Here is a 72,089-nt window from a genome sequence, read left to right as displayed (position 1 = left end):
GGGGCACATTTTTTTTAATTTTGGAGATTTATTTAAAAAAAAAATTAACAATATCAAAAAAATATTGTCGTAAACCCCTATTCATTTTTAAATACCTATCCAACAATATATCACACGTTAGTGTTGAAATGGAAAAAAAAAACACTCCCCACTTCACGTCATGTAGGGCAATAATACAATTGCGAAAAAAAAAACCACGATAAAAAAAACCTCCAGTCGTACTTATAATGCGACTGACTGAGTTACTTTCTGCAGTAGTAACGAAATGTACCTACTATTTCATTCTTGATTTTTTTTTTCACGAAAAAAATTACAATACAAAAATATAAGAATTCCCATCATGATCGTCATAAAATTAAAAACTTAGAGCTAACAGGAAAAATATTAAAAATAAATCATCATATTGTGTCCCCCAAATAAGGATCGTCATTTTCCAAAATTTAACAATAAAAACAAATTAATAAAAAATAAAAATTAAGAATGAACATAATTATGTAAATACTTACAAATCAAACCAAAAATGATTCTTGATTAAATACTATTCCTCCACATGAAAAAGTCCCGCATCTAATATTTCGCCATTCTACCTCACGCGTCAACATTATTGTTGCCGATGCAAGTTCTTGCCTTTTGTTCTGATGTCACAGTTTTCCGAACACAACTTTATAACTTAATGTTGAAAGCGTACATATACTGTAGCAGGATATGTCCTACATCATGTTAAGGTTGGGGTAGACATTATATTTTTTTTTTGGAAAGAGTAAAATATTTATTTTGACATTAAAAACACAAGAAAGAGTATTTAAGAACCAAAGTGTATCCTGACTTTCTCGATACGTGGCAAATCAAGAACAAACGGGCCTCTCGCTCGTTTTTGCCCAAAAGGTGCAAGTTGTGGAATGAGCTACCTTCTGCTGAGGTGTTTCCCTTAATTCATTTTCGATTCCTAATATTGCTAAAACATCAGGGGGTGGTCACCGAGTGATTATGACGCTCGACTTTCAAACCATTGGAACCCTAGGCCACTGTAGAACTATGTCACAGTGACGTTATAAATCAGATTGTAAGAAATCTCTTACTGCTTGTCATTTTGACATGGTTATAGTTAGTGTATTGGTTGAATGTACCAATGAGTTTTTCGGAACTTATGTACGAAATGTAATTTGACATTTACCACTAATTTATTGGTAAAGAAAAAGTCACTAGTCCAAAGTTTAGCGATAAATGCTGAAGATCATAGTTTGTCCTAGACACGGAAGCAGTAATAGGTAAGGTACAAAATAATTTGTAATTTTTCTGACCAAGTGTAACCCTAGCCTTAAAAATACCGCGCCGGCGTGTTGGTTGATGGCTGTTTAACAGTTGCTTTAGCGAACCTTTTCGGTCAATTTGTCCAAGTTTTCTGCGCGTCATGTTTGTTACAGTACCTCTTCCATAGTAGACGCTCACAAACGATTTGGAAAATTGACAGTTAAAACGAGTTATGAACAAATTTCTGAAACATGTCTCGACCAGTCTGGCCTAACGCGTAGTGACTCTGCCTGCTACGCCGCTGTTCCGGGTTCGAATCCCGGTAAGGGCAGTTATTTGTGTGATGAACACAGACTGATATTTGTTCCTGTCATAGATGTTTTTTGTGTATATACGTACATATTCCTATATTATATCGTTATCGTTGGCTGAGCACCTGCAACACAACCTTTTTTGAGCTTACCTGGGACTGAGTCAAATGAAATATAACAATGGAAACGAATTATATCGCGTATAATGACACCCGTCACCCGTTGACCACGAACGCTGTAAAGTGTTCGAAACGTCGGGATGAATTCTAAATTCATTATACGCGATATAATCCGTTTCCATAGTTTTTATTTCATGAGTAACTATCGCGATAACCGAAGACAATATTCTGGGCTGGTCGACACCACAGGGGACCACCACTGGCGCGTACCTCTGCCAACGTATTTCTCTTGCAATACAAAGAGGTAACGCCGCCAGTGACATACTTAGGGTCTATGCCGCAGGCCGAACTTATGGACGGGGTTTTCTCTTTATAACAGTTTTATTTTTGTAGTTAAGTTTAGTATTTTCATGGTTAGCTTGTTATTTTTATTTTTAGGTTAATTTTAGTTTTAATGTTACAATAACATAAAACAATCTATTCAATATTTATGATTCAAAATAATTATTTGTAGGTAAATAGAAGGTGCTAAACGTTAACTAGGTATTATTTTTTGTTATAATACAGTGCAACATGTATCCTTTGTAATTTTACCTTTTTAATGTGACGTGGTTTAATTGTAATAATAATTAAGAATTTATTTTGATTTCATATTCCTCATATGTATTATTTACTGAAAGGCCACGTCGGTCTGTGTGTCCTGTTTGCATGCAGCTCTAAATTACTCAAACTAATCCTTGTGTCCACAGTCACACTGTTGGTCGCCGTCTCAGCTAGTGATGCGAGTTCCAGTCTAGTTTTGGCAATTCTAAATATCTGAAACTAACACTATTTTTAATATCGCTGTCCGATTTTTATGTCCAGATCATGAAACTGGACATAATCATGAGACATGAAAAATCATTGTTTTGGCCCCTGAGTCAACGAAGCCCCGCAAAGCGGGGCTTCTATTCCTGGACAGTGTTGAGCATCTGAAGCAATCTAAAACCTGTTGGCCGCTGTCTCAGCTAGTGATGCGAATTTGAGTCTAATAAGTCTCAATTATATTCGTTTTTAACTACAATATTTAAGGAGGTCATTATACAGAGAGTAATCCTTATACGGGCGATAAATTAAACCAGTGAACCAGTTACTTTTTTTATTTAAAGTTAAAATTCTAGATTGATTTAATAAAACAAAGGTAACGTAAATGTAATAGAAATAATAAATTAATCAAGTTAAGAAATAAATAGTGTTATCAATAGGTGTTTTAGATGTACTGTGAACATGGCTGCCGATGACAGCCAATGACAACTGTCAACGAGTAGGCACACATGAAACTGCTGAAGTTCTGAAGGCACTCCTTAGGCCCACTTGCACCAATTACTTAACTCAGGGTTAGTGGGCTGTCAACTGTCAAATTCCATATAAAATGGTGGGTTAACTCTCGGGTTAACCCTCCATTTTGATTGGTGCAAGTGGCTCTTAGCAATTCAATGCAAGGGTTGCTCAAAGCCCATAACACGCTTTTCTAACACCTTGCCGGCAATGTACAATCAGATGCACATTTGGTTTCAATGGAATTTAACTTTCATGTCAACAAATAAAGTATAATTTCTTTTGTAATTTTTCGAAGAAAAAAAACTCAACTCAATTTCAAGTATGACGAGAATCAAAATTCCTTAGCAAAAAGTATGGTGGACATTACGAGGCTAAATATTTTTTTGCTGCAATCAAGTCTTAAAGTCTTGTCAATTTTTTTATCCAAAAGTAGTCAAACATTGACTTCTCTATCTTTTTAAATACTCAGAACAACACTACCTTCCAACCATCGAATCTGACTCAAACGATCTTAAATAACATCTGAACCTTAACTGTTTGTGTTAAGACTGATATTCGCCTGTAAAGTATCATGGAGTTAGTAATTTTAGTGTGCTATGTTTGAACGTGTGTACCAAACGTTGTATTATTTATGGCACTAAGCTATGACAAATGCAACCACAACTGGTGTTTCTCGATTTAAATTAATAACAATTTGGTTATTTATTCTGTACGGACGTATGTACATTGTATAGTCAAGTGAAAAAATATGTATCGAAAAAATCATCTCATGAATCCATAGGTATTTAGATACCATTAGTACGCTCTTATTGGTGATCGGTTTTTTGGATTCGACATGGGGTGAACGACCTCAATCATTATGTTGGTATGGATATGCCCCGGGAATCCGGGCTTAATGTTGTTAGAAAAGGCAAAAAAATATGTACAATGTCCACAATGCCAATTGGTTTTATTGCTCAACCAAAAATATAAAGCAACAACATTAACATTATAAACTTAAACTATTTAAAGTATTTTTTCCATCATGAATATATCATGATAGATGTAAGGTAATACTTTGTGAAGGTTCTAATATATTTTGCTTAATAGAGTGTAGAGATTAGGAAAAGAATAGAAGTTTTTGTCTCAACTGGTTGCCATGTAAGAGTAAAAAGTTCCTTAGAGATAATTTCGTCGTATCAATATTAACTTTTCTACTTGATATCCCGCGAGGGTGAATCCAAAAAACCGATCACTGCTTATTACATATTACATCGGACTAAGATGCTATGGGACATATTTTTGAGTAAGATGTGTACAACCATATTTTTACACTTGGCTGTACCATAATCTTATTTAAATCACTTGTCGGGGGTTAAAAAGAGGATGAAAGTTTTATTTTAAAAATCAAAAATAAGATGTCATATATTAAAGAAAAAATGACGAGCACCACCAGTGGTGAAGGCCGGATTCGAACCGGCGTCTTTTAGCAAACCGGGCCAAACGCCATGAACCACTAGGCCACCTCAGCCTTTTTAATTTATATATAGTAGTGTGACTACATAAAAAAACACAAATCAGAATATTTGTTAAAATAATTTGATTTGTTCCCATAGTTGCGTGTAGTTTTATTTTAATCAAGGATCCTCTTCGTAAAATTTGGGCAAAAAAAATAAATAAATTGAGTTTAGTTCGGCCAGCTAAGACAAGCCAGGCTTAGAGTCCTGTGTGCATAGCCAAATGCACAAAGGCTCACAAAACGCTCACGATGATATCTCTTTCATAGCTATCTATCTATCGCTCTTGCGTATTGGCGCGACAAAGCCAGACTACATTTCTGCGGCGTTTCCGTGGCGTTTCGCGTCGCAAAAATGCTATTCGGCTATAACGGGGCCAGTTCCACCCAACTCGCAGGTAACAGAACTCCTGGAGTACTCTAAATGGGGTCGCTACTCCCCAACAACTCGCTAGGAGCTCGCGGGAGCGACTATCTTTTGTTCGTTTCTTTCGCTTCGCTTTTGGTGGGACCAGTGCCTAAGTGTGAATTAAAAATAATAAAAACCGGCCAAGAGCGTGTCGGGCCACGCTCAGTGTAGGGTTCCGTAGTTTTCCGTATTTTTCTCAAACACTACTAAACCTATCAAGTTCAAACTAATTTTCCTAGAAAGTCTTTATAAAGTTCTACTTTTGTGATTTTTTTCATATTTTTTAAACATATGGTTTAAAAGTTAGAGGGGGGGACGCACTTTTTTTTCCTTTAGGAGCGATTATTTCCGAAAATATTCATATTATCAAAAAACGATCTTAATAAACCCTTATTGATTTGTTATCACACGTTGGGGTTGGAATGAAAAAAAATATCAGCCCCCATTTTACATGTAGGGGGGGTACCCTAATAAAACATTTTTTTTTTCATTATTTATTTTTGCACTTTGTTGGCGTAATTGATATACATATTGGTACCAAATTTCAGCTTTCTAGTGCTAACGGTTACTGAGATTATCCGCGGACGGACGGACGGACGGACGGACGGACAGACAGACATGGCGAAACTATAAGGATTCCTAGTTGACTACGGAACCGAAATTCGCAAACCGTACTTACACATGTAGAATTCTTGTATTAGTAGAATAGAATAGAATCATTTATTGAAAATCACATTATTGAAAACACATGGATGGATGGAGTGGAACATAGAGGTATACATGTGACCCTGTAAGGGCACAGCAATATTATAGAGGGCATTTATACTAAGGTTCAGCGGGGCAAATCTCGACGGGGGGGGGGGGTTGTAACTAATCATTCATTATAACTATGATGTAGAGTTCTACATGTACCCACTGAACACGCCTAGACATTTTATTGCAAAATTCATGTGGGATAACAGAGTCATTATTGCGTATCAGCATCCATATAAAACCGGTGGACACTTTATTTATTATATGTAATTGTATTTTAATTTAATTATTGTTTTTGTATTTTTTTCCCCTCACTAGCTCAGAAACACGTGTTTTGTTCTTTAATACCAGCGGGTAAAAACGCATTTTATCCACTAGTGGGTAAAGTAATTTGACCTTGAATAAAGTAAAATTAACTGCTTTAAAGTTGATAAAAGTAGGTGAATCTAGTAATAAAGGTGATTTACCACCTGTGGAACTGGAAGCAGTGATAAACGCATTTTTCGCGTTGTAGTTTCCTCGCTATAGTGAGGGGAAAAGTTTTGTGTTACTCTCGGGTGCAAATGTATTTTACTTCTCGTGTGTTAAAAAACTCGCAAGTTCAGGATTCTATTCTCGAACCACTCGCTTCGCTCGTGGTTCAACTATAGAATCCTTTCACTTACTCGTTTTTCAATTCCACACTCGGCGTTAAAATAAAACTTGTATAACAAATAACTATTACACTTTTATACACTCGCTTTTATACTTTTATACTTTTTAGGGTTCCGTACCTCAAAGAGGAAAAACGGAACCCTTATAGGATCACTCGTGTGTCTGTCTGTCCCTCTGTTACAGCCGAGTTCTCCGAAACTACTGGACCGATTTACTTGAAATTTGGTACACATATGTAAACCTGTGGCCCAAAGACGGACATGTAATTTAATTAAATGAAATTTAATCATAGGGTCACTTTTGGGGGGTAAACTTGAAAATTAAAAATCAAAGTTATTAAAACTATATTGTGTTATATATCAAATGAAAGAGCATTTTATGAGCATTTGAAATATATTTTTTTTTTAATTTTTAATTTTTGTACTTTAGGAGTAATTTAAGAAAATAGACAAAAAATGACCATTCCCCCCCCTTATCTCCGAAACTACTTAGCGTAAAATTTTCAAAAAAATACACGAGATAGCCCTCTACCTGTAGATTACAGGAAAACCTATTAGAAATCTACAGTCAAGCGTAAGTCGGACTTACGAGAAAAAAACTCAAATTAAGATTTTCACTCACTGACGCTGCAAGCAGTTACTAAACGTCTTAAAATTTTGTAAGCGTGATGGACAGGTAGAAAGAAATTCATTTCTGTCTTTTTCTTTTTAGAAATTGTTCAATTTTTTTTTTCATTTGCCAAAATGACTTAAGTTCCTACTAAAAAGGAGGCGCTTAAGACCGTTTGTAAGTGGACTGAGCAAAATTTTGTTCAAATCGGTCCAAAAAAGGTCTCTGTTGACGAAAACATAGAATTTGTGGCAACGACAGCCCAAATCTGAAGTCCATTTTGCTCTATCTCTTATCGTTTCCGAGATATATACGTAAAGTCTTGTAAGTGCGAAAAGTTAACTTTGCCATCACAGTCGTTCAGGCGCTCATGAGTTCTTTGTATGGAAAAGTCGAAAACCGACTCGCACTTGACCAATGTTCATAGAACGTGTTGTGGTTTTTTACGCGGGTCCGCGACTGACGACGTTCGAATGTTTTGTTCGGAAATGTTTGAGGGTGGTTTCTTTGAAACGTCGCCGGTGGCGGGTGGTTCGACGGGTGAAGGTCACACGCCGCACGTGACGGTCTGTATTCGTTTTGTACAATAGCAACGGACGGCGGGTGGCGTCTTGATATGGAAAATGACTGACTTCACTAAAGATAATGATGAACTCATTGAGGTAATACTAGAGAGGACACTGCGAGCAAAACGTTTGCGCTACAAACATAAGTCCATTGGACTTATGTTTCTGCCTGCACACAAATAAAATGTAAAAATGCCTTCCTGCGCAACAAGATGCTGTTTAAGCCATACGAGAAAATCGAATAAAACTGACGTGTCGACGTGTCATGACGTCTCGGTTAGTATACACGCTATGTTAATCGATCTTTATTTAAGTAATTATTTCAATGAAGGGACGCGCTCCTCAAACGCGAAGCTATCGCTGCCATTTTGTTGAACGAAATCATAGATTAATCGCATCATAATCGCACAGACTTAACATGTAGGTAATGAAGTATAGTAATTGTGATTATATTCTGTTTGTAATATATAAAAGAGAAATGTTAAATTTATTTCACGTTATACTTTATGAATACTACACAGTTCTAACACGAGTTGTAATCGATATTTTCATACAATAATAACCTATGATTTTCTTCAAGGGCAATTAAAGTAGGTATATAAAAAAAATCAATAATGTATTTTTGTTTCACTTAGTAGAACTTAAACATAGCACAATGTATGATAGTGCTAAAATTAAACTACTTACCCCCTTATTCATAAACGTTCACTAAAGTTATCAAGCCGATAAAGTTCGTTTGTCCCTTTCTATCACACCAATACGCCGAAAAGGGACAAACGAACTTTATCGGCTTGATAACTTTAGTGTGCGTTTATGAATAAGGGGTTAGTATTTTACAAAAAGTATAAAAAAAGGTCTACACTAAGAGTGTCGCGTCTAGGTGGTCATTGGTCAAGTCTTACTCTATGACACGGTACCTCCCCACGCATGCGCCGCGCGCTGCCGGCCGGAGCACAGACTTTGTTTGGGGTGTAATTTCTAGTATGTTAGTACATAGTAATTCAATGGATGAATTGTACTTCTGTGATCTGTTTTCGATATATTTAATCGAATATATGATGTAAAATTTTCTTTACTACAATGAAAGTGTTTGAGTACCAAGTTAAAAATTTCACTTTCTTTTTGCCGGTTTCATACAAAAATATCGTTTGACTGTCTCTTTTTTTGGGTAATATCAATATTTATATGGAAACGGATTAAGTCGCGTATAATCTTCTTCCTCTAAGAATTACAATGTAAGTATTTTTGCATTCATTTTGATCAGAGCACAACACAACAGTTCAAAAATCAGTCTACCAGAGCTTCTGAGTTCCGTCGCCGACGACGGGTGACCAAGGGTCAGAAAACCCACGCACCCGCGACCGACAGCGTGTGGTACAGCGGCACATGCGGCTCACATCCAAACATTCCAAACGCCGCCGGGCGCGTGTGACGGGCCAGAGAAACCAGGGCCTTAGGGCTAGGTGATTATCGCCGCGCCGCAGAGGACGCGCTGAGGGGGGGGCGGTGCCTACAGCAGTTGTAGTTGTATGCATACCTAGCTCACGCACACAGACGCCTCCGCTGGCGCCGCCAGGGGCGGCTCACTCCGCTATCCTATCGCCGCGCTACAAGTATTTCGGATTTCCTGGCGGCCGCGAGCTGTGGCCGCGAGTTCGCACATTCTGACGGAATGCACGTTCGCACTTTCTATTGTTACTTTACGTCGCGAGGTTTTTAAAGCGATGTCCGCGGGTGGAATGGCTAATAATACTAAATTAAATAGACATATTGAATAAAATAAATACCAAAAGATATTCTTATACAGATCTACTACTGATTAAGTCCCACGGAAAAGTTCAATAAGGCTTGTGATGCTGGAACCTTGAACAAAAATATATAAATACAGCGTATATACCTAGAAAGTACTCAAGACTTGAATATAATAATATAACATTTAATGTGAGTATTAATTCGTTTGGATCCATTGGTAACCCTATCACCGGACGCCGCGCACGTGCGGCTCGTTTCTTTGTAAGAATGTTGTAGGTATTTAAAAAGGCGGCATTTCGGAAACATCAAAGCAGTGGGCCTTCTTTACTTGTGCTATTATATATTCTGTGGCGCCGCGCCGGTGTCCACGTGCGCTCTCTGCAGTGTGCGCTGCCGCTGCCACGAAACGTTTACCTACTCCGTGTAATACTGATAAAAGAAAGTATTGACATGAATTCACACGTTTCGGAAATGACTGTAGGTATTTTAAATATTTTAGCACAATATGTTTTTTTCCTCTTATTGCCTATTATACAATATAGGTATACATACCTACTATGGCAACTCTATCAAAGCGCAGAATATGCAGAAGCCACATGGTGGTCTGCGACAGAAACTCAATAGACATTTTCAGAGTTTTTAAAATAAGTACCTAAGTAGGTACGTGAAGTAACATGGTAAATTAAAAAAATATCATTAAATACTTATTGCGAAGGTGTAAACAATTTCCTTCGTTTTGCCACATATCAATAATTACCTATCTATATTAAATTCATTAATCCTTATACAACTATACATTACATTTTTTACAGTACGGTAATACTCACCCCGTTATTCATAAACGTACACTAAGTTATCAAGCCGATAAAGTTCGGTTGTCCCTTTCCGACGTATTGGTGTGATAGAAAGGGATAAACGAACTTTACCGGCTGGATAACTTTAGTGTACGTTTATGAATAAAGGTGTTAAAATTTATAGCTACGAAATTTTACATAAAACACCTACTTTAAAATAAAATAAAAAATGTTGAATTTGGTTAACATTATAAAAGACCTCACGCAAGCTGTGCTAATTAGTTCGCGAATTCGTCGAGAGGTGGCGCTAAACACAATTATGCTCATTAGAGAACCTATACTTCTAGCCTAGCCCAGTCTTTAGACTTATGTGAGTAACGTAAAAGTACCTAATAGTTTTGTAGGTACGGAACCCTCGGTGGGCGAGTCCGACTCGCACTTGGCCGGTTTTTTTATTTATTTTTTGTACTCGTATTGTCTTATTTTACTTTGATGTTTGTTTTTTATCATTCATATATGGTTTTTTTGCCTGAATTAAAATTGATTTAACTTTTATTAAGCAGAAACGTCTGCTAACGATTCTAAACATTTTTATATTAAAGGAAAAAATGGAAAAATTTACGCTTCCGGCGGGACTTGAACCCGCACCATTTTTGCAATCCGTGCAATGCTCTTACCAATTGAGCTACGGAAGCCACGCCGGACTTCGCAAATCTTTCCATGCCTTTCCTTCTGTACACACGTCTTGGGGTGACGTCTAGCGCCATCTACCGACAGACTATTACATCTTGTAACATCTTGGAAGCGTAAATTTTTCCATTTTTTCCTTTAATATAAAAATGTTTAAAATTGATTTATTTATTTATTTTATTTAATAATGCATACATTGTAAAACATGGAAAATGGACCAGTTACATTTGCGATCAGTTGAGATTTGCACTGCTGTACCTTATACATACCTTGTACAGTCATCTTAGTTCAATCACAAATAGAAATTAGAATTTTTAATTAAAACTCATGAAGCATAACGTGAAAGGATAGATTTCATTGTTTATTTCCTCGAAGACGATGTGAGGTGTAGAAGTAAATAATTTTTTACATTTTAAGTGGATAAAATATTTTACCAAAATCGAAAGGAGATCTTTTTATATCGATTCGGTATTAGATCGATTTTCCGTTAATACTAATGACGAGATAAAAAAAAATTGCGATATAACTCAGGTGAAATACATAGGTAGTACTTTTTTTTTAAATTTCCGTTAAATTCAACAGGAGAAAGAGATAGGTACTAGGTACTACTGGTTATGTTATGCTTTCGCTTACCCATTTTACGACTTCTAAATTTCTGTTTTCCACTATCTGTTTTCAGGTAGACAGGTAGTCAATTAAATATAATAAAAGTCAATTAAAAAAAACATACTAGCTTTTGCCCGCGGCTTCGCTCGCGTTAAATTCGAAAATTGCGGAATACTCCATATAAAATGCCACCCCTCCATTTATAGGAAGTGGGGGGTTAGAAAGAAACAAAAGAGTAGCCTGTCACTCTCCGTCCCTTCAACTATCTCCACTTAAAAAATCACGTCAATTAGTCGCTCCGTTTTGCCGTGAAAGACGGACAAACAAACAGACACTCACACTTTCCCATTTATAATATTAGTATGGATGATATTAAATCCAGGTATTTTAAACATTTTTCTGCAATACAATTTTATTTATATTCGCACACTATTTGGTATATTAATTGAAAAGTAATTTCGGCCATCCGACCTCATGCATGACTCCGATGCACGAAAAAAAGAATGTTTTTAATAATTTTAATATAATATTGAGTTTTATAAATAATATCTAACTGTAACAGGGTTTACTAAAGTTTCTGAAAAATCAAGAATCGTTGGTTTTAGAGATTTTTACGCAATATGTTTTTTTTCTGTTTGTCTATCGCAATGTTTTTTCTTAATATCGTCCGCGTCTCGTGCGATGAATAAATTTCAATATTTCCAAAATAAAAAGTCTCCTTTTGGTTTTACAATTTTAGCCCATTTTGTCCCTTAAGCTTGACAGCATCATGTAATCCGTAGATAATTTCATCAATGATCAAAAAAAAATCAAAAATCAATAACATTCAAGAATGAAGTTCCATATTGTGTTGTATTGGGCCCTTCTCTTACTACTTAATATAGAATGTAAGTATTTCTCGTTTATAATTTGTATTTGCTACAAATTTCTGGGAAAAATTCAATAATGAAATATGGTTTTTAGGCTTCCGTAGCCAAAATGTCTAAAATAGAGCCCTTATAGTTTCGTGGTGTCGTCCATTTGTCTGTCTATTCCTTCGTATATTCATAGATTTTACTCAAAAACTCTAAATCATAAGATAAAATTTGTTTGACACTTAGATTTATTTTGTATGCTATTTAGGTTTAAAACATTGTCAAAATTTAGTTTTAGTTGACTACGGAACCCTAAAAAGTTGATTCACCCTGTATAACCACTGAGCTAATAGGTAATATATCGGGTCTCAAATTTAAGGCCGTTACACTAAACGAAGTTACCGCTTCCCGGATCGTAGAGCAAAAAATACTAATCACACCTTGGCCATTCAATAAAATTGCTTCAGAACACATGCTTGTTGACCTCTGCTCCGCCTCGATCGACGATTACAGGTGATCTGGGACATCTCTTTACTATACTGGCATAAATACGTAATGTAACATTATATAAGAATATTTTGACTTTCAGATAATGACGGCCGTGAAACCAGCACCAGCACCAGAAAGCCCGCGTATTACCTTTACATGACACCATTTCCCGGTAAGATTTTTTAGGTTCACTTTACTTAAATTTAATATTTTAATACAATTTTTTAAATAACTTGCTTTAGTATAAGGCCTGAGTAGCAATGCACGGTCGAGAAGTTTCCAAAGTTGCAGAACATTCCTCATGAGAATTTTCGGTAACTTCTGAGAATGTTCTCGAGAACGAGAATTTATCAGAATACTTAGTAACTTCGTAGTTTATACCATAATTTCGTCGAACTCAGCAAGTCAAGACGTAGTCCCGTGGTAGTGCGCTGGCTTCGTATGCCGATGTTCTCAGGTTCGATCCTGACAGAGATCTTTTTGTTTTTATTTTATTTGTTTTTTTTTGTATATACATATATTGGCATGACCAAAAACAGGCATCAAGAAATAATAGTTCGGTACCTAATTTAAAAAAGTCAGAACTAAAACTGTGAAGTCTGAAAGTCGAAATGTTCCCTGAAGTATAGTGAGAATTTAAGCAACTTATAGTGAGAATTTAGGTAACTTATCACTTATCAACAAAATAGCTAACTGTAATAGACAATATTATACCTATAGTAACATATAGAATATTATGTCCATTTAAACATTATTTCAAATATATTCTCTTGTTTAAATAATAAATTGCATGTTGCGGGAATGTTCTGCGAACATTCTCAAGAATGTTTCCGCTTTTTGGGAATGTTCTGCAATTTCTACATTACTAGGCCTGAGTGCTCACATTGGGCGTGCAGCGTACATTTCAAACAACTGAAGTTCATACAAGTGTCCTACATCAACCATGCGTAGTGGACGCTCGCTCGACCTCCCCGCGGCACGCCCAACCGACCGCTCCGCTCCTAGCGTCTATATTTCCGAGCTCATATAACCCGGCAACCTTCAAATCAAGGGTGAACGGGTATCTTTTGAGCTCACTCCATCTACACGTCTTTGCCTTTGACTAGTCTGTGGCCAAGAGTAAGCCCATTTATAATTTAAAAAAAAAGGATTGATAATATACTAACCTCCTTATAAATGTTCACTAAAGTTATCAAACCGATAAAGTTCGTTTGTCCCTTTCTATCACACCAATACGTCGGCAAGGGACAAACGAACTTTATCGGCTTGATAACTTAACTGAACGTTTATGAGGAGGTAAATGTGTGATTTTAGTGTTGACGAGTAGAAAAAATAATATATTAATTTTTATTTTAGTACGAAAACCTTTAAATCGATCATCAACAATAACAATTTCGTCGTCTATAACGTAAGTACTACTACGATAACTTAAGTATACTCTGTCAAACAAGTCTGTCAGTAAATAAGAACAAAGAAAACTATATGCATCCTTTTCTTTAGGGTGCCAGAGAAAAGTATACCTGTAGTTTTCTTAGTTCTTATTTACTGACAGACTTGTTTGACAGAATATATCAAGAACTATATCCTGGAATTGAGACTATTTTTATTCTTAGGGACCGTCCAAACTCAAGAGATGCATGTCCGCCAACGCGGAACGGACGTCAGCGCCACGCCGCCTGAATGTAATTTAAAAAACGCCTCCTCAGTACATTTTGTATAGGAAAGACGTAAGACGCGACCCCAGGCGGCGTGGCGCGCGCCAAGCAACGCGTCGTCTGGGGCGCGCCAAGCGACGTCCCTTGCGCGTCCTTCCTATACAAAATGTACTGAGGAGACGTTTTTTAAATTACATTCAGGGGCGTGGCGCAGCGCTGATGTCCGCTCGTCGTCGGACATGCGTCTCTCGAGTGTGGACGGTGCCTTAACCTATTATAATGTAATAATGACAACAATGTGCCATCTTGGACGTCGCTTTTTGTGAAATCGTGCTATCTGTTTTCAAAGACCAAAGAGAACCTTTATCGGTTGGTGTGGTGAGAAGATCTATGCAGCACTCTGTAAATGACCAAAGAACCTGTTAATGATGTACCTATGGGCACATCTCGGACACTGGTGATCAAATATGTGAAAGAGGCCGCATTCCTTACACACAATCTAATCTCATGTAGGTGAACGCGTACTATGTTTGTACGAGTGTGATATGGATGGTGATAAGCAATAATGTGTCAACCCACAAAAACTAAAAAAATGAGATTTTAATGCCATGTTATAGCTGGATTTTTAAACTTCTATTTGCAAAAATGACCTTTTCATTTTGAAAATTTTTACTATCCCAAAAGTAAAAAAATAGGTTAACACAAATCCTATATCGTGTGTTGCCTGTTTTGCATTAATGTGTCAAGAACCTTAACTTATTATAGTAATTGGTAGAAGACATATTTAAATTACAATAATGTGTTATGAGGGTTGACTCAACGATTTTTTTACACTTGACTCATTCTTGCAAAACGCAAAAAATGACATAGTTACCCACTATGAGACTTGAATGATTATTGCAAAATGATATTTTATTCGTTGTTTTATGCTACGACCCGTGTTATAAAACATAAGTCATTATTGTTAAATTATATTCGGGTCATAAATTGTTCGTTTTTGGTGTAAGTACCATGACACTATATTGTAAAATATAACTGTTCATATTAATTTATGTTTGAATAAGTTATGACTTAGTCCATTAGTATATTTTTGCACATGAATGGTAAATTCAGTACGAAATTGAACATTTTAAGTCATGACATGAATATACATATTCGTTATTATAATTTGCAAACATTTTTTACAAGTACGTGTTTATATAAAAATCTAATATAAGCTACTATTTTTTTATAATTACTAATTACATTAAGACGTGTTAATGTATGCATAAAAATATTGTTTGATTTTTGAATACTTACTGAATGGTAGTTTATTATTTTGTTAAATATATTTTATGTTTTGTTCTTGTACAAGTCATGAGTTATTCATAATTTAAATGACTTAGTCTATTTATTAGCGTAAAAAAATATTTTGTTGTATATTTTAGATAAGTAGTTTATTTTTTTTAAAGATGATTATTTGGTTTTTGTAACGATTTTTTGTTGAAAAAGCACAGATAATTTAAATATGTGTCTAGAAATGATCATTACTCTAATAGTTAATTTATAGTATTTTATTCAACTGGCGTTTAAAGGAGGTCAAGAAATATGAGTGGCGTACTTTCCACGAGTATTTTGGAGTCAGTTAAACACCATTGCATACAATACTTTTACAACGACCATGCACTTAGTTTTTAATAGTTTTTTTTAATAATTCTCGCGAAATTCACACTGTTTCCTGTACCTATTGCAAAGGTTTGCACTGTCAGCTCAGCTGCCCAAAGCCTTCCCGCGCACGCACGCAGTATCGTTAATGCAATGCGTTGCCATGATTACAGAACCAAACAATGCGTTTTCAGTTTTTTCGATACGCACAATCCTGTAAATGACGAATAACAGTTCGGGAGCAGAAAAATCATTAAAAGGTTTGATTAATAAATAATGTATTGATTCCTACATACCTAATAACATAAGTGACCATGACTGATATGTTACTTAACACTTATAAAGTTAAAAATATGCATAGGTAGAGTATTTTACAACAACAATTTATGTGCTTTAACATGTTTATTTAAGACTCATAGATATTTTTAAACAATTAGCAAAAGTGGGTTAAGTATCATAACACAGTCTTGAAAAAGTTTGACGTCGTCGAACAATTCGCAATAAAAGAAAAGGGCATTATTTCGTCAAATTGAAGTTTGTTTTGAAATTAAGCTACAATAATCACTACTACTGAACGTATTATAGCTGAAAAACACAACAATCTATATAAAAACAATTTTTTTTAAGAGAAACACAAAAAAATGTGAAAAAATCTTTAGACGCCATTTTCTCAAAATGGTTGGCGTGTGGGTTGACACATTGTTGCTTATCAGCATCCATATGACAGGTCGACTGTTCGCGTTTTTGACAGGCGGCAACTGTGAGGTAACCGAGAGGGGGAGGGCGGCACTTTCAGCAGGGAGCGGGAGTGGCCATACTGTATGATAGTACTCTTTATTTTACTGTGCTTTGGTAGGAAAAATTTATGAAAGTTCTGTTTCCCAGGCCAACATATTATAAACCGAATCCTGGCTATGATGCGTACTGGACAGGAGGACACTGGATTTTCGGGACCACGACCACCGCCGGCGCTAGAACTACTTCGACGAGAACCAGAATTCTCGTTTGTAATAAGCCTTGCCCCATAGCTTATCGAAAGTATGTACCTAACTATAACTGTACTTTTAGATATTTTTTCTACTCCCGTACTGTTATTCGTGACTTACAAGGTCGTGCATAGAACTTTAAAACCCTACATAAAAGATGTCAGGACAAGTCTATCTAGTCTATACCCTGAAAACATTTAGTAGCAGTAGCACGATATAGCTGTTACAGTTCAGTAAATACATTGCTACCAACTTAACAAACCAATCACTTCATCGTAGAAAATTAAAATATTGTATGAAATAGGTACATTGTTGCCAACCTTAGAATGTCAGATAAAGCCTGGCATTCGCAGAGTCGAGACTCATTCGTTTTCTGCTGCGATCATTGGTGACGCGTCGAATCCAGTCGAATCGCATTCAAATGTATGAGAACTCGGTTCAACTCGGCTCGATTCGTCTTAGTGGCCAGGCTTCAAAGAACCATACCATAGACAGTTTTATTTTCATATTTGCACTCAAACTGCATATTCGAAATGGTAGGTGGTCCACTAGATAACTAAGATGACTGAAAGTAGGTATTTGTTGAATTTATGAGTTTCTTTCAAAGTAAGTGCTTGGTCGTAGAAAAAGTATTGTATGCAACACAGAACTAAATCAAGATAGAAGGAAAAAGTGTATCTACTTCGCGTGCGGAAAAGTTAAATAGCGAGCAACATTGTTCGCCGCGCAAGTCAGTCTGCTCCCGACCGCTGCCCGCGAGTGACATACAGTGAAAAATACAAAATGGGTCGGTATTCGATAATTAACTGTTCAAACACCACCAATAAAAGCAAGGGTGTTAAACAAAGTGTTTCCTATCATCGGTAAGTACCATTTGTCCTAAAATATTTTTTATTAAATAAAAAACACGATTTTCCTATTTTTATCATCAAAACATTAGCTGACGTACGGCCGTCAAACTAGTTTTCCATTGCGGCTTTAATTTGACGAGTCCGACTTGGCGTGCGTTTAAAACAAGCGATATAAAAATAGGCTATTCAAACTGTCGAGACAAAGTGAATGTAGATTTGTTATTTTGTCCGTCGAACTCACGTCGAACTTAAGAATAGTGGTGCACCACGGAACTATATCGTCATGTATGCTGCGATTTCCTTATTCGATTTATATCGATTTTGCTAAGCAGTGGAAATTATAATTATGTTTTTATATTGTTATGAAAGTATACATATAAAGTACGAGTGAAAAGTAAATTTAACTTTAAAATAGGTTACAGTTACGGTATTAACGTTGAATTTGTGGTCGGCAGAAAAACAAATACAAACATAATACTTATTATGAATAAAAATAACTCTAAAAATGTGTTAATGGTTAATTATATTTATATATTACTAAAAATTGTAACAAATAACATGAGGATAATGAAGTGAGTACATGGTAGATTTTCTTAATAATATTACGAAATATTAACTAGTATTAATACCTACCTACTAAAATCTTTGTTCCTGGCCACAGGCAAATTATATACCTACTAGTGAATTGTTTGTCATCACACGAATACAGGTATATACTTACTTCATTTCACAACGAAGATGAACATCCGATATTTTTAACTTCGGCGGGCATCCCGCACGCAACCTCCACAATCGATCGAATGGGTTACGCGGCGACAACGTTCAAATCACTAAAGTACACTCGTGACGTCATAGGCTCGACACAAAACGTTACACGCTCGGTTTCGCTGTTAATCGCCGAGCATTTTCCTTCTATCTTGATTTAGTTCTGTGGTATGCAACGGTGTTTAACTGAGTCAAAAAATGCTCGTGGCGTCTTCATTAACAATTTTCGGCTTCGCCTCAAATTGTTACCCACGCCACTCGCCTTTTTTGACCTCTTTTAACCACCAGTTGCATAAAATACTATTAAAGAACGTAAACGAATAATATTGTCTTCGGTTGCCGAAACGAACTACCCGAAAATTTACAAATTATTTGTTTATGAAATAAAACTATGGAAAGTGATTATATCGCGTATAACGAATTTACAATTCATCCCGACGTTTCGAACACTTTACAGCATTCGTGGTCAACGGGTGACAGGAAAAAATACAATGCGCAAAAGCTACTTACATACAAGAAATATTAATGAACCATGACCATAAATAATTACCAGCTTTATTAACAGTGTGTGAAGCTGTCTTAAAGATCTGAATTATCTTTTGCACATTGTAATTTTTCCTCGGTTGACCACGAATGATGTAAAGTGTTCGAAACATCAGGATGAATTGTAAATTCATTATACGCGATATAATCCGTTTCCATAGTTTTATTTCATAAACAAATAATTTGAAAATTTTCAGGTAGTTACAATAATTGTCGGTTAACCAACCAAATACAAAAACCAAGCGGATTTATCAGTGAGCAACCTGTCTTCAACTTTCTTATTTGGTCGTATAATGTTTTATCCCCCTTAATGAGGCGTTTTGAGGGTAGATTTGGTTCACCGTTTTTTAATGCCCAAAGGTACAAAAGTATTGTTATAACAATCTACGGTGGTGCTCTATTGGGTGTATTTTTTATATATATACATATAAAGCGGTCACCGTAACCTATGGACGCCTGCAACTCAGCGTCATATGCGCGTTGCCACCCCATTAGAAACTTGTACACTCCCTTTTGCTGTGTTAAGTACAAAAAGGATCCGAGTGTACAAGTTCTAAGGAGGGTTCGGGTTGCCAACGACGCAAAGGACAATAGACGGAACAAGTTAGTTCCGTAAGTCCTCCCGTCATCAGCACACCACACCCTCGTTGAGCTCTGGCAGCCTTACTCACCGGCAGGAACACAACAGTATGAGTAGGGTCTAGTGCTATTTGGCTGCGGTCTTCTGGTGTATAAAACATATTTCTATTTTGTGGGGTGGCGTTTATCGACATCTTCCCGTGAGAATGCAACTGGACCGGCAATCCTGTTGGTCGCAGGTTCGAGTCCTGCCAGAGATGTGATTTTTTTAACCCCCGAAGAAAAAATGATGGGATGTCATAAGTTATACCTGTCTGTCTGTCTTTTTGTGTGTCTGTCTGTAACTTCGTAGCTCCCGAACGAATGAACCGATTTATAGATTTAGTTTTTTTTTGTTTGTAAGCTTAAATAGTCGGGAGTGTTTTTAGCCATGTTTCATGAAAATCGGGCCCTATGTCGGGGGGTTTTTCAAAATTTTAATTTTGTGGTTAGGTTATTATGTATGATGGATCAGGAGGGTCGAGGGGTTCATCGGACATAATGAACACTCAAGTGAACACTGATTATTATTTTATTCCAATTATAACAACTCAATTCCAAATCAAATTAGTGCTGATTAGGTAACCTATAATAGTTCTAACGAAACGCGGTACAGTTCCTTAAGAGACTAGCGCGCTTCACATCACAACGGCTGGAAGTAGAATGACCTCTCTTCACTCTCGTGTCCCTCGTGTCCCTTCTCCTAGACTTCGTACAGCGCCACAGATGGCGCTTGCGTTCCGCAGCAACTTCGGGCAAGTCATGAGTACGGACTCATGACTACTTGAGTCATTTGATCATCCGTAATTATGACCGGGTTCCAACATGTATAATAAAAAAACTTTTTTTTAATCGACTTCTTTTTCATAATGCAAATGTTTTTCGCCCGATTCCAGCATTGGGCCAGTATGCGCTCATAGAGCGGATTCTGTAGATACCACAAAAGCGGCAGACATAGTACAGAACAACTACAAAGGACGAAAGCCGACCGACCGTTTCCCAGACGATAAAATCAAACTACATTTTAAAGAGTTTATTACTTATTGTCATTTTTTACAAGCCCAATGCAGAGATAAAATTTGGAATGGCCATAGTAAGTACTAAAATTCAATCTCTACAAATACATTTTCTCAAACATGGTATGATATATTGATGTTATGTGCCTTATAATTGGCAGCGAAGTATGACGCATGCAGGTGCGGCTAGGACGATTGATAGATAATGGAATTTCATACAAACCTTGCAGGCCAAGGCCGGCAAAGTCTTCTTTTTTAATTTCCAAACACAGATAATTGTGACATAACATCCAGGTATTTAGCCAATTAAAAAAAAAAACTATAAGGGGCTTTATAGACGTGCCGACTGCAACTGGTACGGGCCCTAGACAATATTTGATTTTGGGTGCGTTTTCATACAAAAAAAAATTTTTCGTTTTTTTTTTGTATTTTTTTTTAACTTTTTGTTTTTTTATAAGCGTATACGGGGCATCAAAGGGGAACAAAAATTCGATTATTTTTGCGCTACGATGCACCGTTTAGGAGATACAGCCATCCAAAGTTACTATTTTCAGTAGACTTTATTTATTTCATACCATGTTTGAGAAAAGCACTATACATACCTCGGCGGGAAATGGGGTTGCTCGCCTCAGACCTATCCGGCCTCGCTTCGCTCGGCCGTCTATATGTCTTCGGCCGGCAACCCCCTTTGTCCCTTGCCTCTGTAGTAATGTACTATTATTTATAATAGAATACAATTATTCTATTTAGCAAGCGCTGGTGGCTTAGTGATAAGAATATGCTTTCAATCCGCGAAGCGAAATGTTATTTGATAATTGCCAGTCGCTTTTCGGTGATGGAAAAAATCGCGAGGAAACCGGACTAATCCCAATAAGACCTAGTTACCCTTCGGGTTGGAAGGTCAGATGGCAGTCGCTTTCGTAAAACTAGTGCCTACGCCAAATCTTAGTTACCAAAGTGGATCCCAGGCTCCCATGAGCCGTGGCAGATAACGCAAAGAGGATGATGATGAGAGCGGAATTATTATATTCTAAATAAATGTATTGCAATACTTATTTAGTGTTCTGAACAGTTTTTGAGCGAGCATTCGTTTGCTCGTGCGATGCGAAGCGCCGCAGAAATGCAATCTATCTGTATCGTAACCTTAGTCTGTTAAAGTTTAGAATTTAATAGAATAGAATATACATTTATTCGTGAACACAGGAAAGACAAAATACACATAATAACAACAAGACAGAAAGGAATGGAGCGCCACGAAATGGCCTCATCTCAGCGTGTTGCTGGTGACTTCCAGCACTGTTCTTCCAATAAGACCGTCAAGTGAGAAAGATTCACGGAGGGTAACAGACAGAAGAAATACAAATCACATACAAGAACGAGGTCAAACAGTTACGAAAGTGAAAACGTTACAAGAAAAATAACAACAGACTGTGACCGAAACATAAAATAAAAGGAATAATAATAAACAGAACACACTAAATTAATTAAAAAGAAAAAATGTTATACACAGATCCACGTTTCAACGTTTGATCGAACCAGACTTTGCGTACCGGACCCTGTGCTTACGAAACGCTCACGAAACGAAACGCTAGTAGATATCTATCTCTATCGCTCTTGCGTATTGGCGCGACGGAGCAAGACTACTTTTCGTGGCGATTCGTTTTCGTTTCGCGTCGGAGAAATGCCATTCGGCTACGGGGCCAGAATTGGTAAATCGACTCGTACGATTGTATGTGCCAGACGTTCCCAGGATCCCCTCAGACGGCGACGTGATCTGTTGGCACTTGGCAGTGCCTGCGAGATGAGCCGTGTCGCGCTTGAACTCTCTGCTGCCCCGGGCACTCGCGTAATTGAATGATCTCCAGGGTACGTAGCCGAATGGCACAAACGATCACGAAACGCACGAGCGTCTACGAAGATATCTATCTCTATCGCTCTTGAGTATTGTCGCGACAAAGCCAGACTACCTTTCGCGGCATTTCGTTTTCGTATCGCGTCTCAGAAATGCCATTCGGCTACGGCTCCTGGCATTAGCACCTGAATGCGGTGTTTGCGTGGCGACGGACGGCTGTGAGAAATTAATGCTTGAGGTTCTGCTGCTGAGGTGATGGATGCGAAACTTGCCACTGTGAGAGATATTTGTTTAATTTATTCTTATAATTATTTACAGTTTGTAATATTAATATGTTCTATTTAAGTTTTATGGTGCCTTGGATTGTCTGTCAAGCCATGTACCCAAATAAATATGTTTTCCAAATAAAATAAAATAGCTTTTGTGTATCGGCGCGATAGAGTCAGACTACATTTCTGCGGCGTTTTGCCTGTTCAGAAAACTAATTGAAACGTAGCTCATAACCATATATATTTATAATATTAATTTATTTTATTAAATAATAAAATAATAATTTGTTATTTTCAGTCTGGGTCTTTATTCATGTCGGTAAATGTATTGAAGATGAAGAGATAGTTTTGGACATAGACAGTGATAAAGCTGTTTTCGACCGAAAAGCAAAAACTCTGGAAAAATATGTAAAACACATGAATGATATGAATAGTATGTACACTAAATCAAAGATTTCAAAAGTATGTATAGTGCAATACATAGAGTATCCACTGTACTCATCTGAGGCGTCTTGGTGAAAAGCTTCAATGAATATCAAATTCTGTTACTGACACCGGCTGTCCTAGCATCACTTCTGGTGTCTGCATGTCCCATCCTTAAGTTACACACACACATACACATACATACAACCATTATACAATACAGGGGATAAAAAATAGGCTCGAACTGAGTTGTGTAGGATAAATCTTGTCAGTCTTGGTTTTTCAAAAAAAAATTAAATAACTTTTGTTCGAAAAAAAAAATAGCGACCGTGACAGGACTTGCAGTTACTAATCAAATTTTGAAGTCTATTTGCAGTACGTTGACTTTGTTCCTGAGCAATGATTTTCTGCCATGTATGCATGCGTGATGGCGTGTGCATATGTGTGTTGAAGTGGGACTGGGCTGGTCATGTCTGCCGAATGCCGGACGACTTGTGGGCTAAGGTACTCACGAGCCCATCGAGTCAAACTGGGGATCCGGCAGACCACATCGGTGGGGGGGGGGGGGGGGGTTGGCACTAAACAGAGAAGAATGGAAAAGGGAAGCCTTTGACCAGCAGTGGGACACAGTAGGCTCAGAATAATAATAGTATCTTCATCTAGATGCCTGCCTGGAGAAGTTTCAAGGTAATAAAATCTATTTTTTATTTTTATATTTACATACATACATTTCACTCCCTTTTTTGATGGAGTGGGTATGCAGTTACGAAAGATTGTTGACGACCGGTCTGGCGCAGTCGGTAGCGACCCTGCCTGCTACGCCGCTGTCCCGGGTTCAAATCCCGGTAAGGGCATTTATTTGTGTGATGAGCACAGATATTTGTTCCTGAGTCATGGATGTTTTCTATGTATATAAGTATTTATATATTATATATATATATCGTTGTCTGAGTACCCACAACACAATCTTTCTTGAGCTTACCGTGGGCCTCAGTCAACCTGTGTAAGAATGTCCTATAATATTTATTTTTTATTTTATTTAAAGATATGTGAGACGCCATTTCTTTCCCCTCCCCCAGCGAGAGGGGGGGAAGGACTTGGCCCTACCCACTAAACACTCCAGCGTTTCATCTTATTCAATGTATGTTATTTACCACGGATACATTTCACGCCAGTATTCTGATAAGGAGTAGGCAGAGCACTGCAAAAGTTACAGTACCACTCTTAGCAATGTCTTAGAGACCGAAATTGTAATATCGCAGTGACAGATTGCTAGTTGCTACCCCATCGCCCACATCATAATTAATTAAATCCAATAGTCGACTTCTAAAATACCCATGGGAGGAAAGTGGGTGAGGAAATTCTTAGCCCGTCACCACACACGTTTCGGCTTCCGGAACCTAATTAAAACTTTTAAAATGTACTTCTAGATAAATACAGGATGTTATGGTGTTGCTAGGATACTAGTTTTTTTTAATTGTACAGTTAACTAAATTTGGAAATACTCAATAAAATTATTTTGTATTTATGACATGATCTTCTTTCAAAGTAATGTTTTGAACGACAACATGTGTTTTCAAACGATCGTCAATATAAATTATGTTTTGCTATTAAAATCCGTGAAGCTGAACGAGAAATTATAAACCTTTTAATTACCTGACGTGATGTAGTAACAAAATAGAAACACTTTAATTGAATACAATAGTTTGTCAACTTTGAAAAGATCTTCTGGGAATAAATATAGGTACCCAATTAGAAATGACAAGATTAAAATAGAGATTGTGTGATTATAATAACCCAGGTAAAAAAAAACATTCTGAGAACCTCCTCCTTTTTTTGAAGTCGGTTAAAATATAGCGTATAAATCTTTGGACTGTTTCCATGAGCTCATTTAAGGCACTTTTCCTAAGTGTAAAACTCGACGGACTCGACTTTTTGACAGAGTGGAAATGCAGTTACGCGCGATGTTAAGACTGACTGTTTCTTTCCCCACCCCTATCGAGAGGGGAGAAAATTGGCCCTACCCAATCACTTCGGAACTATAGCGTTGTCATGAAGATAATCAAAAATTACCAATTGCATCGTACCTATCGAATTGCAAAATGTTGTATAAATATTTAATGACGCCTAAAAAAAAAACATTCGGCCATCCGACTTCGTGCGTGACCCTGGCGCATGAAACTCAAAAGGAAACCTACACAAAATATTATAATTTTGTATGTTACTACTTGCTACAATTTTAAATTAATGACCATGTTAAAGCGTAAGCTCCATTTTAGATTTTTTCCTCAATATTTTTCACGTGCGTTGTCCTTATCGTATCTTTTATAAATCTCATCTGTGCGTCGCATGGCACAGAGTATATTTTACATGCACATACAATCACGCATAAAGGTGTAGACAGAGCACATGGAACGACTAAAGCTTCATTTCCTCTCATGGCAAACAAGGGGTTGAAAGAAAACGAAACTGTGACATTGCAGTGACAGGTTTCCAGCCTCTCGCCTACGCCACAATTTAACCCATATCCCATAATCGCCTTCTACGACACCCACGGACAGAACGGGGGTGGTGAAATTCTTAACCCGTCACCACGGCACAGGCAGGAGTATATTTTACCTAGTGAAAACTCGAAATAAAAAGATGAACCATTGATTTTGGAATTTTAGCCGTGTTTGCCTTCATTCTGAAAAAAAAAACATTAATATTATTTGACGAATATTTTTCTACAGCATGAAGATCCCTCTTTTGATATATTGGGCTCTCAGCTGGCTACTTGATCTAAAATGTGAGTTATTTTTTATAATATACAAGTAAATAATAGATTTTTTTTAAATTTACTATGGAATTTTCAGTATCTTTTTAGGGTTCTGTAGTCAAACCTAAGACGTTTTGTCGGCTGCGAAGAATGAAATGATACCAGCATAACTTGACACCGAAATCTGTATAAATCTTGCCTAACTAAAGACGCCTCTATATTAGTCCTTACAATGTCAAATGGAGAATAGATGCGTTCTGCAAATGTTGGGAATAACAGGCTGGTTGCCAACTATAATTTGTGCGTTTTAAGTTATCTGAGTCGGTTCACTAGTTATTTCTACCTACATTCATTAGAATCATAACTATTGTTGAACAGTAGTATAAATGTTTGTTATTTTTACTATGCATTGTCTGCACGTTAGTTTTAAGTATTTATAAAAATATTGTGTTCTCATGTAAGTGAATTTCGTAAATTCTATATGAGAATAAAGTTCTTAAACCATAACTAGGAACCCTTATAGTTTCGCCATGTCTGTCTGTCCGTCCGTCCGTCCGTCCGTCCGTCCGTCCGTCCGTCCGTCCGTCCGCGGATAATCTCAGTGACCGTTAGCACTAGAAACCTGAAATTTGGTACCAATATGTATATCAATTATGCCGACAAAGTAGTAAAATAAAAAGTGAAAAAAAAATGTTTTGTTAGGGTACCCCCCCTACATATAAAGTGGGGACTGATTTTATTTTTCATTCCAACCCCAACGTGTGATATTGTTGCATAGGTATTTAAAAATGAATAAGGTTTTCCTAAAATCGTTTTTTGATAATATTAATATTTTCGGAAATAATCGCTCATAAAGGAAAAAAAAAGTTTGTCCTCCCCCCTCTAAATTTTGAACCATATGTTTAAAAGATATGAAAAAAATCACAAAAGTAGAACTGTATAAAGACTTTCTAGGAAAATTGTTTTGAACTTGATAGGTTCAGTAGTTTTTGAGAAAAATAGGGAAAACTACGGAACCCTACACTGAGCGTGGCCCGACACGGCTCTTGGCTGGTTTTTTTTATACTACGTCGGTGGGAAACAAGCATACGGTAAAATATTAATTTTATTTGTTTAAAATATCTTACATTTCAGATAATGTCGTCCTGAGTGCAGATAGGACTCCGGTTTACTTATATATGACACCGTTTCCTAGTAAGTTAGCTAAATTTAATTATTATATTACCCTATAGAATAAAAATGTCTTTGGTTACCGCGATAGTTAGTCATGAAATAAAACTATGGACACGGATTAAATCGCGTAAAAAATTACTTTTCATCCCGAATGTTTCGAACACTTTACAGAATGCTCCGATGAATCCGTTTCCATAGTTTTATTTCTAGAGAAAAACCTTTGAAGGAACCCTACCTGCGACTTTGGAGCCGTCAGGCCTATCTGCCACTGATGGCAAGAGACCTGACGGCTGCACTCTCGTGCCTTGGAGCCTTGGCCGGTCTTTAGCGTGGGACGCTACCTGCGTCGATACGCTAGCACCGTCCCACGTTGAAGCATCGGCCCGGAAGCCCGGGACTGCCGCAGAACAGGCCCAGTTGTTGAAACGGCGCAAATATGCGTTTTTAACAAATCGCTACGAATTTGCGGCGCTTGCCATCGAAACGCTGGGCCCGTGGTCGACCGACACTAAAAATTTTATAAAAGAAGTGTCGGTCAGACTAATAGGTGTCTCGGGGGACTACAGGGCAGGGTCTTTCTTTGCCCAAAAATTAAGTCTAGCGGTGCAAAGGGGCAACGCCGCCAGCATCCTGGGTTCACTTCCAGAGGTCGGTTCTCTAGGTGAGATTTTTTATATTTAGTTATAGCGTCATTTTTTTTTTTGTGTATATTCATATGTATTGTTTAATTTGATTGTAAAACTTATAAGTAAATAAAGTTTTGAAGGAATAAGATCGAGCAGTCACCCTGTATTATATGCATCCTATGGTGTCCAACTGCCCATGGTCTCAAACTGAAACTGAAAAGTCCAGACTCAAGGTTGACCGCAATCTTAGGGAAATCAAAAATCTTAGTTAATGTATGAAAATTTTAAATAATTTTCTAATAAATGATTTTAAATAATGAACTAAAATTAAGCAAAAAAGAGGCATTGCGAAGTAATAATGTAAGTAAGACGTAAGTACAACACGTAATTTAAAAAAAAATGCAGTACAAAAGCGAACTTATCCCTTTAAGGGATCTCTTCCAGTTGATCTTTGAGCATTTGAGGGAGAGTTTGAGACAATGTATTGTAATGTTGAATAATGAGAATGGGATAGTGTAATATTGAATTATTGGATACACATATTATTAAATTAAAACGGGACTTTATCGCGTAGAATTTGCTAGAGTCAGGACCAAACCACTGGACTGAACTGCATAATCCCAAAGTCCTTTCAACTGAACGTCTTTAGGTTACTATAGCAGGAAGGTACGTGAAGCGATTGAAATCAGGAAAAATCGTAATTTCAATCAAAATGAAGGGCAGGGGATTTCATCTTCATGGAATCCAGTGATTAGCAAGTGTAAACGTGAGAAAACTTTCCGTCCCATACCATCGGATGTCGTGAGTGTTGTACTTATGTAGGCAGAGTGGCAACCCTAGCGTAAAAGTGACTGATGACAATCATGTGCGGGTAGTTCGAAAAACTCGTACAGCTAGAAGATGTCGATACAACTCCCAGCCAGTTGTAACGTTAGTGTTTTAACGCTTCTTGAATAATCAGTCCTGTCACGGAAGGCGTAAAGGAAGTTCCTTTTTAACCTAATAAATTTCAATAGAAATAACGCCTGACCGAATACTGAAGTTGACTTGATGACAAACGTAAGTCCACACGCACGGCGATATAGGCGTTTAAAGATCGTACAACCAGTATGTAACGCCACCGCGGGGCGCGGAGGGGACTAACGGATAGACCTCGTCCATTTGGATCGGCGCGGCGACGCGAGTTGCCCGCTCCACTTATTTTAATTTTTTTAAAAAGGGCACTCTCGGACGATGACGTTCGAAGGGTTTTCTATTCATTTAAACATGAGAACCTAATTTAATTCGTGTGTGAGTGTTTTCCCCGCTCGGGTGAGTGTTGCAAAAAATATTTTATATTTTATAGCTTGTAAGTAATTATTTCATCTTCACTGTGTTAATCCTTCCTAAAATAGCAAGTGCTTTATTCCTTTTATATAATTAGTAGCCTTTCATTATGCCTAAGCGCTGTAATTGTAAGCTACTGGTATCTTTGTTCTTTAGCGTAATTAATTTCTACCCACTTTACTAAAAAGTGAAATCATGATTTGCAATTTTCATGCAAATGTTAATTAGTTTAAGTGTATTCATTGCGACACTTAGTTGCTATTGCTTAACAGAATGAGTTTTAAATGTACATTCCATGTCATGTAGATTTAGAGAAAAACAATAAAACTGCATAAGTGCATACCCATATAACAAAGCTGATTTTGTATGCTACCACCACATCTCTGATCACTATTTAATGCTTTGAGCGTGCCTTCCTGCTTTCTGCACTTCCCACTTGGCGCTTTTACTTCATAAGGCAGAATGTCGCAGGCAGTAACGCAAAATCGGATATTTCACTAAACGTCCAATAATAACGAATTCCAGGGGACCTACCACCTACCACCCAACACTGGCTCCGGAGACCACCTACTGCTCTGCCGCACCCTGAACACCGGGAAGAAGTGACGTCACACCTTGCCATGCGCGCCGTCCGCTGCTTCACCGAGCGATAGTCAGGGAAGTGCCACTCGTTCTAAAGCGTCTTCAAGTGAATGCGAGCTCGATCTAAATTGTTCGGACTTACTCCTGAGATCTATTTTTTAATCTTTTCGGCTGCCTACCCTACATTTGTATTTTTTTTTAAAAAAGTAATTTTTTTGTATTATAATTTTTATTTTTGAAAAGATTGTTTTATTTATTTAACTAGTAAAGAACCTAACGTTTCACAGTCTACCCGTGACCACGGACGTAATGTCATGTCCGAAACGTCGGGTTAAATATGAAACGTAAGTTTTACGCGATTAAGTCCCGTTTTAATTTAATAATATTGGATACAAACATGGCATAGTATGGAGGAGGCCTATGTCCATAAATGGACAGCCAATAGAATTTAATAACATAATAATCAATAATGGAATAATCTGAATATAATAATAATGACATTTTATAATTATTTGACAACTTGTATCTATTTTTTAATTATATAGATGATAATTTGTAGATAATAATAGATAAGTATGTTAGTTTAAGATATTTATTCAAAATGTGATTAGTAATTAATATTCAATTTCGTATAAAATCATGCATGTATAAATTTATATTCTATTGGAAATAAATGGCTTTATTATTATTATTATTATTATAATATTGGATACACATCAATTATGTATTCTATTAGACGTTAAACATTCGTGAAATACATTATGTAAAATATATTTATTTATTTTAGGACGAAAACCTTTGAACAGATCTTCAATAACACCTTCGTCCACCCCGTCAACGTAAGTAATAACCTAACCACAAAATTAAAATTTTGAAAAAACCCCCGACCGCGACATAGTGGACCGATTTTCATGAAACATGGCTAAGAACACTCCCGACTAACTCAGCTTTCAAACAAAAAAAACTAATTCGAAATCGGTTCACCCGTTCGGGAGCTACGGTGCCACAGACAGACACACACACAGACAAACAGACAGACAGACAGACAGACAGACAGACAGACAGACAGACACGTCAAACTTATAACACCCCGTCGTTTTTGCGTCGGGGGTTAAAAATAAAATTTGTTGTTCTTTTTTTTGTTTCCAAAATCTAAAAAATAATTCGCCAAACCGCCTAAGGTTTTTATTATAATGGATTCCATCGATTACTGATTTTGTTTTACAAAATCCAATTTAACACAAATGCCCCTTATATTTAATTTATTTGCAGATTTTGACACTATTAACAAAAAAAAATTACAAGTAAAACTTTAGAAAAATTGGCGTGGTGAATAATAATAGTACATTACGATACAAGTGCGTAAAAAAGGAAGTTCGGAACGAGTGGCGATAAATTACGACACGAATTACGAATATCCTTTTCGCACGTGTATCGTACGACGTTTTTCAGTACAGATGGCCCTCCGAAGTTTCGACCTGTGACCTGTTTTCAGTACATAGGGTGTTTTTTTTACGCACTAGTGCGAGAAGTGATTCATTATATGCCAGGTCGAAACTTCGAAGGGCCATCTGTACTGAAAAACGTCGTACGATACACGTGCGAAAAGGAAATTCGTGGCGTCTATTTAAAACACCCCCTTCGGTCGTGTTTTAATTTATCGCCACTCGTTTCGAACTTTTTTACGCACTTGTATCGTAATGTATACTAATAAAAACTTTATTTCCGTAGGGCGACATATTATAACCCAAACCCTGGGTATGACGCGTACTGGACTGACGGCCACTGGATCTTTGGTACCTCTACCACGAGACCGTCTAGTACGACTTCCACTAGAACCAGAATACTCGTGTGCCGCAAGCCTTGCCCCATCGAGTACCGCGAGTATGTACGGAACAATTCTTTTTTTAAATGAAACTAGTGCTACTTCGAACTGACAGCGTTAACCGTTTAACGCTCAGTGTTGCCTGCTCGAATTTTGAAAAAAATGCTATAGTGATGCCAGGAATATGTCAAAAATGTAACAATGTTTGAACCATATGTTTAAAAAATATGAAAAAAAAATCACAAAAGTAGAACATTATAACAACTTTCTAGGAAAATTATTTTGATCTTGATAGGTTGAACAGTTTTTGGAAAAAATACGGGAAATTACGGAGCCCTACACTGAGCGTGGCCCGCCAGCGATACGCTCTTGGCGGTTTTTTGAAGTAAAACTCTTGAAATGATCCGTATTTCATGACTTTATGTTCGCCTCCTTGTGTTCTATCGCCTGTACAATGGGTTGTGTTCTGAAGAACTGACATGATGCCAACGGCCACTTTTCATCATCGCGCCGCACGCCATCGAAGCGCTCACCCACACACCTTGCAACATAAAGTCACGCTCCATTCGGTTTCATAGGAATTTCCTCCCGGGAACGCTCCGGCTGAATGGAAGTAACTAAACGCAAAATCGTGACAGTCACTTGACAGAATGTTTTTAAGGTTATGGTACGGAGTTAATCCACTTCTTCCACGCGGAGGGACAGTTTTGTTACAGGGCCCACCCGGTATAACTGAGAGAACTCCTCAAGTATTGAATGAATGAATAAATGAATGAATGAATATTTTTATTTCGTGCAACCATGGACACATATGTTATTAGTAGGACTTAAAACTAAGGGGTTAGTGCATACAATATTAAATTTAAAACAACACAACACTCATTGGGGAATGCAATCCCTCGCAGTGCGCTAAATAGGGACAGTCAACCCTGCCCGCTATCATTTGTAGGATGCTGTTGGGGCTGACGCGTACCCTGCGCACCAGGGATGCTGCACGCGCACGCATGGTTGTGTAGAAACAGTCTACGCGCGCCGCTGCGAACATCCCCGATGCGCTACAGAAACGAGGCAGCCCCATCAACACCCGAAACGCATTATTGTACTGGACCTTAAGAGCCCTGTATGCCCGTTGCGTATACGACGCCCACAAATTGCAGGTATAGAGGGAAGTGCAAAACGCTCTAAACAATGTGACCCTCACCTCTTTAGAGCACCTAGCAAATCTGCGGGCGATCATATTCACCCGGACAGACAGGGCCCTTCGTTCTCGCTCCATGTCCATGTCGTCTTTGAGGTTGGATGCAATCACATGGCCTAAGTACTTAAAATGGTCCACTCTCTCTATAGGGGTACCATTGAGGCAGATAGTAGGAACATCCACTGTCTTCTTGCTACCGCACTCAAACACCATGAACTGGCTTTTGGCAACATTATATTTAAGGCCGTGATTTGTTACATACCTACGTTTCGCAGATATTTAACAGCTTGCGCAGCCCACATACCGACGCGCTCAGCAGCACCATATCGTCTGCATAACTCAGGTTATTGAGACAAACTCCATCCACATGACAGCCGACATGAGTTCTACTGAGCGCCTCGATTAATTCGTTGATATACAGGTTAAATAGCGTAGGTGAGGTCAATCCTCCCTGTCTCACTCCGCACTCCAACCTGTACTCATCAGACAGCGCATTTGCCCATCTTACGCTGTTGACCTGGTTTCCATACCAATATTTAAACATTTGAATGGTTTCCTGCAGTATTGCACATGCAGGTTTAAACATGTAAAATCGGGTAACTCACGTAAAATTGTCGGAGATCGCTCGACTGGTTTGGAATTTCCATTGAGCACGTGCGATGGCGATGGTATCCCGACGCAGACCGCAGGCCGCAGCTTGCTGCGACCGTTGACTCGGCGCGGGGGTCGGTGGCGGCAGGGGCGGTGCGAAACTACCCTCACTTTCGGCACAATTGTCAGTCTCACGGTAGTTTTATTATTAACATGTGTTTTTGGATGTTTTTCGCTATTTCAGCATGGGTCGAGTATGCGCGCACAAAGCGCCATTTATAGACGACAGAGGAATTGTTGAGAACAATGGCCCAGCATCACCCTTCCCGAGCGATAAAATGAAAATACATTTTAATACGTTCCAGACCTATTGCCATTTTCTACAAGCTCAATGCCTTTTAGAGGAGAGAGCTAAAGGTTGGAACGATATGAGTAAGTAACATTTTGATATACTTTTGGGTAGACACTTTCATTTTTCGTCACGTTATTAAAGTCTGATTCTGCTTTCGTCAGCCATTCTTTATTCGTCACGATCGTCGATAGTCTTTCTTAACTACAGTCAATTTCGTTGTTCATCTTTATCTTAATCCGTCTCGTTCTTTACTCGTCATAATCTTCTTTCGGAATGTTCGCAGTTAAAATCTATGTTTTTCATGTTTTTTCGTAGTCTTTGGTCGGTACCAACAGAGTATGACCAAATACGAAATGACGAATAAGAAAAAGGCCAACAACTCATTATTGACAAAGACGATAATGACTGCAGACTAAGTTGACGAATGAAGAATGGCTGACGGAAGCAGAATCGGAAAAATTTAGGAACGTGACGAAAACCGAACGTGTCGACCCAATAGCCAACATTTTAATTAAAATAGGTAGGGAACAAATCAATAGTTATTTGTTTTACAAGGGGCCAAAGTTGTTGTTTTACCGCGTGCCAATATTTATTGATACAAGAGCAAGCGAATCCAATATTGAACCGCGAGCGTACCGAGTGGTTCAAAAAGTGGAATCTTGAGCGATGCGAGGGTTTTAAGACACGAAAGTTAAACAAATTTTGCCACCGAGTGAAACGCAAAATTTTTCACCACACCAAGACGAACAAAATACTGACTTTGAAACATCAAACAAAATCAAATCCATCAATTTATTCAATATTTATAATTCAAAATCGTCATTTATACATTACCAGTCCCCTTGACGCATCAAGTTAAAATTTGTATCAAATTACTTTGCGCTCTTGTGGATAAAATGCAATTTTTCCATCTGTTTTCGAATAGCAAAGATAGTTTAGTAGATAGTACTTTACCAGTTGGTGTGGTGAAAATTATTTTATTTAATATTTTTAAAAGCTCAGAAATGTCTTATGTGGCGCCCTTTGGATTTGACGAAGTTCGAATTTGGCGCCCCCTTGGACTTGGCGCCCGGATCCCGCCTAAATCCGGGCCTGCCGCGACTAAGTTAGTCATAGCGGTTGCACCGGAAATGCAGTAGGTCCCAGGTTCGAGTCCTGCCGGAGGCGTGAATTTTTCCTTTAATTTGAAAACCCGCAATTTATTATTTTAACTATGATTTCCAGTTTGGGTCTTTATTCATTTCGGCGAATGTTTGGACGACGAAGAAGTTGTGTTGAATTTAGACAATGATAAAGTTGTCGTCGACCGAAAAAAAAAAGTCATGGAACAATACAATCAAACCATTTCCAATCTGACAAGTAGGTACCGTATCAATCTAATAATACTATAAGTATACCATACATACATGCACTCGGGCCTGCATTCCATAATAGGGAATATGCATGATTTTTTTAAACGATTCTACTAGTTAGTAAATTGTTAAAAATATATGTAACACATCCAAAATATAAAATAAGAAACTAGAAAAAAAATAGTTAAAACCATTTTGGCGCCCTCGATCACAGTATAAGGATAAATCAGTAGTTAATCTCCGGCAGCGGCGACGCGGTCGTTACTACTGCGCAAGGTCACGCAGGGTTGTACCTGTGCTACTGTCCTACTCGTATAGTAACTGTGTATGGCGCTATGCTAGTACCAACGCTCTTTCTACCTTTTTATCTAATAAAGATTCAAGTACGTGTTTGTTTCTTAAATACTGACGAAATCGTATTTACATAAAAGGTTTGAATAGATGTTTGCACAATATTTAAGTAGGTACCAAACTTTCGAGCTAGATAGATCGCAGCATCTACCTAAATGTCGTTACAGATAAATCCTTATTGATTTTAATGTGTCATTCTAGCTTTAAATCTCACTTTTACGCCATTTACGTAAGCAATAATGTACCTAACACTGCAAAAATATAACAACCACTTACTTTTCTGGGTGTCTAGGAATTCTAAAGAACATTCTGACATTTCCGCATTTTGAGAACTGTTCTCCATACACCCATAAACACTACAGTAACGAAAATATGTCTTCGGTGCTGACGTCATTTTCTCCCGAACTCAACACGTCAACACAGCGCGCGAACGCGGCCCCGACTGTCCAGCCCAATACTTACCAGTTTCGCATGTATTCGGTGCATATGGAGAGTAGTTTTCGACACACCGCGCGGAGTGAAGTTTGTTAGAAGAGTTATTACTGCTTTATACTGTGCCTCGATCGAGGGAAATCTGACGTCACACGTCTGGCCGTACACACGAGTGGGAGCGAGAAAAGAATAACTCTTTCCTGCTCCCACTTACAGATGTCAAGCGTAACATGACGTCACGTGGCTTTTTGAGAATTTGTGGGGAATTTAAAAAAGCCACTTTTTGAAAATTAAATTTCGCTATTAAATTACGATGAATCTCAAAAGTATTTTGTAAATGTGTGTTTTTAGCAATAAAGATTACAAACAAAAATATTCTGGCCATGTTGGAGTTATACGTGTATATTTTCTATACATGGCAAAGCACATGAAACTACTCAAGTGTCAGTGCCACTCTTGGCAAATAAAGGGTTGAAAGAAAACGAAACTCTGACATTGCAGTGACAGATTGCCAGCCTCTCGCCAACGCCTCAATGAGGAGGCACACTGACATTTTATCCCGCCAGGCGGCGCCTGTGCAAGTGCCTAGGCATGTCACTGTCATTCATATTTGAGAGAGAGACAAAAATATCATCTTCTTCTCTCACGCATGAAATTCTTTATCTGCGCAATGGACTGCCCATCTGTCATAACCTTTGAGTGTGCTTCCTCTTTTAACCCGTATCCCATAGTCGACTTCTACGACACCCACGGGAAGAAAAGCTGGCCAAATCACACCACTCACTAATTATACCATTTTTTTTATTCTTTAGCTACGTAGGGTCGTGCGCGCAGTAAACTTTCGTGCAATATTTTTGAAGAATAATTCATTTTTGGACGTAAAATAATAAAAATATATAAAACCTATTCTTTTGTCTTCTGAATAAACACCCTGTTTTTATTGAATTCCGTTTGACTTTAAGGTTCTTTAGACCAAATACAATTAATTTCTCTAAGAAACTAGCGTCTTAACTCTTACGGATAACCGTAACCGTTATAGTTATTAAAAAAAATTAAAATAATTACTGAACACGTGTGACAGCCTTTACCACTTTCCAATGTTACTTGTTTTGACATGTGCCATTGTCGCGTTCTCTAGCGTTCTAACTCCTATCGTCTCGTTAGGTATGAGGAAATTTAAATGAGGAGTCAGAAGAACGGTAAGACAATATTTATTCCCATGAAGCTCAGCCGGTAAGATGGGTAAAAGTCGTGGTTCGTAAAAAATTACTAGTCAAGATCGGATTCCGCTAGTCGATTGTAGCCACAGTACTCCCCTGACGATGCCGAGGTGGTAGGCGCCGTTTTTCTGATCGGCGCTGAGTTCAGCGCTGCTAGAATCTGCGTGGCGCTGAGTCGGGGAAAGCGGCCAGAAGCAATACGGCAGGCGGGCGGCAAGCAGGAAGCCAAAAGAAGTCACTCTGGACTTGGGACCCTGGAACGCGCCATCATACCAAGCGTTAGAAACGGTTTATAAGCCTTTGTGAACACCAACGGCAAGAGGGAAAGCACTAGAGTAGTTGTGTTGCCGTGGAAATTCACAATTCAGATACGGAGATTACAAAAAGGCAATGTGTAGCGAGACAAAATAACATCACGCGCGAGCGCGCGGATCCGAATACTTTCTCGCTCGGACATCACTACCTGTCACGATCAGCGGACCGATCGACCCGAGCGCGCGTGAAGAACTCCGAGCGGCGCGGAGAGCGCGGGCGGCGCGGAAACCGTAATAAAAGGCGCCGCGCGGCCGCCGATCAGTCATTCACTCGTTAGCGGTGAAGCTTGAGAGACGGCCTATGCTATGCCTCAAGCCTAACCAACAAATGAGCACGGGTCGAGACCGTCTACACGGACCGCCCATAAGTTCATATTCGGTTAGCCGTGAGTGGACAGAGCAAGGGGATGAGAATGCCGATGCGTACCGCCCCCGATCTTAAGTTGCGCCCAAGTGGGGCCCATGAATGACAACTACCCTCAATGTCAAAGAAGAAGTTGCACCTACCCTACAATATTTTCTGGAATAGAAATAAGGATGCAAGCAACGTATCACGTGCAAAGGAAGTTGTTTAGTTATCAATGCTGTTGAACACTACTGGACCAGCTTCACTCCAGGGGAGGGTTCTCACAAACCCTCACAAGCAGAGCAGTACAGTGTTTCGTCAACTCCATGGAACTGGAGTATAAACCGATCTACACACGTTTTGATACTCTCTCGTCTGCATACGTACCAGAGGGAGAGACAACACAGATCCTGTTATTCCTGGTACTCTCACGGGACGTCGAAGAGTACCAGAGGGGGAGAATGTAGCGAGACAAAATAACATCACGCGCGAGCGCGCGGATCCGAATACTTTCTCGCTCGGACATCACTACCTGTCACGATCAGCGGACCGATCGACCCGAGCGCGCGTGAAGAACTCCGAGCGGCGCGGAGAGCGCGGGCGGCGCGGAAACCGTAATAAAAGGCGCCGCGCGGCCGCCGATCAGTCATTCAGTTGTTAGCTAGTGGTCTAGCTTGGGAGACGGCCTCTGCTATGCCCCAAGTCCAACCAACAAATGAAGCACGGGTCGAGACCGTCTACACGGACCGCCCATAAGCTTCATAATCGGTTGGCCTTTGGTCTTGCAGTGGTCGTCCCTGAGGACCTTCAACTCATGTTTAGCTAGGTACTCCACTTGTATGATGATTATTTGTAATATTGGAAGTTAAACCAATAAACAACTGGTTCCTACTTGGCGTCTTATTCCAACCACCCTACAAATGTAAATTAAGAAAATGAGAAATTAAAATGCAATTATTATTTTTATCACAAAATGGAGGGTTGGTTGACAAAAGGTCACAATGACTATGAGCAAATATATAATTAGGAAGATTACTTCTTTAGTTAAATGAGTACCTATGCATATTTAAATAGTGGCTATGGAATAGTTACTATTTCAATGTGCATGATAAAATTCCAAAGCAATAAAATAGCACTACGATATTCTAGGCAGCTAGCAAATAAAATATATCCACTTACCCAATTCGGGGTACACTATTACACATAATTAAAACACCACAGTAATTTAATAAGTTGAGGAACACGTAGGGACGCAGTTAAATTCGATTACGAATTTCGATTGGTATCTGATCCGTAGCAGAGATCGATAATTAACGACGTGCGTTCCACTCAACTCCAAAGATAAAATGGACGAGTGAGTGATGGGCGCAATGACACAGCGCCTCGACCCGTGCATTCATTCATGCACTCGCGAATGTGAACATTATTGGGAGTGAATGTTTACCGCGGCGCGACATATTTAAATCAATCAGCGTGATGATGATTTTATACTTGTAAATACGTAGTTTTAAGACATTATTGTTGTATATTTTAATATGTAATATAGTTTATTAGTAGTGTAGTATTTTTAGTTAGGTAATTTAGTAGTTTTAAATGTTTATTTTTTAAGAATGTAACGTATTACGTTACACCATCAATTGACACCACAGAATTAGATTTACGTAGAAGAAAAAAGTTCATCTATTTGTATGGCGGCCGAGCGTGTCAGATTTTGTACTGTAGTTGTTACTTGCCTGTGATTTTAAATAGTTATGTCTCAGGCCCTTGAGTGTTCATAATTTTTGTGTTGTATCAATTAAATATCACGTAACGAGGCATTTTTAATGTTTATATTGACTTCAACTTACAAAAATTTACGCCCGAAAGCTGCAAGCTGCGATCAAAGACGGACAACTCAGTGGATTTCACTGAGTTCATTTGACACGCTAAGTAGATACATTTGCTTGATCTATGGTATATATGACATCTATGATTGACACTAACTTGAATATTAGTTTTAAGGGTCTCTCACACGAATTAATTCATTTATTATGTATGAAAACGATGAAAAATTGCGAATTCAACTAAAAGTGATATACATGCTGGTTCCTGATAACGAACCTAACGACATGTCGAATTTAATGGAAAACAAAAAAACACGGTGTATTTTATTTATCAGTCGGTTATCTGAAGTCTGACATTTTAAGGATTTAAAAGTAGAGAAACGATTTGCCATTCTATAAATAACAATCAGTGTCTATTAAATATGATGAGATCAAATACGGGACAAAAAATATTACTTAAATATGAAACGGAACATACTAGAGGCAGATGTTCCATTTCAGACATTGCGTTATTTATTAATACTTAATATGTTTTCTTGTGTGATAGAATAGAATAGACATTGATTGACGATGCAATATCCGAAAATAATAGTTTTAATATATTTTTCATTATTTTACGAGAAAATAATATTTTTCGAACATTGTATGCGTATTTGCGTAATTCGGTTTTATTTTCAAGTGTCACGTTCAGCAATTTTTCTTCATTAGGTACTTAACACTGCCTTTAAGTTGTATAATTTACTACATTTCATATTCTTAGGAAATATGTTCTGATTTTCCGATAGTATTAATTTTGTAGCATTTATTTATTTATTTTAAATGATAGGAAAAATGGAAAAAATGTACACCTTTAGCAGGACTCGAACCTGCGTCCTCTGGCTTTGTCGGAGCCAGCCGCGCTCCCAACTGCGCCACGGAGGCCTGCTGGATGTGTGCAAATTTATCCATGCCTTCCCTCAATTCTTAAACGCTTTAGGGTGGCGTAAATTCTAATGTGTTCATACTCGTATGGAACATTTTTTTCAAAGTTGTCCACCCCACTTTTTTGTAACATGGGTATTTTTACGCGATTTATACTCAGAATCGCGAGGTCTTTCGATCCTGATAGGAGAAAAAAAAAAATGTCCCAACATTTTTCAGACCTTCCATTCCGTTACCGTCATACAAAATGTATGAAAAAATGGTAACGGAATGAGAAAAAAAACCTTGGGGTACTTTTTTCTCCTATTAAGGACTGTATCGATAAGTATAAGGACAAAACAAACCTCGTCTAAATGTTGACATGTGCATAATTTTATATTATTATGTTCCGAGAGTATGATCTGAAGGTATTGGTAAGCACTATTTGATATAAGAAGGTCTAATTTTTATTTTATTTTAGAGACTTTATGGTACTTTCATTAAGGTCTAGCAAATAAATTTCGGACAACCCCTATCTGGCTTAATTTGAGAATATTTCAATGACTGTTTGCACGATTTCAACAAACAAAGGTTAATATGCTGCCAAAATATATTCTTTAAGAGTCCTCTTCATGGTTTTTCAATTGGGTACTTGCAGAATAAATGCGGTGAATTTATATAATTAAAAAAAACGCTATTTTGAGCAACGTTCCAGATTGTCGTAAATTTTTGATGCAAGCAGGATGAGAGAAACAGATAAAAAAATTAGCCATAGGCCAAAGTCTAATTGACATTCACGGTGTTTGAACAGTGCCTAAACCAAATAGATATAAACAGTGTATGATAGTTAAATTCGACATCAAAGTCGGAGTTAGAGGAAGCACCATGCCACATTCTCTGAATGGCCGCCATACACAGATCCTGAACTTTATTTCTTAAAAATAACTATGGCTAGACTATGTCCAGATATTCTGCTTTGTGGATCATATGTCGTTGAGGTTCACACAGTACAATTTTTTTTCGCAATCGTATCGTTTTTTACGCACTTTGTGAATTTTCTAGTAGCATTTGTCCGGAATCGTAATTGTTACTCGGGAGGATTAAGTCAATACTGTCTAAACCACTTGCTTTACGTCGAGTTTCTAGGACAAAATGTGAACCTTATTATGTGCCTTATTAAGCCTATGTCTTGTTTTAAGAAAAAAATATAATAGCAAATAAATACGGCTACTCAAAGTTGTCCTCATACTTAACGATACAGTCTTTAGCATTGAAAGAGCTCGCGATTCTGAGTGGAAATCACATAAAAAACTCAAAATCCAAAAAAAAACTGGGGTGGACAACTTTGAATATGTTTTTAACGTGTTCATATTATTGTATTGTTTTCTATTCTTTTTTCTGGAGAATGATATTAAATAAGGATGTGCTTTGGCTGTTACAGTATTATTATATTCTGTGCCGACTACATATATTTCAGAACTTACAGATTGTATCGTCAATCATCACGGCTGTTTGACATATTGGTAACGGATACAATAACTTTTTTTGTAACATGGGTATTTTTTTACGCGATTTATTTTAACGATTTATCTTATTTACAAAATGTATGAAAAAATGGTAACGGGTGGGAAAAAACCTTGGGATACTTTTTTTCTCCTATTATCATTGAAAGAGCTCGCGATTCTGAGTGGAAATCACATAAAAAATTCCAAATCCTAAAAATAATTTTTTTTTTACGTGTTCATATTTTTGTATTGTTTTCTATTTTTTTTCTGGAGAATGATAATAAATAAAGATGTGCTTTGGCTGTTACAATAATTATGATTATATTCTGTGCCGACTACATATATTTCAGAACTTACAGATTGTATCGAAAGGGTGAGTATCAATCATCACGGCTGTTTGACATATTGGTAACGGATACAATAACAATAAAGGGAAGTGTTTTACGTTTTACACGCGCTGGCATTTGTCAGAACACAGTGTGGGTGGAACAGTAGGTAAACTCGTATAGGCGTTTGCTGGTAGAGTATCATCACATTATAATAGCAATGCCAAGGATTATTTATATAGCTTTTGCCCGCGGCTTCACTCGCGTTAGAAAGAGACAAAAAATAGCCTGTCACTCTCCATCCCTTCAACTATCTCCACTTAAAAAATCATGTCAATTTGTCGCTCCGTTTTGCGGTAAAAGACGGACAAACAAACAGACACACACACTATCCCATTTACAATATTAGTATGGATTTACATACTTCATGGTAATCGTGCTTCGATTTTTTAGCGCCACCTATTAAATACTATAATAACTACACGGATGATGCTTACAATTTTTTTTTTTCAAAATGTGTATTATTGACGTGATATCATGATTTTTAAATAAAGAAATATATTTATTCTTATAAAACATAAAACACGCAAAAATATTTGGGGAAAATATGATTTTGGCCTTCCAGGCAGTTTTAAGCCTAAAAGGCCCATTCATTTCGGGGGTACGCTTTTTTGCATGGCCTTTGTCAGTCCAGTATTAAAGCGTTACTCTTCTACCAAATGGACGCCGCACGGTATGTATGTATGCGCGCCGTACGCAACACGAACGTTACACGTTATATGCAGTAGACGGTCTTTCTGGGTAGACGGACTTCCCGACACTGACCTTAACGCCGTGTCTTGCGTGGGCGACGATCGCGCGACCATCGCGCGACCGTCGCCGCCGCGTCTCATACTTCCATATAGATAAGGTTTCATTTCGTATGCGTCGCATCGCCGTCGCGCGACCATCGCGCGACCGTCGCCCACGCAAGCCACGGCGTAAATAGTTTTCACTTCTGAATAGTTGTTCTGAGCAAGCATTCGTTTGTTCGTGCACCGATAAATGCATGGAAGTCAAGTGTTTTCATCTGCAAACGACGAACGAATGCTCGTTCAGAAAACGCAGCTTAAGCGGATGAAAATGAACGAGAATGAATCTCGTCCGCTAGAATGAACTTAAACCAAGTTGATAATGTTAATGGCTGATAATGTTCCTAGGTACGTATGCCATCTTTTCAACTCTCCAAAGAATAAATCGATCTTACCCGAGCATTTATTATTATGGAACTACTGCAAATTTTTTACTGTGCATAATGGCGCGGTTGCAAAGTGCGATATTTCCTTTATAAATAAATAGTAAATCACCCGACCGCTGACGTATAAAGCGACGTGAAGTCTGAGAGATAATCCTGGAATATTAATGTCATGTTTCAGGGCCCGAGTGTGGGGAGATATGTATAACTTTATTCTCTCGTTATAATATAGATATAGGTAAGTATTAGTATTAAGTTGGAATTACGCTTAAGTAGTAAGGAATACCTATAGATGTAGTGTAAAAAAAAAATCCTTCGTATATTTCCGGAAACTTTCGGATTTGTCATGGTATAAACTGAAATGTCATATACAAAGAAAAAATGACCAAGGCCTCCAAAGTGTCCAATGCTGGATTCAAACCAGCGTACTCGGTTATAGCCACGGATGCCTGAACCACTCAGCCAACCGGTCACGGCGGCAAGGGTCGCAATTTTCAAGTATATGACACAATTACCGAAGGCTTATGGCACCTCCTGGCCATCTCTGAGGTAGAACCGGAACTAGTTCGACCTCCTAACTGAATCAAACCATGTGATTACGAGCTACCGAAGAGAGATGTAGAGAGTGAACATGGTGGCGCCATCTCTCTTCGCTAGCTGGTAATCACATGGTTTGATTCAGTTAGGAGGTCGAACTAGTTCTTAAAGTGTTTGTCATGCTAGTTTAGACAGTGTCAGTACGTCTTTTTTTATACCACATCGTTGGCAAACAGGTATACGGCCCGCCTAATGGTAAGCGGTCACCGTAACCTATGGACGCCTGCAACTCAAGGGGTGTAGCCGACCCAGTAGAAACTTGTACACTCCTTTTTTGAAGAACCACCCCATACTAGGAGCTCATTCCAGTCTTGTACTGAAGACTGACTGAAAAAGCATGACACGTTTTTACGTTTGCGTAAAGATACGAAGAAAATTAAAAGCTTTACGCACTACATCTGTACTTAACAACGGCTGCAAAATTAGGTAATTACAAATTTAAATGTTATAGAATATTCTACCCGTACACAGAACAACCAAGTCCCAAGGTAAAGCTAAGCCAACATGCGTATGAGTAAGTACATCTACCATGTCCGGTATCGCAGCGTCCAACCAATGGCTAATAATATGTATAAATAAAAACACTTTCACAATAATTTAAATGTCGCAAAGACAAAGAAATTGAATAAACTAACAACCTATTGCGAACCCGAGCACGTTCTTGACGCTTTTATTTAGTTTCAGGCCAGGAGCGTATTCAGAAACCTACACGGAAAACCAATTCAGTAACCGTCGAGATGGGGCAAATTCTTGACGCTGAAGTGCACGCTCATATTGGGTACAGCGTCGCAGGGAGTGCGGAGTGCATGTCAAACAAATGAAGCTCATACAATGGAAGTGAGTGATGTGCCACCAAGATTAATGATGAGAGAAGACTGCATGTGAATGAAATGAGAATGTTGCGATGGATGTGTGGTGTGACAAGATTGGATAGGATTCGGAACAGGGACCGGCCCGCTATCCCTTATACGGGGTTTTGTATGGGTATTTCGTTAGGCTTAACTTACCCTACCCTTTTGACGCGATACCCTTTCATTTTGCTTTTAAAGCCCTAACGAAAGCGCTTACCTAAAATAGCCCAATACCCTTTCAAAACCCTTATCATCGGCTCAGCCTAACGCCATAAGGGTAAGCCTTATATTGGGTTTTATTTGCTTTCCCTTATAGAGCATATCGTGCGAGTTTAAATCCTGTACCTCGCTCATAAAGCACACATTACTCCGAACGAAATAACATACGATCGTTACCTACGGCGGCACTGTGTGTGATATTTGCGCGTTTCTGTTTGATGGAAACGGCTGTAGATAAAATAAGGTTCAATTTTCAATACCAAATACTTAAAGTTATGATAGGCTCCTGCTTTGCTCAGGTGTAACACAGGCAAACGCTGCTTTTTAGGGTTCCGTAGTCAACTAGGAACCCTTATAATTTCGCCATGTATGTCTGTCCGTCCGTCCGTCCGTCCGTCCGTCCGCGGATAATCTCAGTAACCGTTAGCACTAGAAAGCTGAAATTTGGTCCCAATATGATGTATATCAATCACGCCAACAGAGTGCAAAAATAAAAAATGGAAAAAAATGTTTTATTAGGGTACCCCCCCTACATGTAAAGTGGGGGCTGATAATTTTTTTTCATTCCAACCCCAACGTGTGATATATTATTGGATAGGTATTTAAAAATAAATAAGGGTTTACTAAGATTGTTTTTTGATAATATAAATATTTTCGGAAATAATCGCTCCTAAAGGAAAAAAAGTCGGTCCCCCCCCCCCCCCTTTAACTTTTGAACTTTTAAAAAATATGAAAAAAATCACAAAAGTAGAACTTTGTAAAGACTTTCTAGGAAAATTGTTTTGAACTTGATAGGTTCAGTAGTTTTTGAGAAAAATATGGAAAACTTCGGAACCCTACACTGAGCGTGGCCCGACACGCTCTTGGCCGGTTTTTTTTATCGGACTTGTCTTGATGAGTACCCGAAGTCTAGCTGATGCTGAACCCTGGCTACACCTAGGGGAACTCGGGTTTAGTGTAATACAGGCAAACGCGGTTTTCGTCATCGGACTTGTCTTGATGAGTACTCGAGTGAGCAGTACCCGAAGTCCAGCTGATGCTGAACCCTGGCTGTACCTAGGGGAACTCGGGTTTAGTGTAACACAGGCAAACGCTGGTTTCGTCATCGGACTTGTCTTGATGAGTACTCGAGTGAGCAGTACCCGAAGTCCAGCTGATGCTGAACTTTGGCTGCACCTAGGGGAACTCGGGTTTAGTGTAACACAGGCCAACGCTGTTTTCGTCATCGGACTTGTCATGATGAGTACTCGAGTGAGCAGTACCCGAAGTCCAGCTGATGCTGAACCCTGGCTGCATCTAGGGGAACTCGGGTTTAGTGTAACACAGGCAAACGCTGTTTTCGTCATCGGACTTGTCATGATGAGTACTCGAGTGAGCAGTACCCGAAGTCCAGCTGATGCTGAACCCTGGCTGCATCTAGGGGAACTCGGGTTTAGTGTAACACAGGCAAACGCTGTTTTCGTCATCGGACTTGTCTTGATGAGTACTCGAGTGAGCATTACCCGAAGTCCAGCTGATGCTGAACCCTGGCTGCATCTAGGGGAACTCGGGTTTAGTGTAACACAGGCAAACGCTGTTTTCGTCATCGGACTTGTCTTGATGAGTACTCGAGTGAGCAGTACCTGAAGTCCAGCTGATGCTGAACCCTGGCTGCATCTAGGGGAACTCGGGTTTAGTGTAACACAGGCAAACGCTGTTTTCGTCATCGGACTTGTCATGATGAGTACTCGAGTGAGCAGTACCCGAAGTCCAGCTGATGCTGAACCCTGGCTGCATCTAGGGGAACTCGGGTTTAGTGTAACACAGGCAAACGCTGTTTTCGTCATCGGACTTGTCTTGATGAGTACTCGAGTGAGCATTACCCGAAGTCCAGCTGATGCTGAACCCTGGCTGCATCTAGGGGAACTCGGGTTAAGTGTAACACAGGCAAACGCTGTTTTCGTCATCGGACTTGTCTTGATGAGTACTCGAGTGAGCAGTACCTGAAGTCCAGCTGATGCTGAACCCTGGCTGCATCTAGGGGAACTCGGGTTTAGTGTAACACAGGCAAACGCTGTTTTCGTCATCGGACTTGTCATGATGAGTACTCGAGTGAGCAGTACCCGAAGTCCAGCTGATGCTGAACCCTGGTTGCATCTAGGGGAACTCGGGTTTAGTGTAACACAGGCAAACGCTGTTTTCGTCATCGGACTAGTCTTGATGAGTACTCGAGTGAGCATTACCCGAAGTCCAGCTGATGCTGAACCCTGGCTGCATCTAGGGGAACTCGGGTTTAGTGTAACACAGGCAAACGCTGTTTTCGTCATCGGACTTGTGTTGATGAGTACTCGAGTGAGCAGTACCCAAAGTCCAGCTGATGCAGAACCCTGGCTGCACCTATGGGAACTCGGGTTTAGTGTAACACAGGCAAACGCTGTTTTCGTCATCGGACTTGTCTTGATGAGTACTCGAGTGAGCAGTACCCGAAGTCCAGTTGATGCTGAACCCAGGCTGCACCTAGGGGAACTCGGGTTTAGTGTAACACAGGCAAACGCTGTTTTCATCATCGGACTTGTCTTGATGAGTACTCGAGTGAGCAGTACCCGAAATCCAGCTAATGCTGAACCCTGGCTGCACCTAGGGGAACTCGGGTTTAGTGTAACACAGGCAAACGCTGTTTTCGTCATCGGACTTGTCTTGATGAGTACTCGAGTGAGCAGTACCCGAAGTCCAGCTGATGCTGAACCCTGGCTGCACCTAGGGGAATTCGGGTATAGTGTAACACAGGCAAACGCTGTTTTCGTCATCGGACTTGTCTTGATGAGTACTCGAGTGAGCAGTACCCGAAGTCCAGCTGATGCTGAACCCTGGCTGCATCTAGGGGAACTCGGGTTTAGTGTAACCCAGGCAAACGCTGTTTCCGTCATCGGACTTGTCTTAAACCTGAGTGCCCCTAGGTACCACCAGGTCTCAGCTACAGCGCTGGCTTGGGTACTGCGCACCCAAGTCCTCATTAAGGCAGGGCCTATAACGAAAACCGGGTTTGTCTATGTTGCACCAAACCTATGTTCCCCTAGGTACAGCAAGGGTTCAACATCAGCTTTACCAGTACTCATCAACACAATTCCGATGACGAAAACAGCGTTTGCGTATGTTGCACGAAACCCGAGTTCCCCTAGGAATAACCAGGGTTCAGCATCAGCTCTACTTTGGTTACTGCTCACTCAAGTACTCATCAAGACAAGTCCGATGACAAAAACAGCGTTTGACCATGTTGCACGAAACCCGAGTTCCCTTAGGAATAGCCAGGGTTCAGCATCAGCTTTACCTTGGTTACTGCTCACTCAAGTACTCATCAAGACAAGTCCGATGACGAAAACAGCGTTTGCGTATGTTAAACGAAACCCGAGTTCCCCTAGGAATAGTCAGGGTTCAGCATCAGCTCTACCTTGGTTACTGCTCACACAAGTACTCATCAAGACAAGTCTGATGACGAAAACAGCGCTTGCCTATGTTACTCCAAACCCGCGTTCCCCTGGGAAAAGCCAGGGTTCAGCATCAGCTCTACCTTGGTTACTGCTCACTCAAGTACTCATCAATACAAGTCCGATGACGAAAACAGCGTTTGCCTATGTTGCACAAAACCCGAGTTCCCCTAGGAATAGCCAGGGTTCAGCATCAGCTCTACCTTGGTTACTGCTCACACAAGTACTCATCAATACAAGTCCGATGACGAAAACAGCGTTTGCCTATGTTGCACGATACCCGAGTTCCCTTAGGAATAGCCAGGGTTCAGCATCAGCTCTACCTTGGTTACTGCTCACATAAGTACTCATCAAAACAAGTCCAATGACGAAAACAGCGCTTGCCTATGTTACTCCAAACCCGCGTTCCCCTGGGAAAAGCCAGGGTTCAGCATCAGCTCTACCTTGGTTACTGCTCACTCAAGTACTCATCAAGACAAGTCCGATGACGAAAACAGCGTTTGACTATGTTGCACGAAACCCGAGTTCCCTTAGGAATAGCCAGGGTTCAGCATCAGCTCTATATTGGTTACTGCTCACTCAAGTACTCATCAAGACAAGTCCGATGACGAAAACAGCGTTTGCGTGTGTTGCACGAAACCCGAGTTCCCCTATGAATAGCCAGGGTTCAGCATCAGCTCTACCTTGGTTACTGCTCACACAAGTACTCATCAAGACAAGTCCGATGACGAAAACAGCGCTTGCCTATGTTACTCCAAACCCGCGTTCCCCTGGGAAAAGCCAGGGTTCAGCATCAGCTCTACCTTCGTTACTGCTCACACAAGTACTCATCAAGACAAGTCAGATGACGAAAACAGCGCTTGCCTATGTTACGCCAAACCCGCGTTCCCCTGGGAAAAGCCAGGGTTCAGCATCAGCTCTACCTTGGTTACTGCTCACTCAAGTACTCATCAATACAAGTCCGATGACGAAAACAGCGTTTGCCTATGTTGCACGAAACCCGAGTTCCCCTAGGAATAGTCAGGGTTCAGCATCAGCTCTACCTTGGTTACTGCTCACTCAAGTACTCATCAATACAAGTCCGATGACGAAAACAGCGTTTGCCTATGTTGCACGAAACCCGAGTTCCCCTAGGAATAGCCAGGGTTCAGCATCAGCTCTACCTTGGTTACTGCTCACTCAAGTACTCATCAATACAAGTCCGATGACGAAAACAGCGTTTGCCTATGTTGCACGAAACCCGAGTTCCCCTATGAATAGCCAGGGTTCAGCATCAGCTCTACCTTGGTTACTGCTCACACAAGTACTCATCAAGACAAGTCCGATGACGAAAACAGCGCTTGCCTATGTTACTCCAAACCCGCGTTCCCCTGGGAAAAGCCAGGGTTCAGCATCAGCTCTACCTTCGTTACTGCTCACACAAGTACTCATCAAGACAAGTCAGATGACGAAAACAGCGCTTGCCTATGTTACGCCAAACCCGCGTTCCCCTGGGAAAAGCCAGGGTTCAGCATCAGCTCTACCTTGGTTACTGCTCACTCAAGTACTCATCAATACAAGTCCGATGACGAAAACAGCGTTTGCCTATGTTGCACGAAACCCGAGTTCCCCTAGGAATAGTCAGGGTTCAGCATCAGCTCTACCTTGGTTACTGCTCACTCAAGTACTCATCAATACAAGTCCGATGACGAAAACAGCGTTTGCCTATGTTGCACGAAACCCGAGTTCCCCTAGGAATAGCCAGGGTTCAGCATCAGCTCTACCTTGGTTACTGCTCACTCAAGTACTCATCAAGATAAGTCCGATGACGAAAACAGCGTTTGCCTATGTTGCACAAAACCCGAGTTCCCCTAGGAATAGCCAGTGTTCAGCATCAGCTCTACCTTGGTTACTGCTCACACAAGTACTCATCAAGACAAGTCCGATGACGAAAACGGCTTGTTTTTATGTTGGCAATTAACGTTTTCAACGTGTAATGTTAATGGTTAATTGTATTGATTTTCGGCCAACACTGTATATTTTTGAGCAACTTTGTGAGCTGATAAATAAACATTTTTTTATTTTTTTTTTATTTATTTACATGCATACATACTTATTTACATAATTATATTCATACATACATACCTTCATACATTCATACATACCTACATACATTCATACGTACGAACATACATACTTATCTATGGGCGACGATGATCGTTTACCATCGGGCGATCCATCAGTCCCTTTGACTCCCAGTTCATTAAAAATAATTTCTAGCCGTGTTCTACTTTTATCCAACGAAAACATGTTTCGTTGCAAAATTAAAAATGGGGCGCATAGTGCGGAGTGGCAACAGCGCATTTTCCTTCCTGTTCTTACACTAGCTTAGATTCATAATCCTGTCTCTTTCACGCAAGGCTCGACTACGCTTTAACAAAAGGGAAAGCCTTATAAATAGCGCTTAAAATAAGGGTAACCCTTATTAAAGGCTTGCAAGCCGTATCGGATAGCGGTAAGCCAATGCACAGGGCTAGCTTTATTGTTTTGCTAAGTTTTTTGTAAGGGCTAGTCAAATGAATGGGCTTGCAGTTCGAAAGGGAGAGTCTCTCGATTGGGTCGTCCTTACGTTAGGGATTCCCAATGAAAGGCTTGTAGCGCGGAAGGGGTTGTCCGGTCCCTGATTCGGAACGAGTGTATTAAGAGGAAGCCTGAGAGTAGCGCCAGTGACAGAGGTGAGAGGAAGTAGATTAGCATGATATGGGCATGTAATGCGGAGGGCAAGCAATGTTATAAAACGAGTGGTAAATAAATATAAATAAATATTGGGGACACCTTACACAGATCAACTTAGCCCCAAACTAAGCAAAGCTTGTACTATGGGTGCTAAGCGACGATATATTTATATACTTAAATAGATAAATACATACTTATATACATAGAAAACATTCATTACTCAGGAACATAATATCTGTGCTCATCACACAAATAAATGCCCTTACCGGGATTCGAACCCAGGACCGCGGCTTAGCAGGCAGGGTCACTACCGACTGAGCCAGACCGGTCGTCAAATATGAAAGTAGATGGATACACTTTTTATTGCTGTGTACTTAACACAGCAAAAAGAAGTGTACAAGCACATCTCGGACACTGGCGATCAAAATAAATATATGAAAGAGATACGTTCCTAGCACACATTCGTGCATTCTAAGCTCGTGTAGGTGAACGTACCATGTTTTTATGGGTGAGATATGACAGGTCGACTGTTCGCGTTTTTGACAGGTGGTAACTGTGAGGTAACCGAGAGGGGGTGGGCGGCACTTTCAGCGGGGAGCGGGAGTGGCCATACTGTACGATAGTACTGTTTATTATACTGTGGTACAAGTTTCTAATGGGTTGGCAACGCGCGCGTGGCACTCCTTGAGTTGCAGGCGATAGGTGACGGTGACCGCTTTCCATCAGGCGGAGCGTATGCTTGTTTGCCACCGACGTAGTATAAAAAGGATGTTTGGACCATCGAAGTGCTGGATATTATACTGTATTATTATTTAAAAGGCATCGTGGGTTCACTTTTCTGGCTGCCTCAAAAACGAAATGTAAAACTAGCGAAACCAATACATTTTCAATATTATTTTCTTCCAACATGAAGTTAAGAAAATGAAGTCCTAACTACAATGGGTCACCTAATCCAGTTTTATAATTTGAAGTGGATCAACCTATTTTCTGTGCTATCACTATCGGTTTCTAAAACGTTACTCTATATCGAGAACGTCACAAAGAATGTATGAAATGTCTGGTTTTAGTTCCATACTGTGTGAGCTAGACAGATCAACCAATAAAATGGTAACTCTTGACGGTTGGGCCATTTTTTTTCAAAGTTGTCCACCTCACTTTTTTTTTGGATTTGAAAATTTTTATGTGGTTTCCACTCAGAATCGCGAGCTCTTTCAATTCTAATAGGAGAAAAAAAGTGTCCCAAGATTTTTTCCCATTCCGTTACCATTTTTTCATACATTTTGTATGGCGGTAACGGAATGGAAGGTTCGAAAAAATGTATGGAAATCTTGGAACATTTTTTTTCTCCTATCAGGATCGAAAGAGCTCGCGATTTTGAGTATTAATCGCGTAAAAAATACCCATGTTACAAAAAAAGTGGGGTGGACAACTTTGAAAAAAATGGCTCAGTTACATACATACATACATACATACATACATACAATCACGCCTGTATCCCATAAAGGGGTAGGCAGAACACACGAAACTACTAAAGCTTCAGTGCCAGTTACACCTGTATATATTTTATATCGAAACAGGTGTCACTCATACCCTTTTCTTTCAACTAGTGTAAGACCTGGATGAACACTCGGACCAGTTACATTTGCCCCCCAGTCGAGGTTTGCCCCGCTGTACCTTATACCAAAGACATAATATAACTCCGTATAGACAGATAAAGTCTAAGAAAAAAACGTACAGTCAAGTGCAAAAATACGTATCGATTTTATCCGCTCAAAAATATGTACCGAGACCTTATACCGCCGACATAAAGTGCTATGGGACATATTTTTGATAAGTTGTACGCACCCATATTTTTACACTTGACTGTACCTCAGTACCATACAGAAAAAACCGGCCAAGAGCGTGTCGGGCCACGCTCAGTGTAGGGTTCCGTAGTTTTCTGTATTTTTCTCAAAAACTACTGAACCTATCAAGTTCAAAACAATTTTCCTAGACATTTTAACACATATCAAGCTAAGAATATCGTCCTATTACTGCAAATACCTCCTATCTGTAAAAAAGTCGTTTTGAGATATCCGCATTTTAAAGTTTGGATGTATTTTTTTATATTTAAACAAGGTCAAATTATGGTTTATATTGTTATATTCGATAGTTTGCATTATTTTGATTATTACTCAATCAAGAAAAGTCCCTAAGTTTTGATGTATAGGGGGTAAAAATACAATATAAATAAAAATGTGGTGCACTTAATAGGTTTTGGCTGTAGAAACATTTTTTCGCCATTTTTACTCAGGAACAGCATATAAGACAGAATTTCTATTAGATTAAGCTCAATTTTGCGTAAACTATTGTAATAAGATACAAAATAATAAAAAAAGGCATTCATTTTGAATTTATTGTCAAATTCAGTGGAAATTGCCAATGACATACAAGGTTTTACCTGTAGGAAATATTGCAGTATGAAATTTAAGGCTCCTTATCTTCACTAGAGGTAACTTAAAATGCATTTTTTTGGTAAATAAGGTGCTTTTGTAAGTTTATTATTTATTTAATATATCAGGTAAATGTACTATTGTTTGAAGTTTGTCAAAATATACAAAGCCCAAGAGAATGAAAAATGAATTTATTAAGAAAAAAGCATAAAGAACATTAATCATCCTCTTCTTCACTACTGGATTCGCTCGCTGCAACATCCGGTACACGATCTATTATGGTAGTATCACATTTAAGTGACCGAAACCATTCATGGTACTCCTCAGGAATGACCCCTTAGTCGCAAAGGCCAACTAAATCATTCTTCTTGGCTGATGAGATTGCCAATGGCTTGTTGTACAATTGGCACAATTGCAGGCATGGTAATGTATTTTCAGGGGTCGGTGGCGGGTCCACTGAATTGGGGTTGTTAAATATACTTCCTTCTGGCCCAACTCGTCATTTTCCAAATTGCACCCCTTCTCTCTTGGATCTCACTCTCACATCTTCACTTTCTCATGTCGCTAAATGCGGCTGTATTCGGCTGATGCTTTCTCATACCATGACTTTCTTTACTTGTCTTATAAAGTCAGGCCTCCTAAATTTAAAAGTAAGATACTTCGTCAGCGTAATTTTGGTAGGATGAATATCAGTAAACTTCGAGACGATGCATCGAAAATTGACTGGGGTGCTGTCTCTAGAGCTGCAACTGTAGATGACCAGGTCTCACTTTTTAATTCATTTTTGACTCAACTCTACGACGTACACGCTCAGTCCTTTCGATCAAAGTCAAGCACCGTCCTGCTCCCTGGCTTACTCCGGGCATCAAGGCATTATTAGACAAAAAGAACTTTGCCAAAGCCAGATACAAATCCAACCCCACGGAAGCGAATAAATTTCGCTACCACGCCTTACGCAACCGCTGCAGCACCATCACTCGCGATGCTCAAAGACGCCATATTCACCAATCCGTCGAAAATAGTGACCCGGCGAAAGCGTGGAAGTTTCTTCGGTCACTCGGAGTCGGAAAGTCTGAGCAGAACTGTCCCAAAAACCCAAGCCATTCTTATTGGGAGCCCAAAACTACTTTCCCGATTAGACTTTGCCAATGTTCCCCCTATTTATTTTGATGCCGTTCTGATTCCATATTCGCAACAAGTAAAGATCCTTGGCATCATCATTGACAGTACGTTATCCTGGGGACTTCAGTCGAGCAAAGTCAGCAGGAAGATATTTGCGGCAGTTGGTTCTCTTTCCTAAGAGAACCAACTGCCGCAAATATCTTACTACGTAACTTCCTCCCGATTCCTACCAAAATTGCCCTCGCACAAACACTTCTCTTTCCCATTTTGGATTACGCTGATTTTGCCTATCTCGATCTCACTGAGGATCAACTTAGTAAGCTTGAGAATATCCAAAACGTCTGCATTCAGTTTATATTTTGGTTACGCAAATATGACCTTGACTATGTAATTATGTATCTCACTTCCGTTTGCAGCTCAAGTGGTTCCCTATCCGTCTTCGTCGTACCTTTCACATTTTTTCTCTTCTGTATTCTATCCTATTTAACCCTGCTACTCCCCGCTATCTTAAAAATCGCTTTAGTTATCTCTGTTCCACTAGGTGCGCCCAGAATTTAATTCTTTCTGTCCCCTCCTCTACTTCAAAATTCTATAATCATTCTTTTACTTTTCAAGCTGTGCGACTTTGGAATTCCCTACCTTATGACATAAAACGTGCTCAGTCTCCTGAATCTTTCAAGAGACTTTCTACTACAAACTATTATATGTGTATTTATTTATATATTTATGCATATAGTTATTTATCTTTATGTATGTAAGTTTATGTATTTTATATTTTTTAGTCTGTATTGTGCGATAAGTTTATTTCTTCAAATTTGTTGACACCTACTGACATAATGTAAATTTATCAATTTCCGCTACCTTAAGGTTGTCTGGAAGAAATCGCTCTTTAGCGATAAGACCGCCTGTTCTTTACCTTTGTTTGTGTTGCTTCCTTGTTTTGTATTGTTGTATTTTATCAAGGTGTGCAATAAAGAGTATTTGTATTGTATTGTTACTTTAACGAAATCTTACCCGCCTAGCAACCGGCCGGTGTGCTGGTCACCTTGAGTATTTAACTGACTACATATATTATTCCATCCAAAATATTACACTAACACTCTCTAAATGCAGTTCAAATAATGTTAGTATTATCTTTATGTTCAATGGTTATTAGTATGTATCCAAATGTGGCATAATAATGCCCTGAACATTTCAATAATATTAACCTCAAACTTAAGTTACTTATTACTTACGGTTACTTATTAGTATATTTATTACTTACGGTCTGAATCCTTATTTCCCGTTGCCAGTCTAACGAGCCTTCTGCTTCTTGAATTCATTTTTATCATAAACAGACAATAAAATAGGCTTTTAAACTGTTTATCGAACAACAAAACATAATAAAAACAAATTGTCTTATCGGCGCGTGAGCAGCAACTGAGTGAAGTTAGCTACGGCGCGAAGCTCGCGAGCACGCTTAGTTGGTTCTTCCTGTAGAGTTTTGAGTTGTCGGAGCAAACCTATACAAGGTAAAACCTATTAGGGCGCGGTATAATGTTGTGGCAGTAAGATATTGTTGTTAATGAATTCAAAGAAGTTCTGGAAAAATATGCTAAAAATGTTTGGCATATTTTACCTGGCGTAAAAAAACATAACTTAATAGAAATACTATACAGCAAAAAACTAATATGAGTATGTAGAATGTTTTCTCTGAAAATAAATTAGTTAATATTTCATAAAATTATGATGCAAAAAAACGCTATATGCCAGTTGAACTTTTTACCTGGAGGCGAAAACATTAATTAACGTATTAACATACACATATCGGATTTTGCCTGTTTAGAATGCCAAGAAACTACCAATATGTTACGTTATGGTTTAGCTATCTTTTGAATGCGAGGTCGTATCAAAACATGTGTCGGATGAGTTTGTAGATATTGAAAAAACATTTCTAATGGTATAAAAAAAGGCATTTTGACAAAAAGTCACATAGTAGGTATTTGCAGTAATAGGACGATATGGGCCAAATTGTCAAAACTGAGGTTCAAAAGTTTTAAGCCTGTGTCAAGAGATGGCAGTCTTTGCACTGTGATTACACATTTTTACTTCGACAGTAACTCTCTATAATACTCGATCCTCTTTGCTTATACATACAATCAAAGTTTTGTTCGTTCCATTCCTGCCAGTTTTCGTGAAACGATCCCTACAGACTATTACACTTAAACCTTAAATTTCATTCAACCACGTAATTCATTAGCGGCTACAAGCCTACAGGTACCAGACCTAATTACTTTAGGTAATTAGCGAGTTATTCTGCCTAATGAGCTTGCTGTACTTATACCAAGAGTTTTTCCCTTTTAAAATACATTACTAGATAGCATTAGGAAAATCTATGTAATAATTGTTACGCCGTGGCTTGCGTCGGCGACGGTCGCGCGACGGCGATGCGACGCATACGAAATCAAACCTAATGGAAGTATGAGACGCGACGGCGACGGTCGCGCGACGGTCGCGCGACCATCGCCCACGCAAGACACGGCGTTAGTCCTAGTAAATTATTAAGGTGGCTATTTTCGATATACGTCAAGTGTAAAAATATGGGTGTACACAATCTTACTCAAAAATATGTCCTATTAGCATCTTAGTCCGATGTAATAAGAGCGTAGTACCATATTTATGAGACGATTATTTCGATACGTATTTTTGCACTTAATGATATTTTAATTTAACGTACAATTAATGATATTTTAAATGACGTTCACGGTATCAAGTAGCGTTATAAAAACTCAAATCATAAACGAAAGAAAAAATGACAAGACCCACTGGTGGCCGAGCCGGTACAGTATGGGCACTCCCGCTCCCCGCTGAAAGTGCCGTCCACCCGCTCTCGGTTACCTCACAGTTACTGTCAAAAACTAGAACAGTCGACCTGTCATATCTCGCATACAAGCACGGTACGCGTTCACCTACACGAGCTTAGACTGCGCTAGGAACGCGCCTCTTTCATAGATTTGATCGCTAGTGTCCGAGGTGTGATGACCAGGGGGGTTACCATGACGTGCGAAAGCCGTTCAGTTTAGGTTGAGAAAGAGGGACGGAGCTATGTAACTGCTATAGCTGTGTCCCTTTCTCTGAACCTAAACTGAACGTCTTTAGTACCGTAGTACGTCATGGTAACCCCCCAGACTGCGTTTCGATCGGGTTCTAGCATCAACGATTGTCGTTCCAGTGTGCGTAGACGAATGGAGAAACGCTCACGAAACGCTCACGCAAAGAGGATCGAGTATTATAGAGACTGTCGAAGTAAAATGTGTAATCACAGTGCACAGACTGCCGTCTCTTGACCCAGGCTTAAAACTTTTGAACCTCAGTTTTGACAATTTGGCCCATATTCTTAGCTTGATATGTGTTAAAATGTCAAATATTAATATTAGCGCCATCTAGCTGAGCCTACCCCAAAGGTGTAATGCCAACTAGACCACCGTACCTTTTTCTGTATGGTACTGGGGTACGTTTTTTTCTTAGACTTTATAGTCTTTGCGCTCACGATAATATCTCTTCTCTTTCGCAGCTATCTATCTCTATTGCTCTTGCGTATTGGCACGACAGAGCCAGACTATAGTTTCGCAGAAATGCCATTCGGCTACGGGGTCAGTTAGGCTAGCTGAAGCGACAATCGTTGACGCTACGTGGCGATCGACACACAGTCTGGCTCTGTCGCACTAGTACAAAAGAGGAAGAGAGAGCTAGCTACGATACGCTCATGAAGCATAAATCGCGGGTCGATGCTGATAGTATTCTAGCTACTTAGTCGCCTTTGGAATTCACTCCCGCTGAGTATCCGACAAGCTCCAAGTAAGTTTTCATTTAAGCGGTTGTTATGCAAGCACTTTCTAAAACAAGAGTTCGAATAATATCCATCAATATTATATGTATTTCATTGTATGTATTATATGTAATATTTGAAATATTAATTATAAATATCTATTTATGTAAAAGTATGTGTAGTCTATGAGGCTTTTACCCTTAAGGGGCCCACATTTATTTTAAGTTAATTTTTTTTTCTCTTATTGTTAATTATTTCTCATTTATGTTTTAAGTATGTGTGGAACAAATAAAGCTTTTTTTATTATTTATTTATTTATTTTATGTGTAGTCTATACATATATGTAGTTTGATTTTCTTCTTAGTACATCACCTTTTTGTTTTCTCTCTGCACCATTTTTTAGGGTTCCGTAGTCAACTAGGAACCCTTATAGTTTCGCCATGTCTGTCTGTCTGTCCGTCCGTCCGTCCGTCCGTCCGCGGATAATCTCAGTAACAGTTAGCACTAGAAAGCTGAAATTTGGTACCAATATAGTATATCAATCACGCCAACAAAGTGCAACAATAAAAAGTGGAAAAAAGTATTTTATTATAGTACCCGCCCTACATGTAAAGTGGGGGCTGATATTTTTTTTCATCCCAACCCCAACGTGTGATATATTGTTGGATAGGTATTAAAAACCGGCCAAGAGCGTGTCGGGCCACGCTCAGTGTAGGGTTCCGTAGTTTTCCGTATTTTTCTCAAAAACTACTAAACCTATCAAGTTCAAAATAATTTTCCTAGAAAGTCTTTATAAAGTTCTACTTTTCTGATTTTTTTCATATTTTTTAAACATGTGGTTCAAAAGTTAGAGGGGGGGGACGCACTTTTTTTTCCTTTAGGAGCGATTATTTCCGAAAATATTAATATTATAAAAAAAAAATCTTAGCAAACCCTTATTCATTTTTAGGGTTCCGTAGTCAACTAGGAACCCTTATAGTTTCGCCATGTCTGTCTGTCCGTCCGTCCGTCCGTCCGTCCGTCCGTCCGTCCGTCCGCGGATAATCTCAGTAACTGTTAGCACTAGAAAGCTGAAATTTGGTACCAATATGTATATCAATCACGCCAACAAAGTGCAAAAATAAAAAATGGAAAAAAATGTTTTATTAGGGTACCCCCCCTACATGTAAAGTGGGGGCTGATATTTTTTTTCATCCCAACCCCAACGTGTGATATATTGTTGGATAGGTATTAAAAACCGGCCAAGAGCGTGTCGGGCCACGCTCAGTGTAGGGTTCCGTAGTTTTCCGTATTTTTCTCAAAAACTACTAAACCTATCAAGTTCAAAATAATTTTCCTAGAAAGTCTTTATAAAGTTCTACTTTTCTGATTTTTTTCATATTTTTTAAACATGTGGTTCAAAAGTTAGAGGGGGGACGCACTTTTTTTCTTTAGGAGCGATTATTTCCGAAAATATTAATATTATCAAAAAATGATCTTAGTAAACCCTTATTAATTTTTAAATACCTATCCAACAATATATCACACGTCGGGGTTGGAATGAAAAAAATATCAGCCCCCACTTTACATGTAGGGGGGGTACCCTAATAAAACATTTTTTTCCATTTTTTATTTTTGCACTTTGTTGGCGTGATTGATATACATATTGGTACCAAATTTCAGCTTTCTAGTGCTAACAGTTACTGAGATTATCCGCGGACGGACGGACGGACGGACGGACGGACGGACGGACGGACAGACAGACATGGCGAAACTATAAGGGTTCCTAGTTGACTACGGAACCCTAAAAATGAATAAGGGTTTGCTAAGATTTTTTTTTTATAATATTAATATTTTCGGAAATAATCGCTCCTAAAGGAAAAAAAAGTGCGTCCCCACCCTCTAACTTTTGAACCATATGTTTAAAAAATATGAAAAAAATCACAAAAGTAGAACTTTATAAATACTTTTTAGGAAAATTGTTTTGAACTTGATAGGTTCAGTAGTTTTTGAGAAAAATACGGAAAACTACGGAACCCTACACTGAGCGTGGCCCGACACGCTCTTGGCCGGTTTTATTGAATCTCTGTTTGGCCCTATGGTTGACTGGTAGATAATGCCTTTTGGCATTAACTCCGCCATTTCTACATTTTTGTGTATTTTTGTGCAATCAAGTTTAAATAAATAAATATTTATGTGACTTTATAGAAGCCCATCGAAACGCAGTCCGGCTTTGTCGCGCCGATAAGAAAGAGCGATATTAATTATTGATACCTACTACACTAAGAGAAATTTGCATTGTGAATTTAACAAGTTCGACTTGTTGCGGCTTTATACGTTTGAAACAAAAGTATTTTAGTAAACGGAATGAATCACAATGTTGATGATGCAAGTCGAATTTGTTCGAACAACAAGGTCAAACTTGTTAAAAGATATTTGATTGAATCAGCCAAACGAATGGCATTTCTCCGACGCGAAACGAATACGAAACGCCGCGAAAGGTAGTCTGGCTCTGTCGCGCCAATACGCAAGAGCGATAGAGATAGATATCTACGAGCGTTTCGTTTCGTGAGCGTTTGTGCCATTCGGCTACGTACCCAGGTACGATAACGATATTACCGTAAGCGTTTGGACATTCGGCTACGCAGGCTGGTAATGGGTACCTAGCCAACGCTTGGTAAACTAATCATTGTCATTGTATTGTAGATAACCGATCGGTAAAATTATTGATGACTGATAACTTTGATTTGACCAATTTATTGCAATATTTATTGAATCCGAATAGGTGATTACCGAACCGGCTGTCTTTATATAAAAATATATAATAAAGTCTTTATATAAAAATATATAATAAAGACCCGCGCTCCGAATCGTTTCTGGTGCAAAGGCTGGCCATAGCGATCCAACGGGGTAATGCCGCAAGCATTATGGGCACTTTTGCACCGGAGGCGGTGCGGAGCGGTATTGACTAATTAGTGTTTGTAATTATTTTTAGTTAAGGCTTTTTTTTTGGACATGTATTTCAAATAACTATAAATTGTTAATAAAAAAAAAAAAAGTCATTTATATAAAAATAAAATACAAATTGTTTACTACTTATTATAGCGTTCGGTACACATATGTAAACAAATTAAATGTCGATTAAGTATTAATTTGATTGTTTTTCCATATCAAATGTATATTTATGAATTTATAATTTTATAAACTTTTATTACAATGTCGTCATGTTTCATAATATACATGTATTATTTTTTTCTTTTTTCATCATTTAATTTGGAATCATTGGTAAGTGAAATTAAATTTGTACTCATCCGATTTCTACATTATTTCTTAGATACCTAACAGTGGCGGCTGGTGAAAATTTCTGCTAGGCAACATTGAGCAAAATGAAACATACCTTAACATTAGGTACTTTACTAGTAATCAATTTTAGGCAAGCCGGTGGGAATCGGCTTGTATGGACCAGCCGCTGCTGATACCTAAATACCTATAGAACAATGCTACACAGATTGGCCTAGGCCTAGGCATGCATGGCTCAAATAATAAGCACGTGGTCATCGTTTATTTTAGATTTTTGGTAGATTTTATTTGTATTCGATTTCGGTGAATTGAAAGAACCCCGCAGCAAACATAGGGAAAAAGTGGTTTCAGTCAAATCGCATGAAATTTTAGTATGATGTAGATTTAAGTCTCCTGATTATTTTTTTATAAGGGCACAACTCCCTCAGACTTATACTTTCAGAAATAATCAAGTATATATTTTTCTATTTACGCGACGTGTTTTTAGAAATCAATATATCTAAATGATACTCACTGACAGTTACTGACAGTTATTAATAGTTTCCCGATATCGGATTGCAATATCGACTTTCTGTAGGTTGTCGATTGGAATACGTCTCAAACCCCGAGGAGCGACAAGATTATTGCAGACAAAGGAAAGATTTCTTGCTGCCATCATCTAGTATGCTTAACATAAGTGTTGTGCTTAATTAAAATGTGCTTATAATTAGTACGTAATTATCGAAAATAATAAATCATCTTTATAATGTAGCTGTCTGTCACATTGACTTTCATTTTATCAGTTATCTATGTTACGAACTCTATGCAAAACAGAGCAAAGAGGAGGAATTACGTAAATAAAATAGGTAATTTACATATATTTTGTATAAAACAATTAAATACAATTATTTATTGGACAAAAATAACACTAAATATTTTACAACCCATTATCCGCAACGCAGGATTCGTCATGAGGTTACAGCCATAAATCAGCAACAGGCGTCGTCCTTACACACAAACAATAAAGCTATCCGCAACAGGCTTCGTCATTTACCCATATGTGGGTTATTGCAACAACAACATACGCGCAAACTAACTAGGACCCGCCCGAGTCGTACCGGGCCCAAAGGTTCCCATCACACTAGCAGCATTTCCACGCTGTATAGCCAATGAAATCCCCTGCACCAGATACGACCCGGAACGCGGATCGCAGCCCCTATCCCTAAGTCGGCGACCAAGTTCCCTAACAAAGGCTTTAGCCTCAGTTCCCCAGGGTCCCGCCGTCTCCACAGCAAGTGGCACAAATTTGTACATTGCTTCCAGGGCGCTGTACTTTGCGTGCTTGAGTCTAGCTGCAAACTCTGCAGCTGACCCAGCAGACTTAATTGTGAGGCCAAGGTGGGACGGAGCAAAAGTACTCACACACGTGGCGTCCAACAATAGGCACTGACCCTTCTGCCACGGAACCAACGTGAGTCCGTCTGGCCTCTTGCCGTCCGTGCGAGATAACCCTGGAGGTTCTAACACGCAAGGAATGTTGGCTGCCACAAAAGCCCGGCGAACCACGTCATGAATCGTGTGATGCCTAGAAAAACGCCCTGCGCACCTTTGGCAACTAAGCCCATGGTGACCATCCTCCTCGACAATGACGCCACAAATGCACCGGTGCGGCTCACACACCTTACAACCCAACCGCAAGGCCACCGCTATTCTCAAAGAATCGTTATCCAGCATGGTGCCTAGCTGAGGGGAAGGTAAAGCGTGGAGCCACGCTCCGGATTCAGGACTCGTTACAGCTTTGAGACGCGCTAAGTCCGATCCTGCCGCGCTGCCCACCAAAGTTGTACAAATTTCTTTGCACAAGATATCATCCCATGCTCTCTGGGAGCCGAGGTTATCCGGGCGCTCGTTACTCTGGCAAACAGTGGACCACCTAGAAAAAGCTTCACCTACAAAAGGTACATGGGTATTGTCACCATTACAGGACAAAATGCGAGCAACAAGCCCCACAGTCCCATGAGCCGAAGCAAGGAACGCCACCACACCCACTTCCCGACAGCGCCGTATACCCAGCCCACCATGACGAACCGGAAGGGAAGCCTGACACCACTGCGAATCGCTCAGGCGCACATTGATAATAGACTCCAACGCAGATTTAATGGTATCATCCAATTTTAGAACATCATCCTCGTACAGCCAGGTAGGAGAAGTCCTTAGGATGTACAACAACAATTAAATTAATTATTTTCGAAAGTATAAGTCAGAGAGAGTTGTGCCCTTATAAAAAAATAATTAGCAGACTTAATTCTACATCATACTAAAATTTCATGCGATTTGACTGAAACCACTTTTTCCCTATGTTTGCTGCGGGGTTATTTGTTACGTCAAAGTATTGGGTCATCTTGAAATGCAATCGTAATTTGGAAGTATGTATGTCACCAAAACGTTCTAATCTACATGAAATTATCATTGAGTTGTATCAGAAACCCCATGAATCAAAAACGAAAGTAGTTCATTTCAATAACAAATGCATATGGATTGGAATATTTTTGCGTAAGTACAGTCAACCAATTGAAACCCTAGGCCACTCTACAACCATGTCAAATTGACAAGCAGTAATTCTTACAATCTGGTTTATAACGTCACTATGACATAGTTCTACAGTGGCCTAGGGTTCCAATTGGTTGACTGTACGTCCATATTCTTTAATAAGTATTACTCAGAGTATATTTATTTAATAAATTTGTAAATTAATACTTTACCCTTGTTTTAGAGCATTCTAATCATTCCCGAACGCACTGAAGTGGAATACGCCAATGAAAAATACTTGTATAATTTATCAACAAGGGTCGTACGGTACGGAAGGAGAAGCGCCTACTACTACAATCTAGTTGCTGGCCTTAGACATACTTTTGGAAATAATATCACGGTATTTTATAATTATTACTAATAATTCAATCATCACCATCATTCATTTAAGAGTCACCAGACTTTTATTATTGTTCTGCGCGGGAGCACTCTCTGTCCGGAGCTTGGGCTGCGGCCTCGCGTGCTTAGGACCTTCTCAGAGACGCTCTTGGCCTTTGGCCTTACGCGGAGCTCGACCTTCGGCCTTCGCTAGGTTTCGAAGCTTTTCGCTTTTTAGACACTTTTATTATTGTTCTGCGTGGGAGCACTGTCTGTCCGGAGCTCGGCCTGCGGCCTCGCGTGCTTGAGAGCCTCTCAGGGAGGCGAATCTTCCATTTGTGCCGGTCGTCTGCCTTCAGTTTGACTTGCTGATACGACCCGAAGTTAATTCTTTCCTTCATTTGTATCATACGCTCCCCAGTCTCCCTTTATAAATTATAATTCAATACTGTAAACAAAATCATGTAAGAACTAAACTTTAAAATATAAATCAATCAAGGCTTAGAATATATTTAAGAGTAGTTTACTGGATATATATTTCAATTTATTATTCGCAGATTAATTTGCTATTCTACGAAGGCCAGAACAACCAATACAAACGCAGCCTAGTGGAGATAAAACTGAAGTTATGCGATCTCTTCCAACGGGACCAATACTTCGGGAAAATGTTTAGCCAGATTTTAAGGAAACATGGAAAGTCCTGCCCTTTCCCACCGGTATGTATCTTCGGTGTTGTTAAACCTTTTTTCGTAATGTAGGTCGGGCATGTAATATTTATATTGGCTTTTGTTTTCACGCCCGAAGGGTTATGATACTTACGTAAATCTACATTGTAACACAGTAAGCTAAAGCTTGTATTGTGAGGTACAACTTGGCAAAAAAGGCTAGAAATGGAACTTTTTTTTTTATCATAGCAACACTTACCACTAGAAGTGTCAAAATAGTTGCCACATGCAAAGAGGTATATATGGTGGCGCCCCTAATTATTTTTTACTCTTTTTTGCCAGGCTATAAGTACAGTTAAAATCAAAGTCAAACAAACATCGAAATAAGTAAGAATCTCTCAATCAGCATTCTACTACAAAATCATTTCTTCCTTTTAGGGACTATACGAGTTTTTGAACACAACGCTACCTTCGGAGAAATTTCCGAATATCCTGCTCTTTGAGAAGGGAAAGATCGAGTTGGTATTTAACCAGCTGCCCACGCAGGACCTTGTTGCTAAGATTTCTACCATATTTACTATTAAGAGGTCTTAAGTTTGTAGACAGCTCTTAAGAAACAACAGCAACAAGCTGATAAGAGAATGTGTATAAGTGAACAGGCATCTTCTGGGCGAGCTCACTCCATCGTAGGCCACGTCTTTGCCTTTGGCTAGTCTGTGGCCAAGAGTAAGCCCATTTATTATAAAAAAAAGTGTATCTTAAGATGTGAAAAAAATGTAAAAGGCACATTGTAATGGTTTGGATACGTGAAAGGGAGGGATGACTAAAAAGGCTGGCAAAGATAATGAGGAAGGAACAAAAATAGCAGTTGAAAGGAGGCACAGCAGGAGGCACGGGGAATTTCGCCGATAAAATCTGGGAAATCCTAAAAAAAGACTAGTTCAGGTGCTCATTAAACCGGCGGGCTTGTATCTATAAGGAATTCATTGAAATTAAAAAGGCGAAAGAGGTCAAAGAGGTATCTCAGGATCGTAACAAGTGGAAATCCGTGGTATTCTTCCTTTCTGTGCGGGAAACAAGCGCAGGCCGGAATACATATAATAGCTGTTTTCTACGTACGAAATAAAACTATGGAAACGGATTAAATCGCGTATAATGAATTTACAATTCATACTGACGTTTCGAACATTTTACAGGAAAAAAACGTATGTTTAAAACAATATGTGTCAGGTTGTTTTTATAAAATCGACATGTTGATTCAAATATATTGCCGATTCAAATGACAAGTAGCTTGTTGTTTGAACCAAAGAGCACGTAGGCGCTATTTTAACCAAAAAACTTGTTGAACGAACATGAAAACTGGTTGTATTTTCTCTCAGTGTAGGATCGAAAAGGGGATAACTAAGTTGATTCTTAAACCAGTTTCCGATCCCAATGTTCGTAGATAAACTAACACCAACGTTAGTTTGTCAATGTAACTCCTTCATAGAAAGGGTCATGCTTAAAGTTTTCAGACAGTATTTAATATTCGTCGAACGTTGTCTATTTCTATAGTGTAAATGTATATATATATAATGTAGTTTGCATTGTAATTCAGTTTGTACGTCCGTCGAGCAACTTTGCCGGTCAAGGCAGGTGGATAGGTAGACTAATATAGCGACAGCAGTTCTACTTTATTATAGGTTTAAGGCTCATTGAGATGGCGTGTGAAATTGCATGCGATTTTTGACATATTGTGTTCAGACACATCCTAATTTATGATCGTAATTTGATATTCTTTTTTGAATATACAATATTTAAATACGATTTAAATGCCAGCTCATACAATGAGTTTTTCGGAACTTATGTACGAAATGTCGTATTGATATTATAATACATTTTCTACGACCGTGCACTTAGTTTCTAATAGTTTTCTAGAATAACTTTTACGAATTTTACAAACGGCGTTTAACTGAGTCAAAAAACACTAGAGGTGTCATTATCATCAATTTTTGGCTTCTCAAATTGTTACCCACGCCACTCCTCTTTTTTGATCTCTTTTAAACGCCAGTTGCATGAAATACTATGACAAACAGTTCTGTACTTTTATTATCTGTGCACCGTCGGAAAGTTGGACGGTGGATTTACATGTGTAGCTTGTCGGTACAAGTTTCGCCACAACTTTTGCGGTCTCGCCTCAAACCTCGCAGTTTTGTTACATTTTATATTGTTGGCAATTGTATAGACAAGTTAGACAAGTAACAAACATGTCGATTTAAACTTTGTAAGAAAACAGTTTTATATAGGGGCAATATTAGTAGATCGGATATTTTAGGGTAAAAATGACATTTTTGCTTGAAGTATCGTTATTTTTGACAATGACATAAATGATCGAATAGTAGCTTATGAGTCATTAGGGTTACATCGGGGTTTTGGGAGCGGGAATGAATTCGTGTATTTCTAACTCTGTTTATAGTAATTTGAATTACTGGCCCCGTAGCCGAATGGCATTTCTCCGACGCCAAACGAAAGCGATACGCCGCTGGCTCTGTCGCGCCAATATGCAAGCGCGATAGAGATAGATATCTACTAGCGCTTCGTTTCGTGAGCGTTTCGTGAGCGATTGTGCCATTCGGCTAGCCACCCTGAAATATATATTTAACTATGTAACTGGCTCTAAATGTACCTATGTTTATCTTTTATCGTTTTTACCATTTTTGGGCTAGTGTAAATCATTCCCGCTCCCAAAACCCCGATGTATGAATGACAAAGAGGATCGAGTATTATAGAGAGTTACTATCAAAGTAAAATGTGTAATCACGGTGCATAGACTGCCATCTCTCGACACAAGCTTAACACTTTTGAACCTCAGTTTTGATAATTTGGCCCATATTGTTAGCTTGATATGTGTTAAAATGTCAAATATTAATAGTAGCGCCATCTAGCCGAGCGTTCCCCAAAGGTGTAACGCCATCTAGGCCACCGTTTTACCTTTTTCTCTATGCCTTCGAGGTACGTTTTATTATTAGACTTTATCCGTCTATACGGAGATACGGAGTTACATGTCTTTGCTAATGATTAAGGTCACTTTTGACATTGATTTAAATGATAAATATAGTTTTTAGACATAATTATAAATATTTTTAAACCAAAGGTAAAATGGAAAAAAAATGGTGCTGGAATGGTTGGTACCTCAGTTGTTGGTGAGAGCGGCTGGACCGGCAATCCCAAACGTCACAGGTTCAAGTTCTGCCGGAGGTGAGAATTTTTCCATTATACATTCAATTTAAAAATATCGACGTTTCTGCATGGTATTGATAAAACCCCGTCCCCCGTCGCCCGTGTGGTGATGGGTTAAGAATTTCACCACCCCCTTTCTTCCCTTGGGTGTCGTAGAAGGCGACTATGAGATATGGGTTAAATTGTGGCGTAGGCGAGAGGCTGGCAACCTGTCACTGCAATGTCAGAGTTTCGTTTTCTTTCAACCCCTTATTTGCCAAGAGTGGCACTGAAACTTGAGTAGTTTCATGTGCTCTGCCTACCCCTTCATGGGATACAGGCGTGATTTTATGTAAAATATAAGTATTAAAATTGAATCAGATGACTCAGAATCCGATGATGCCACTTCTAGTAGAACTAGAAATTATCTCATTCATTTTTTTTATTTATTTTTTATGTTCCTATATATAGTGGGAATAGACGCGTGGGGGACGGGAACAATGTCATGTTTGCATTAATGACCTGGACGCCGATCAAAATGTAGTGAACTGTAAGACGAAAGTTCTCATTTTGTGTTTAGTGACGGTGTTCCGCGAGATTGAATGGTAAGTATGACAATTTTCTTATGGAACATTGTATCAATCCTTAAAGTGTCACTTTGAACTTGTAATAACTATTCAATATTGAGTTTCATTTTAAAGTAACAGTGTCATTTTTGCTATAATGACACTAGTACTTTAACAATTGTAATGGTATTGGGGGACCTAAAATACCATGCTGAAGGCTTTAGAGAATTAAATAAATTAGATTGATTAAGGTGTAGATGAATCTAAGGAGTCTGAGCTACTATATGGGGTAGTTGTAAGGAAAGGCAGATGGCGATTTATAAAATTGAAATATATTATCGCAAATTTATTAAGGTATAGGGCGTTCCTATCAAAGAAATCTATAAGGCATTCGTTATATAAAATGAAATCAAAAATCTATGAATGCGAACTTGAATACACTACAGAAATACGTACTTGAGGAAAACAGTTTAGGCCTTTATCACTTGAAATATTTATATAAATTATAAGACAAAAGTGTATACAATACAAGTCAAGCCCATACCTTTGCGGGGACAATATAATATATTAAATCAATGGCTCATGAAGTAAGGGAAAACCCGCTAAAACCCTTACTTCGCCTTATTAATGTACGTCTACATACAATGTCTACATAACATCTATAGGCTCTATTTAATACAACAATACAATAATTCGTCAGGAATTGTAATAACAGAATTTCCATAATTTCCAAGACAGTTTACTCTAAACACAGTTTGAGTTATAATAAATGCACATGATGTTTAATCTGTAGGATATAACAATATAATATCGATCGTCTCGTTTCAATCCTTTACGAAATGTATTTAGGTACATTAGATATCTCAGGAACTCGAATCCTGGTTTCAACAAATATATATGGAATATATTTAACATAGTGGCGAGGCTCGAACTCGCACTAATATTCACCAATAAAGTGTCATACAAGATATGTAACACAAAGCTGAAAAAAACTGAAGAAACATTATACAGTTACTTTAAAATACTAATTAACCATTACGAGGTTATAGGATTTGTCCCAACAATAAATCCAGATTATAACGCAAGAATTGAACTTGCCTTGCACTTGAACAAAGATAATAAAATATGTTGTGTTACTTAAAATACAACTTGAGACGATGTTTTGATAAAAGAGGTACTTAGCTCATTTATCGCCGAATCCGGAACCACTGGCTTTACTCTCTACTATTACTACTCAATTAATACAATTATATATGATCAAGGAACAAATTTTAACAAAGCTGTAAAGACTAGGGTCTCCCTTCGAGTCTAAAATCAGAGTGTCCTCAACTCTCGGCCTTCGTCCTAACTGGAGTCCCTGCAAACCCAACTTATTTCTAGTTACGCTAATATCAACTTTATTAACAATGATATAGGGATTTCGTCGCTACAATTATCCAATTGCGCCCACGCTTTCTCTATGGGACTTTATCCCTTCCAAGGCTCTGATTAGTGTGCTGTCTCGCTCTCTCTTACTGCAGCGGTGCACGTTGTCTCGCTCGGCGTGGTCAGGGGCTTGAGAAGGACCCCCCGCCGTCACTTTTGCAACGAGTGGTACGGTCATGGTCAAATGCCTTGACACATGGGCTCCAGATGTCCTGGAAACAGTTTAACAAGGAGAGTAGACTTTGTATGGAATAATATACCATATTAGAGTATGATTACGTTATAGGTTTGGTGTACGGTGCATTGTGCGATAGCGGTTTTTCTGTTGTTCCAGTAAACTCATAAATAAATCTTATAATGGGTTTTGTTTTTAAAATTCTAAAGAATATCTTTTAACTAAAATATTGGGTAATCCGAGAATGGGAAACAGTCTGCTTTCTATTTTTATTGCCGCCCTTTTTTTTTTTTCGGCTAGCCATTTAAAATTTATTACTCTTAACCGATGGCAATTTTAATCACCTATTTATAACTACTTAGTAAAGCACGTATTCACGTATGTGGGATACGGGTTGCCATCTCACGCCCCTCTCTGGTTAGTCGAACAAAATTACCCCGTCTTCTACGTAACTTATATAACATGAATACGAGAACTTGGAAAAAATGTAAACACTTTTTATTTATATCTTAATAATTACTTAATTAGCGATGGAATCTGGCGTTACTTTGTGCACGTCCACAATACTCAAATCTAGAAAACTACTTTATTAATCCGCGAAAAGGTAGCGCGCTTGTCAATCAATGCTATCCTGCTACTCGCGTCTTTGTCCCAATGTTTACAAAACGAAAGGTAGCTTTAAACAAGTTAATTATGCTTCTTTCTTCTCTAACAAAACCACACTATGAGACTCGTAATGGGCAATAAACCAATAACAATAATATCTTAGCGCCGGCGCCTATACTTCTGAAGGAACTACCTGACGTTTGGGCACGGATAATAAAATAATAATGAATTTAATATTTTAAAATATAACAATTTTTATAGTATCTTATTGTTTGCACTTAGACCGTTACAATTACTGCCTCTAACGATTAACCATATGTCTCTTTGCACAAACGACATCCTATCTTAGAGCGTTATTTGGTAGTGCTAATGAAATTTAATTAATTTTGTATCTTGTATTTCAAGCTTTATGCGTTTTCATATAATTATCTATAGTTCACGTTAACCAAGTACACTACAGTTTGTGTTAACAAGATCTCTTGACTCATACATCACCATACTATCTTCGAAATTCACACATCGTCACCTTCCCAAGATACTAAGTTGCAATCAC

General features: G+C 38.8%; 3 protein-coding genes and 1 long non-coding RNA gene across 4 annotated transcripts; 3 read left to right on the top strand and 1 right to left on the bottom strand.

Annotated features, from left to right (window-relative positions):
• Positions 1 to 12,111: 12,111 nt before the first annotated feature.
• Positions 12,112 to 23,697, top strand: LOC125232672. The gene is made up of 7 exons (XM_048138425.1): positions 12,112 to 12,216; positions 12,773 to 12,844; positions 14,029 to 14,080; positions 16,857 to 17,009; positions 20,631 to 20,827; positions 23,170 to 23,333; positions 23,671 to 23,697. Exons 1-7 carry the CDS (start codon positions 12,162 to 12,164, stop codon positions 23,695 to 23,697), a joined length of 720 nt encoding a protein of 239 aa, XP_047994382.1. The 5' UTR covers positions 12,112 to 12,161.
• Positions 23,698 to 24,971: 1,274 nt separating this feature from the next.
• LOC125232671 lies at positions 24,972 to 36,680 on the top strand. The gene is made up of 8 exons (XM_048138424.1): positions 24,972 to 25,095; positions 26,027 to 26,082; positions 27,187 to 27,246; positions 30,547 to 30,598; positions 31,491 to 31,643; positions 33,618 to 33,805; positions 34,950 to 35,084; positions 36,673 to 36,680. Exons 2-8 carry the CDS (start codon positions 26,028 to 26,030, stop codon positions 36,678 to 36,680), a joined length of 651 nt encoding a protein of 216 aa, XP_047994381.1. The 5' UTR covers positions 24,972 to 25,095; position 26,027.
• A 375-nt stretch (positions 36,681 to 37,055) lies between these two features.
• LOC125232594 lies at positions 37,056 to 39,364 on the bottom strand. Its single transcript, XR_007177766.1, has 2 exons — positions 38,920 to 39,364; positions 37,056 to 37,334 (listed from the first exon to the last, which is right to left on the bottom strand). It is a non-coding gene; the product is annotated as an uncharacterized LOC125232594 (long non-coding RNA).
• A 5,383-nt stretch (positions 39,365 to 44,747) lies between these two features.
• Positions 44,748 to 66,748, top strand: LOC125232799. The gene is made up of 4 exons (XM_048138579.1): positions 44,748 to 44,962; positions 64,768 to 64,923; positions 65,459 to 65,617; positions 66,005 to 66,748. Exons 1-4 carry the CDS (start codon positions 44,957 to 44,959, stop codon positions 66,158 to 66,160), a joined length of 477 nt encoding a protein of 158 aa, XP_047994536.1. The 5' UTR covers positions 44,748 to 44,956; the 3' UTR covers positions 66,161 to 66,748.
• Positions 66,749 to 72,089: the final 5,341 nt, after the last annotated feature.

This window comes from Leguminivora glycinivorella, chromosome 13, assembly GCF_023078275.1.
Source record: "Leguminivora glycinivorella isolate SPB_JAAS2020 chromosome 13, LegGlyc_1.1, whole genome shotgun sequence".
Lineage (NCBI taxonomy): Eukaryota > Metazoa > Arthropoda > Insecta > Lepidoptera > Tortricidae > Leguminivora > Leguminivora glycinivorella.
The sequence above is the reverse complement of the archived record's forward strand: the minus strand, read 5'-3'. Positions and strand labels throughout refer to the sequence as shown.

Coding starts and splice junctions, on each gene's coding strand:
- LOC125232672 (XM_048138425.1), top strand. CDS start 12,162: ATGAAGTTCCATATTGTGTTGTATTGGGCCCTTCTCTTACTACTTAAT. Junction 12,845..14,028: donor TTACATGACACCATTTCCCG/GTAAGATTTTTT, acceptor TTTTTATTTTAG/TACGAAAACCTTTAAATCGA. Junction 23,334..23,670: donor CTAAATCAAAGATTTCAAAA/GTATGTATAGTG, acceptor GTCTATTTGCAG/TACGTTGACTTTGTTCCTGA.
- LOC125232671 (XM_048138424.1), top strand. CDS start 26,028: ATGAAGATCCCTCTTTTGATATATTGGGCTCTCAGCTGGCTACTTGAT. Junction 27,247..30,546: donor ATATATGACACCGTTTCCTA/GTAAGTTAGCTA, acceptor TATTTATTTTAG/GACGAAAACCTTTGAACAGA. Junction 33,806..34,949: donor TAAAGGTTGGAACGATATGA/GTAAGTAACATT, acceptor TATGATTTCCAG/TTTGGGTCTTTATTCATTTC.
- LOC125232799 (XM_048138579.1), top strand. Junction 64,924..65,458: donor CTTTTGGAAATAATATCACG/GTATTTTATAAT, acceptor TATTATTCGCAG/ATTAATTTGCTATTCTACGA. Junction 65,618..66,004: donor AGTCCTGCCCTTTCCCACCG/GTATGTATCTTC, acceptor TCTTCCTTTTAG/GGACTATACGAGTTTTTGAA.